Below are 72,089 nucleotides of genomic sequence, written 5' to 3'. Positions count from 1 at the left end.
CAGTTTTTAGATCTGAGAAAAGAAAAAAGAAATGAAATATAAGCCAAGCATTAAAGACACTTTTATAATATGATAATAAGTATGATAATCATATGCTAGTATCTATCACCCCTCTGTCAACAGCACATGGACAATATACTGTACAGGCTGCCACAAATCACCCTTATAGTCTGCTTATGGACGCAATCATATTAATGTAAATGTCCTCCTGCTTCAGGAAGTCTGATTCTCTGCCATGAACTATGGACTATTGGAAGTGATTGAAATATTTAGTCACTTTACTGGCATACTATATGAATGTAGATATAAGAATAGAAACTTCTACTTTACCGAAACATCTGTTGGAGGTGCACAGGCAGCTGCATCTCTCCAAGTAGTCTGTGAAAAGAGGAAATGGCATATAATAGTCAGTGCGTGCTGTGTATAGCACCTATGTAGTGCTGCTCACCTTTGTATAATAGGCACAGTACACATACTATACACATAGTTTACACACACTGAAGGGAGAGGTCCATTGACGTATTATATAATGTAATCCTAGATCCTCTGGTTTATGATAGAAATCTTATACTGTACCTTGATTTTTTGGAGGGCCCCCGGCGCAGACAACTTTCTCCTCGGCGCAGGTCTTACAGTTGGTATAGGTTTGCACCATTAATCCTGGGGAAATGCACTTGTGTTATAACCTACCAAACTTATAGAGAATAATAATGACAAGAAGCTGAAATCTGGTATAAAATGTACTTACCACAGCTGTCTGCACCTGAGGAATGGAGAAGAAAGAAGACATTACTGACAGTTCTCATTGTCAAACCCAGAAACCTCTAATCTCTGGCTCTCATTATTACATGATATCAGTGTCTCTGTCTTGATCGCTGTGTTTTCTAGATTTCCATTGACAGGAATCTCTGAGCTGCCCCAGTACGGTCCGGACCCTCTATAAAGTGCAGCAGCTCCTGGTGCAAACATCCCTGACAACGAATCAGATGCTGGCTTTCATGTGTCCAGTACAGGGCAGGAGATAACAGCAGTGATGTTATTGGTGGCTGTAGGGATCTCTAGTTTGTGTCTCCATTACTATTACTACATGAGGCCTGTTTGTGTAATACATTTATATGTCATATTATAGCACATGTTATATCTAGAAGAACTCACCTTGTTTATTTGGACACCTCCCTAAAAGTGAGAAATGAAGGAATACAGAATTACTAATAGAAAACAATATAGAGAACAGAAATCCCCTGTATATGACGACTCCATCTATAACACGGCAATAATACCACAGAAAACTGCACAAATAGCAATTCCCATTATAGGACATTTTATTACAATCACTCCCTCCTGTCACTAGGCTGTATGGAAAGGAAATCGAGCAGAAAACACTATCTCTGACAACCTACCAGACACGTAGAACACAAGTACAATGGTAGACAGGTAAAAGATTTCACTTACGTTGGTTTGAATCCTGGATGATAACCTTGAGCTTTTCTTTGAGTAGCTGGAATTGGAGTCCAATGATGTGAAGAAGCTGGATCTCTAAAATATATAAAGAGGAGAATAATGAGTCCAAATCCCCTCATCTATTGGTCTGTGCCCCCAAACACACTGACAATTCCTATTAATAAGAGAAGTAGAATTCCCGCCTACATAGAAAATATTGTACTTACCCTTAAAATCTATATCCTGGATGACGTCCACAGATTTTTTATATTCGGACGCAATTTCAGATATAGCATATTTATCTGGAAAGAAAATAATGCTACATTACTTATTTATCTAATATCTATCTATCTATCTAGGCTCTATCTAGAGATTTCATAAAACATAAATAATGGTAATAATACAATTACCCAGTATCCCGACTTCATCCTCAAGGTAGTCCAGGACTTTTTTCTCGGTGACTTTGGCAAACCGCTTGATCTTTACATAGGCTTCTATTGAGTCAATGTCATCGACTTGGCTTTTGATAAGGGTGTTGAATTTATCCATAGCCATTTTCCCTCTGGAATCGCATGGTATGCAACAGAGAGATTGTCCGATGAAGACAGATGTTACCAGCAGTAGAAGACACATGGTCTGGATAGAACCAGGCATTTTTAGTAAAATCGCTTCCAGTAGCAAATAATCGCTAAGGACGCAAGAGAACAGAACTATGTCCCACTGAGAAGACAACAGCACTGCACAGATTAGAGCTGCAGGCACTGGTTAAGGAACACTGTCTTTATGACATCACTGTATGATCTCACCGGAATATGCAAATGAGGAACGCATAAGCCATCGGATTGGTGGAAAATGTAATTGTGACATCATCACATGAATATGTAAATTAGGCTCTGGAGCACATAAGCCATTGCCTTGGTGGAAAATGTAATTATTTCACAAATTTTTTATTTGAAAATTGAAGCATACAACATCTTCCACAGTGACATATTACCGTAAATTACAGTATAATTTGTTCATCACATTACAAGTATTCAGGATAGAAGACATATGCAAATAATGCTCTGGAACATAAGATGTTAACCACCTCAGCTCCCCTAGCTTAAACACCCTTAATGACCAGGCCACTTTTTACACTTCTGCACTACACTACTTTCACCGTTTATTGCTCGGTCATGCAACTTACCACCCAAATTAATTTTACCTCCTTTTCTTCTCACTAATAGAGCTTTCATTTGATGGTATTTCATTGCTGCTGACATTTTTACTTTTTTTTGTTATTAATCAAAATTTAACCAAATTTTTGCAAAAAAATGACATTTTTCACTTTCAGTTGTAATTTTTTTTTTTTTTAAAACGACATCCATACAGGGAGTGCAGAATTATTAGGCAAGTTGTATTTTTGAGGATTAATTTTATTATTGAACAACAACCATGTTCTCAATGAACCCAAAAAACTCATTAATATCAAAGCTGAATATTTTTGGAAGTAGTTTTTAGTTTGTTTTTAGTTTTAGCTATTTTAGGGGGATATCTGTGTGTGCAGGTGACTATTACTGTGCATAATTATTAGGCAACTTAACAAAAAACTAATATATACCCATTTCAATTATTTATTTTTACCAGTGAAACCAATATAACATCTCAACATTCACAAATATACATTTCTGACATTCAAAAACAAAACAAAAACAAATCAGTGACCAATATAGCCACCTTTCTTTGCAAGGACACTCAAAAGCCTGCCATCCATAGATTCTGTCAGTGTTTTGATCTGTTCACCATTAACATTGCGTGCAGCAGCAACCACAGCCTCCCAGACACTGTTCAGAGAGGTGTACTGTTTTCCCTCCTTGTAAATCTCACATTTGATTAAGGACCACAGGCTCTCAATGGGGTTCAGATCAGGTGAACAAGGAGGCCATGCCATTAGATTTTCTTCTTTTATACCCTTTCTTGCCAGCCACGCTGTGGAGTACTTGGACGCGTGTGATGGAGCATTGTCCTGCATGAAAATCATGTTTTTCTTGAAGGATGCAGACTTCCTACTGTACCACTGCTTGAAGAAGGTGTCTTCCAGAAACTGGCAGAAGGACTGGGAGTTGTGCTTGACTCCATCCTCAACCCAAAAAGGCCCCACAAGCTCATCTTTGATGATACCAGCCCAAACCAGTACTCCACCTCCACCTTGCTGGCGTCTGAGTCGGACTGGAGCTCTCTGCCCTTTACCAATCCAGCCACGGGCCCATCCATCTGGCCCATCAAGACTCACTCTCATTTCATCAGTCCATAAAACCTTAGAAAAATCAGTCTTGAGATATTTCTTGGCCCAGTCTTGACGTTTCAGCTTGTGTGTCTTGTTCAGTGGTGGTCGTCTTTCAGCCTTTCTTACCTTGGCCATGTCTCTGAGTATTGCACACCTTGTGCTTTTGGGCACTCCAGTGATGTTGCAGCTCTGAAATATGGCCAAACTGGTGGCAAGTGGCATCTTGGCAGCTGCACGCTTGACTTTTCTCAGTTCATGGGCAGTTATTTTGCGCCTTGGTTTTTCCACACGCTTCTTGCGACCCTGTTGACTATTTTGAATGAAACGCTTGATTGTTCGATGATCACGCTTCAGAAGCTTTGCAATTTTAAGAGTGCTGCATCCCTCTGCTAGATATCTCACTATTTTTGACTTTTCTGAGCCTGTCAAGTCCTTCTTTTGACCCATTTTGCCAAAGGAAAGGAAGTTGCCTAATAATTATGCACACCTAATATAGGGTGTTGATGTCATTAGACCACACCCCTTCTCATTACAGAGATGCACATCACCTAATATGCTTAATTGGTAGTAGGCTTTCGAGTCTATACAGCTTGGAGTAAGACAACATGCATAAAGAGGATGATGTGGTCAAAATACTCATTTGCCTAATAATTGTGCACACAGTGTATATAAATTTTTCTCTAAATTTATTGTTCTACATGTCTTTGATTAAAAAAAAATGTTTGGGTAAAAAAAAAATGGTTTGGGTAAAAGTTATAGCGTTTACAAACTATGGTACAAAAATGTGAATTTCCGCTTTTTGAAGCAGCTCTGACTCTCTGCGCACCTGTCATGTTTCCTGAGGTTCTACAATGGCCAGACAGTACAAACACCCCACAAATGACCCCATTTCGGAAAGTAGACACCCCAAGGTATTCGTTGATTGGCATAGTGAGTTCATAGAACTTTTTATTTTTTGTCACAAGTTAGCGGAAAATGATGATTTTTTCATTTTTTTCTTTTTTTCTTACAAAGTCTCATATTCCACTAACTTGTGACAAAAAATAAAAACTTTCATGAACTCACTATGCCCATCACGAAATACCTTGGGGTGTCTTCTTTCCAAAATGGGGTCACTTGTGGAGTAGTTATACTGCCCTGGCATTTTAGGGGCCCAAATGCGTGCAAAGTAGTTTGAAATCAAAATCTGTAAAAAATGGCCGGTGAAATCCGAAAGGTGCTCTTTGGAATGTGGGCCCCTTTGCTCACCTAGGCTGCAAAAAAGTGTCACACATGTGGTATTGCCATACTCAGGAGAAGTTGGTCAATGTGTTTTGGGGTGTCATTTTACATATACCCGTGCTGGGTGAGAGAAATATCTTGGCAAAAGACAACTTTTCCCATTTTTTTTATACAAAGTTGGCATTTGACCAAGATATTTATCTCACCCAGCAAGGGTATATGTAAAATGACACCCCAAAACACATTGCCCAACTTCTCCTGAGTACGGCAATACCACATGTGTGACACTTTTTTGCAGCCTAGGTGGGCAAAGGGGCCCACATTCCAAAGAGCACCTTTTAGGATTTCACAGGTTATTTTTTACACATTTTGATTTCAAACTACTTATCACACATTAGGGCCCCTAGAATGCCAGGGCAGTATAACTACCCCACAAGTGACCCCATTTTGGAAAGAAGACACCCCAAGGTATTCCGTGAGGGCAATGGCGAGTACCTAGAATTTTTTATTTTTTGTCACAAGTTAGCGGAAAATGATGATTTTATTATTTATTTATTTTTCTTACAAAGTCTCATATTCCACTAACTTGTGACAAAAAATAAAAACTTCCATGAACTTACTATGCCCATCACGAAATACCTTGGGGTGTCTTCTATCCAAAATGGGGTCACTTGTGGGGTAGTTATACTTCCCTGGCATTTTAGGGGCCCAAATGCATGCGAAGTAGTTTGAAATCAAAATCTGTAAAAAATGGCCGGTGAAATCCGAAAGGTGCTCTTTGGAATGTGGGCCCCTTTGTCCGTATGTGTTTTGCGGATCCGATCCATGTATCCGTGGATCCGTAAAAAACATACGGACGTCTGAATGGAGCCTTACAGGGGGGTGATCAATGACAGGGGGGTGATCAATGACAGGGGGGTGATCAGGGAGTCTATATGGGGTGTTCAGGGGTGATCAGGGGTTAATAAGGGGTTAATAAGTGACAGGGGGGGTGTAGTGTAGTGGTGTTTGGTGCTACTTATTACTGAGCTGCCTGTGTCCTCTGGTGGTTGATCCAAGCAAAAGGGACCACCAGAGGACCAGGTAGCAGGTATATTAGACGCTGTTATCAAAACAGCGTCTACTATACCTGTTAGGGGTTAAAAAAATCGCATCTCCAGCCTGCCAGCGAACGATCACCGCTGGCAGGCTGGAGATCCACTCGCTTACCTTCCGATCCTGTGAACGCGCGCGCCTGTGTGTGCGCGTTCACAGGAAATCTCGCGTCTCGCGAGATGACGCACGGATGCGTCCAGGAGGAATGAATCGACCGCCTCCAGGACGCATCCGTGCGTTAGGCGGTCGGGAGGTAGTTAGTGTCTCCATTGTCTGAGAGCCATAGCTTTTTTTTTTTGACTGATTGTCTTAGTTAGGGTCTCATGTTTTGCAGGATGAGGTTATGGTTTGATTGGTAATATTTTGGGGGCATAACCCTTTTTGATCGATTGGTGTTGCAATTTTTGTGATGTAAGGTGACAAAAATGGCTTTCTTAGATACAGTTTTTATTTTAAATTTTTTACGGTGTTCACCTGAGGGGTTAGGTCATATGATATTTTTATATAGCTGGTTGATACCTAATATGTATACTTTTTATTTTTTATTTCACTTTAACACAATAGTAGCTTATTTGAAGCAAAAAAATAATATGTTTTAGTGTCTCCATGTTCAGAGAGCTATAGTTTTTTGTATTTTTTTAGCGATTTTCTAATGTAGAGGTTCATTTTTTGCGGGATGAGGGGTCAGTTTTATTGGTATCATTTTGTGGGACATACGCCTTTTTGATCGCTTGGTGTTGCACTTTTTGTGATGTAAGGTGACAAAAATGGCTTTTTTTTACACAGTTTTCATTTTATTTTCTATTGTGTTTATCGGACAGGGTGTATCTTGTGATATATTTATAGAGCCGGTCGTTTATCGGACGCGGTGATACCTAATAAGTGTTTTTTTGTTTTGTTTTGTTTTTTAATTATCAAATCGGGGAAAGGGGCGTGTTTTTTTTTGTTTTTTTCCTTGAAACTTTTTTATTTTTTATTAAAAACATGTTTTTTTTTATTTTAGTTTTTTTCATTTGAGTTTTTTCTACTTTATTTCTGACTTTACTTTTGGGGTCTGATCCCCTTTGCAATGCATTACAATACATCTGTATTGTAATGCATTGCCTGTTAGTGTATTACTCAGAGTAATACACTAACAGGTTGCCTAGGAGACCCAGCCGGGGGACACCCGTAGAAGTCAGGTTCCAATGCCGTGCAAGGCATTGGGCAGCCTCTGCACAGTGTCCCTGCCACAGCAGCGCAGGGACCCGATGGGCTCCCTCACCCGCAGCAAACTTCTTCTATGTCGTGGTCAGCGATGACCACGGTATAGAAGGGGTTAATGCGCCGGCATCAGTGTTTTCAACGATATCGGCGCATACAGCAGGGGTCTGGCTAACGGGAACTGCTGGTCCCCTGCAGCTCATTGGGCGGGCGCAGCTCCTGCACCCCCCCGATCAGCGGGCATAATAGTACGGCGCTGGGTGGCAAGTCACGTCCCGCTGCGCTGTACTATTACGGCGCTGGTCAGGAAGGGGTTAAATGAGAACAGCTAAATCATTCTTATCATTTAGGTCCAAAGATCCCATTGCATTTTTTTAATTATCAAAGAGTCTTCTTTTTGGAGTATTATGCGATGTCTATCTCCTCCATTTATTAATATCCCCACCGTTTCTATTCCTGCACATGTGAGGACGTTACTGTCCCCTTCATGTGCTTCTCTGAAGTGTTCTATCAATCTCGGTGAACCTATTCCTGTCTCAATAGATTTCTTATGTTTATGATTTCTCCCTAAATCTTATATATAAACATCTTATGGTTTTTCCTATATAGAACCTTCCACATGAATAAAATATAACATCAACCAGAAACTGTGTTTTACATGAGTTAAACTGTAAATATTCTACTGTTAAGTAAAAAAGTCACCCCAAAGAATTAAAGAATGATGACTATATACAAGACCAGATATAATCACTGGTTTACATGTGCTCGAGCGCCATGCTCGAGTCTCCTTCCCGCACGTTTCTGCTAAGCAGGCAATAAATGCGCAGGTAAGTATTGCCATCACTGTAATGCCAGTAGCCATGTTGGCTGCTGGCATTGCAGTGATTGGCTGGGCGGGACGCGTCATCGGGTGCTGACGCGGGTTCGGCTCATTGCGTGTCAGGGAGAGCTGCGCTTAGGAAGGGACAGATAGTGTAGGGAGTTTGTGATTGTATTTTATTCAAGTGACTTCCATTTTACTCGGGTGCTTGGCGGAGCACACGAATATAGAAATGTTTTCGGCCCGAACACCCGAATACTTTGGTGCTCGATCATCACTAGTAATCACGCGCAAAAAATACTTAATCAACACCAGTTATCTCACTATTGATGTTGGACCGAGTCATAAGCATAAAGAGATATATAACTCGAAATTGTACTGTTATGGTCATGCTGGTCTTCTTAGGAAATGTACACCTCACTTGTAGCCTGGACCATATGCAGCTTATGGTTTTCACCCAATACTGGTACTGTGGGTCATCTGGTGGTTGATAGTAGTGAGGAGTGATTTCTTCTGTGCCTTTCAGGTTGGGTCCCCTGTGCAAAATGGCCTTAAGTATCCCTATAAATTCCCTAACAAAAGAAGGAAGGGGATAGTCATCCCAACCAGGCCTAACTACAGAGCAGCTGCCCTGTAAAGGGCATCCCCATCCGGAACTTTGCACTCTGAACCTATTGCTATTTAGGCCATGCTGACATATGTCAATCATAGGAGCATGTATGGTTCTGGTGGGCAGGGGTTAAATGTTTTAGTCCAACCTTTTCCAGTCTTTCTAAAAAAAAAAAAAGCAGCTCACCTGTAATAAAATCGCAGTGGAAGCATGGGCAGTGCTAGCAACACAGCACAAAAATCCAAAGTGAAGAAAGGAGTAAGTCCAGCTTCCAAAATAAATTGCAACAGCCTTTATTGTTCAATGCAGATTAAAATACAGTTAGGCACAACGTCTATGCGTTTCAGGTCTAGCAGTAATGACCCTTACTCATGACAAAGTTGTGCTCCAAATTGAGGGTGTTTTATGCCAGCCAATGCCAATGAGGTCACAATAGGGTAGAGAAAACTGTATGAAAGCCACAATAATGTCATAATTACCGCACATCCATTTCAAGGATTTTATCCCCACAACATAACCTGCCATGTGTCTTCTATAGCACCTGTATTATGAATGTATGTGAATGTATGGTGGGTGAAGAAGGCAAATTTTTCACTGAGGGACAGGAGCTTCAAGTTACACCTCTGTCAACTACTGATCATAACTGGAATTCCAATAATGAAAGTATACGGGAGAGCTGCAACACATCTAGTATTCTGATGTAAAATCAAAGGTCCATCTTTAGCTCAACAAAGGGAGGGAATCTACACTTAAAAAATAAGTCAATTAGCTGTGATCAAAAATGGCTAAAGGATTGTTCTAAATCTCGGATCTCATTCCAAACTGAAATTTAGGCCTTGTTTTTACTTTTTTAGTAGAAATAGCATGGGAGTATACAATTTTGTGTTAACTGCTTTATACTGTTTATTTACCCAGTTACAGCGAAGATAATTAAAAACCCAATTACTCTGCCATTTATTTATTTAACTGATTAAAATATTTAGAATATAGCATTATTTTGAGATTTCTTAAATCAAAATTTCTTTTTTTTCCATTTCATTAGGCGGCTGGAATTTGGCAGTTTTTCGAGCATTTTCCACTAAACGTTCAAGATTATGTGCACAAACCTTCCTATTAAGTGTTCTCTTTGGAGCAATGCTTGTAGGTTATTTGTAATAACAGCAATTTACATTCATGGGCAAATTAGAATTCAGTACATCCTGTGATCAATGTGCACGATTACACTTCGGTACATATTTATGAAGCTTGATTCTCTCAGCAACTATGTTCGTACAAATTGCACTCCATTTACATGGTGTATTGCTTTTCTTCTGCTTGTTTTATAGGGGGAGAAATTGACTTACGTGTTAAAAGCTTAAAAGTAAAGTAAAAAAAAAAAAAATGTAAATAGTTGCCTAAGAGAAATACACCTCATTCACACCTTCTGCCTGATTGGAGAAATACAACAGATTTCATTTATTAGGCACAAAAAATGATATAGATTTTTAGCTTCTTTAACCCCTTAGGCCTCTTTCACACGGGCGTTGCAGGAAAATGTGCGGGTGCGTTACGGGAACACCCGCGATTTTTCCGCGCGAGTGCAAAACATTGTAATGCGTTTTGCACTCGCGTGAGAAAAATCACGCATGTTTGGTTCCCAATCCCGAACTTCTTCACAGAAGATTGTATTATTTTCCCTTATAACATGGTTATAAGGGAAAATAATAGCATTCTGAATACAGAATGCTTAGTAAGATAGCGCTGGAGGGGTTAAAAAAAATAAATAAAATTTAACTCACCTTGATCCACTTGACCGCGATGCCCGGCATCTCCTTCTGTCTCCTTTCTTTAGGACCTGGGTAAAGGACCTGTGGTGACGTCACTCCGGTCATCACATGATCCATCACATGATTCATCACCATGGTAAAAGATCATGTGATGACCGGAGTGACGTCACCACAGGTCCTTTACCCAGGTCCTAAAGAAAGGAGACAGAAGGAGATGCCGGGCATCGCGGTCAAGTGGATTAAGATGAGTTAAATTATTATTTTTTTTAACCCCTCCAGCGCTATCTTACTATGCATTCTGTATTCAGAATGCTATTATTTTCCCTTATAACCATGTTATAAGGGAAAATAATACAATTTTTACTTTTTTAACCCCTCCAGCGCTATCTTACTATGCATTCTGTATTCAGAATGCTATTATTTTCCCTTATAACAATGTTATAAGGGGAAATAATAATGATCGGGTCTCCATCCCGATCGTCTCCTAGCAACCGTGCGTGAAAATCGCACCGCATCCGCACTTGCTTGCGGATGCTTGCGATTTTCACGCAACCCCATTCACTTCTATGGGGCCTGCGTTGCGTGAAAAACGCAGAATATACAGCATGCTGCGATTTTCACGCAACGCACAAGTGATGCGTGAAAATCACCGCTCATGTGAACGGCCCCATAGAAATGAATGGGTCGGTATTCAGTGCGGGTGCAATGCGTTCAACTCACACATCGCATCCGCGCGGAATACTCGCCCGTGTGAAAGGGGCCTTAGTGACCAGCCTGTTTTGGGCCTTACTGGCGTTTTTCTTCCTTTTTTCATTGTCGCTTTCCAAGAGCTATAACTTTTTTTATTTTTCCTTCTATATAGCTTTATGAGGGCTTGTTTTTTGTTGGACAAGATGTAGTTTTTAATGGCGCCATTTTGGGGTACACATAACTCTCTGATTAAATTTTATTAACTCTTTCTGGGAGGGAGATTGGAAAAACAGCAAAACTGCCACTGCATTTTTACATTATAAATTTTACGGCATTCATTTTTCAGTATAAATAACATAATATCTTTATTCTCTGTGTTAGTACGATTACAGTGATACCAAATGCATATAGTTTTATTTTTTACGTTTTACTACTTTTTTTGCAATAAAACCTCCTTTTTTTAAAAGAAAAAAATGTTTTTGAATTGCCACTTCCCAAGACCGATAACTTTTTTATTTTTCTTTCTATGAAGGTGTGTGAGGGCTTGATTTTTGCGGGCCAACTTTTATTTTTTATTGGTATCACTTTTGAGTAAATAGCCCTTTTTGATCGCTTGTTTTTTTCGGTGGCAACTAAGAATAATTGAGAAATTTTGTCTTTTAAAAAAAAAATTTTTTACGGCGCTCACCATACGGTATAATTTACATGACATTTATGTAGTCAGGGTCGTAATAATATACCAAACATATGGGGGAGATTTTTTTTTTGCTATTTTTCTCATTGAAAAGCTTAATTTCACCATGAACATCCAGCTCCTCCTCTCTCTGCATCTTGCTGACTTTTCTAGGACATGGAGACTTTGAAGGATGATTTGGAAGAAGTAAAGCCAGCAAAAGATGAGGATGGTCATCATTAAGACCTGACTCCCCTAAGAGGCGCAAACTGGATGGTATTAGTTGGCACGCTGGCAGTGAAATAATAAAGGCTTTCAAATTATTGGTATTGAATGACATTTGTGGCTGATGAAGGAATAAGTGAATGTAGGAATAAAAAAATAAAACTGATGCAGCATACATTTCCCTTCACTCTCCCTGCACTCTCCCTGCAGTTTCCCTAATATTCTTCTTTTAATCATTTTCAACAGCACTGTGCATGAGCACTTGCCACGACTCTCCCTATGCTCAGGACAATGGCAGAGGGGTTTATAGGGCTGTGACATAACTAGGGATGGCTATCTGCGGATCGGCTGGCTGCTTGCCATTATGGATGATCTCACATTCCCGGACTTCATGTTTGCACTTTGTAACATGTGCAGCAGCCATTTTAGGAAAAAAAAATATTTGTTACCACAAAGCACAAGGAATTTTGGATTAGTTGTGAATCTAAATTTTCCTAAACTTCGGACTGAATTCCGGATTCGTGGATCCGCAAAACACTAACGGACGTGTGAATGGACCCTTAATTGCAATTTACTGGTTGGTTTAACCCATTTCATTGGGGATAAAAATACTGTATACAAATACAATACAAATTAACTCTTCTTGTTTTCCTATGTCTTTTATCTTATACAGTATGTCCCTTATGAAATGCAAATCCGACTAAAATTGTCTATGAAGTAAAAGAAATATGAAGATAAAAATTTTTTAAGGTAACATTGTGGTCTAAAGTCTCAAAGGTCTCAAAGGTCGCCTAGCTATTAAAAGGGTAAGTAACTTTTGTGTCACTGCTTTACCATTTCCTGCAAAGATTATAATCCAAATGTAGAAAGATACTGTAACCTTGCTCTACCCCTGACACGCCATTCCTGTTAAGTGTAAAATTTGCATGCCTTGCAATCCATCAGAACTGCATCAGGAAGTAATCTGACAGTATTCTGTATACATCAAGTTGTAAATCACATCAAAATTACAATAAAATCTATTTTTATGATACTGATGTTGTTATTGATTTATTTTAAGGGTAGTATAAGTCCTGGTCTTTATGGTGTTGGCTGACATCTTAGACCTAAACTATTTATTTCAGTTTTTGTGACACCAAATTGTAATATAATGCATAAGGGTACCGACATACATAAATTAAATAGTTTTGGCTAGAGATGAGCGAATCGAAGCTGACGAAGTGGAATTTGATCAGAATTACAGGAAAAATTTGATTTGCACCGAAGGCTAATTTCCTCGTGCTGTGTGGTAACGAATCGCATTTTTTCCTAAAATGGCTGCTGCACGTGTGAGGATATGGAGAAAGGAACTCAGGGAAGGTGGGATCACCCATAATGCCATGCTTGCAGCCAATCAGAGCCAGCCAGCCCTGTGATGTCACAGCCCTATAAATAGCAGAAGCCATCTTAGATTCTGCCATTTACCAGTGTACTTAGTGCAGAGAGAGACGTCTGCAGGCGCTAGGGACAGTGATAGGAAAGACTTGATTTTGGGGAAAAAACTATTTATAAGTGCAGGGAAAGGATAGGGAGGAATCATTCCACAGTATCTGTGTTGAACAGGGTTCAGTAGGGGAGGTAACAGATTGGATAATAGGAACAACCCTGTTACCCTTTACTGCACTGACTGGGGATCTAAATTGCTTTTATACAGCCCTGTCATTCTAGCAAATCATTCTTGTTATTGGGGTGCAAGTGCTGTTTGATACAGCCATTAACAGGGTTTATTACAAGGAAATATTTCTACAGTGTGTCTTATTTGCCCTTGTGTGGTGCAGTTATAGGTTGTAAAGCCCTTTTTGCTGTGTATTAGTAGCAAAAGAAAAATATATTTGCCCTTGTGAGGTGCAGTGATATAATTAAAAGCCCTGTTTTCCGTGTATTAATGGCGAGATAAAAATATATTCTCAGTTCTGCGTTGCACTTATTTGTTGAAAAGCCATTTGTGTTGTGTAAAAGTACAAAAAAAATTAGGACCTTATTGCCAATCAGCGGTGCATTGATATTATCTAAAGCCCTGTTTGCCATGTATTAGTGGCGAAATAAGAAAAAAATTAGGACCTAATTGCCGATCAGCGGTGCAGTGATATATTCTAAAGCCCTGTTTGCCATGTATTAGTGGCGTAATAAGAATTTTTTTTGGACCTAATTGCCGATCAGCGGTGCAGTGATATAATCTAAAGCCCTGTTTGCCATATATTAGTGGCAAAATAAAAATATATTCGCCGTTCAGTGTTGCACCTATCTGTTGAAAAGCATTTTGTGTAGTGTAAAAGTAGAAAAAATTAGGGCCTAATTTCCGTTTAGCAGTGCAGTGATATATTCTACAGACCTGTTTGCCGTGTATTAGTGGCGAAATAAAAATATATTCGACGTTTATCGTTGCACTTATCTGTTGGAAAGCAGTTTGTGTTGTGTAAAAGTAGAAAAAAAACTAGGGCCTAATTGCCGTTTATCGGTGCAGTTATATATTCTAAAGCCCTGTCTGCTGTGTATTAGTGGCAGAAGAAAAATATATTTGCTGTTCAGCGGTGCAGTTATATGTGGTGAAGCCCTTTTTGCAGAATGGACTTAATTACGCAGTGGTGAAATTTGTTATGTGAAACAGGCTTTTTTGGGGAAAATTGATGGGTGATTGTAGATCTCCTTTTGCTGTTTGGACCGAATTATGTCATCATGGGTCCTGCAGTAAACGTATTGAAAACACTGATGACAACACACCAGCAGACTTTGTCTTTACCATCTATTCACAATTAAATGAAGCAGCTTCAGTAAGTTGAAAACATTCATGTGTTTTTATCTAATCTGTCTGCATTCGATCTCCACAGCACACAAGACATGATAGAAGATCCTCTGCTTTGGAGTCTAAGTCCAGTTTCTTAAGATCAGGAGTTCCATCAGAATTGTGCGTAACATTCTTGCACCCTGTGCAAAGCCATAACAAAAGTACTTCGTAGGCAAAATAAAAATATATTCGTCGTTTAGCGTTGTACTTATATGTTGAAAAGCTTTGTGTATTGTAAAATTTGAAAAAATGAAGGTCCTACTTGCCATTCAGCAGTGCAGTTATATGTGGTAAAGCCCTTTTTGCGGTGAAATTTTTTATGTGACACAGGCTTTTTTCGGAAAAATGTATGGGTGATTGTACACCTCCTATTGCAGTATGGACTGACTTACTTATTAGTGAAATTCTTTATGTAACACAGGCTTTTTGGGGGAAAATGTATGGGTAATTGTACACCTCCTTTTGCGGTATGGACCGACTTATTTAATGGTGAAATTTTATATGTGACACTGGCTTTTTTTCAGAAAATTAATGGGTGATTGTACACCTCCTTTTGCGGTAAGGACCGACTTACTTAGTGGTGAAATTCTTTATGTGACACAGGCTTTTTTTTGGAAAATATATAGTTGATTGTACTCCTCCTTTTGCTGTATGGGCCGAATTATGCAGTGGTGAAATTTTTTATTTCAAAGCAAACTCTGCCGCTCTGTATCTCTTGTGAAATCAATCTCTCCAACTATGCCCCTCACGTGATTTACGCCAGATACATAATTTTCATGTAGAGATCCAAGAATTATGTTGGAGGCATGTAGTGTATGCGAGCTATGTGCGACCCCTGTCATCAGTCTCACGCTGTTCTGCACCTAGTTTGCCTGGGCAAACGGAGTCACACAGGGGAGGAACTTATTCATCTCTTTCAGCAAGAAATCAAATCCTGGCTTTCTCCGTGACAACTGAAAATCGAGCAGAATCAGAACCAGCAGGTGGTGGCATACTTGGAGTGCACCCTGCCAGCCATTAGTGAAGATCCGCTGGACTACTGGACAGCCAAACTGGATTTGTGGCCGCAACTGGCCAAGTTTGCCCTGGAAAAGCAGTCCTGCCCAGCCATTAGTGTGGCATCAGAGCGGGTGTTTAGTGCGGCGGGGGCCATAGTTACCTCAAGGAGAACACGCCTGTCCACTCTAAATGTGGAGAGACTGACCTTTGTCAAAATGAATCAGGCGTGGATCAGCCAGGATTTCCACCCACCAATGCCTGATGCATCAGACTAGATCATCCATTGTACCACACCAACACTTTGACAAAAGAGACCAGTTATTTATGGCTACCTGCCTCAGCTACTATTCTGATGCTGCCACCCACCTGATGCCACACATCTGATGCCAAGTACTCCTTTCGCCCACCATCTTCAGCTGGTATTGGTATTGCCACCCACTTCCACACTATGTCACCTTGCCACTCTGTGGTCTCCTGATGCTGCTGCCACCTCCACAATATGTCACCTTGCCACTCTGTGGTGTCCTAATGCTGCTGCTACCTCCACAATATGTCACCTTGCCACTCTGTGGCCTCCTGATGCTGCCGACACCTCCATGCTATGTCACTTTGCCACTCTGTGGTCTCCTGATGCTGCCACCACCTCCACACTATGTCACCTTGTCACTCTGTGGCCTCCTCATGCTGCTGCAACCTCACCACTATGTCATATCACCACTCTGTGGACTTCTCATGCTCTTCCCACTTCATGACTGGTTCACTATTTTGCCTTTCGGCCTGGCTGACTTCATCATTTATTTGACCCTTCTTCTGATCTGTCAGAAGGAAGGAAAAATGAGATGCACAACGGATACTCTCTGTGTAGCAGCAGTAAGGCCTGTATGGTCCAATCAGAATTGACTTAGGATTTGGTAGCCAAAAGCAGGAGTGGGTACAAAACACAGAAGACATGCAAATATTCCATTCACGTGTCATCTCTGTTTTGGATCCACTCTTTTTTTTTTGGGCATTATCAATACTAATGGATTACTGATCAAATGCTGACCGAGTGAAGGCGGATGCTCCACAGACAGGATCAGTTTTTTGGGGGTTATTGTTCTGACGGATCAGAGGAAGGTCAAAATAATCAGTGACGTCAACACAAAGTTACTGCTGACAACCTCTCCACTCTGTTGAGGGGTTTTACTTGTTTAAGCTTTTAATAGAACCGGTTCTGTAGACATCTATGTGGAATCAGCTGACGACGGTGTAAAAGGAGTGCGATTCTTCTTGGTGCTAACATTGACCTGTAAGGCTGAGTTCATACTTGAGTTATTTGGTCAGTTTTGGCCCCGTGACTGCCCAAATAAGTGAAGTGTGCAGTGATTCTAAGAGTGATGCCTGTCATCTGCATGTTATACTGACTCACAGTATTATTTCACTACCAAAGCAGACTCCCTATGCGTTTTACTGCAAGACACAGTGTTCTACACCACTATAACGTCTCTCTGCAGCCAGGAAATAGCCATTTTTTTATGAAATTTGCTGTGAATATATTCAGATCGAAACAAATTTTCCCAAATATATTTCTGCGAAACCGGCGAATCGAATTTTTGAAAAATTCACTCATCTCTAGTTTTGGTATTTACCCCCAAAAAAATTGGGAGGTGGTGATGGGGATTTATCATTCTATATGATCCAGAAAAAAATGGCATCAAAAAGTCCAAGTTTTAAGTGTGTGGCATGTTTGCTGACTAATTTATGTGTCTTTTTGAGTTTTTAATCAACTTCCACCACCTTAGTTATATATGTTAATTGGATGGACACCGGATCTATCAACTGCGAAAAGAAAAGTAATCTTACTCCAGTAGCGGGTGGAGTACAAAAACTGGAGAAAAAACAACAACTTTGTTTCAAGATGTCTTAACATTTATCAAACACCATGCAATGTTTAATAAATTTGACACAAATTACACCAACTCAAACTAACGACAAAACTGAATAAAAAAATTCTCCTCTTAATAAATTTCTCCCATTGTCTTTAAAATGATTAATTGTTGGGCACAGCAAGGGGCACCTTGACTCTTCTCAAACATCTTCCTAGTTACAGAAGAAGGCAATAGTTCTAATTGACATAACACAATAGGGGGTCTTACGGCCCAGGAGATTTAAATGATGTCTTGGCAATACAACCTATTGGATTCTCTCTCTAAGTAAGCACCATGTATGCCCTGTCAGTCATGTAGCATGATTTTAATATGGGCTATGCCCCATAAAAGATGGCTGTCACCCAGTAGCCATTGCTGCTGCAGAACTAGTGGTAGGAGGAGAGTGACATAGTGGGAGAACCGAACTATTGAATTAGTTTCTTTGACTGCAGTATGTGTACATTTTTGTACTCCCGGTTTTGTGTCATGCTGTGGTCTGCGACTCTCCATCTGTTACACAATTACAATGCTATGCATGGCATAACAGTTTACAAAATGTCTCAATATGGCAGTCAGTTTTTTTTATCATACAGTGTACATGTCATTTGGGATGTGTTTTACTTAATAAATAGCACTTCTTGTGAGGATATGGCAATTTTGGACTTACTATGTACTTATCCATTAACATTATTTATAAAGCATTAATTTCTGTGTTAATGAATAGTTTTGTGGTTGTGTACTAAGAGCAAGATGTTATCAGATCTGCGTGACTAATTTCCTTTATGTTTCAAGTTACTGTACATGATCTGGGTCAGCTGTAAAATTACTGTGCTGCAATAGAAAATAATAGTTAAAATATGCACTTTCAAGATCAAAAGCTCCTTTGATTTGCAGAGTAGAAACCTTACAAAATGATTGTATTTTTGATGTAATTATGAAAAATATGCAATTATGAATATGTGCGCACATCAGTTCAATCTACTCTAGGCCAGTCACTTCAGTGGTTTCCCATCCACTATAAAATACATTTTAAACTGTTCACTTGTACCCACAAAGCTCTCCACAGCACTGCACCCCCCTCCACCACCACCACAACCACATCTCCTTCCATCTCTGCATACAACCCTACCTATTCTCTCTGTATTGACATTTTTCATAATCTGAACCCCCTACAATCCATCTTTTCTTGAGCTGCCCTAGTTCTCTGGTGTGTGATACCACAGACAATCAGGTTAATATCCAACATCCACAATTTTAAGCTTGTCCAAAAATCACATATTCCGTAATCTAGCTGTTCTACATACACCCCCTTCTACATTATTCCAGAGAACCTGATTCCTTTATCCAGTGGTATCCACTACACCCCATGCACAAGACTGCTCTAAGCACCAAGTCTGAGTACTCCTTATCAGGGCCAGGATGGGGTGGTAGGTAGTGTTGATCGAGCACCAAAGTGCTCGATTGCTCGAGTAGAACACTTTGGGCTGCTCGGGTGCTCTACAGAGCAACCGAGCACAATGGAAGTCAATGGGAGAACCCGAGCATTAAACCAGACACCCCCTGCTCTGAAGAGGGGAGGGTGCCGGGGCCCACTGAAGTCTATGCAGAAGATCGCTATACAGTGGGGGAATCCCCCAGTGTGAGTCCACAATTAGGAATCCCTGCTCTGACTCCATATATAGCTATGTCCATATATGGAGTCAGTGCTTGGGAACACCCAGTGTATTTAAATCTAATTTAGCCTCTTTTTCTGAAAAGTTTCTGCCAGGATTTGAACTCACAAACTTCTACATTAGAGGCAAAAACCTTAATCACTCATCTATAAAGCTGAATGATAAACTGTCAGAAAAACATCATAGTAGTTTCTCATGTAGTAAGTATTCCTATACAGCAGAAGTATAATTTTATATTTAACTACAGGTTAACGTGCAGCTCTATAGCGTAGTGGTTAAGATTATTGGCTCTAATGTAGAAGGTTGTGAGTTCAAATCCCAGCAGAAACATTTCAGAAATAGAGGCTTTAAATTTAATTTACATTTTATATATATATATATATATATATATATATATATATATACACACAGTACAGACCAAAAGTTTGGGCACATATTCTCATTCAAAGAGTTTTCTTTATTTTCATGACTATGAAAATTGTAGATTCACACTGAAGGCATCAAAACTATGAATAACATGTGGAATTATATACATAACAAACAAGTGTGAAACAACTGAAAATATGTCCTATTCTAGGTTCTTCAAAGTGGCCACCTTTTGCTTTGATTACTGCTTTGCACACTCTTGGCATTCTCTTGATGAGCTTCAAGAGGTAGACCCCTGAAATGGTTTTCACTTCACAGGTGTGCCCTGTCAGGTTTAATAAGTGGGATTTCTTGCCTTATAAATGGGGTTGGGACCATCAGTTGCGTTGAGGAGAAGTCAGGTGGATATACAGCTGATAGTCCTACTGAATAGACTGTTAGAATTGGTATTATGGCAAGAAAAAAGCAGCTAAGTAAAGAAAAACGAGTGGCCATCATTACTTTAAGAAATGAAGGTCAGTCAGTCAGCTGAAAAATTGGGAAAACTTTGAAAGCAAGGGCTATTTGACCATGAAGGAGAGTGATGGGGTGCTGCGCCAGATGACCTGGCCTCCACAGTCACCGGACCTGAACCCAATTGAGATGGTTTGGGGTGAGCTGGACCGCAGAGTGAAGGCAAAAGGGCCAACAAGTGCTAAGCATCTCTGGGAACTCCTTCAAGACTGTTGGAAAACCATTTCAGGGGACTACCTCTTGAAGCTCATCAAGAGAATGCCAAGAGTGTGCAAAGCAGTCATGAAAGCAAAAGGTGGCTACTTTGAAGAACCTAGAATATGACATATTTTCAGTTGTTTCACACTTGTTTGTTATGTATATAATTCCACATGTGTTAATTCATAGTTTTGATGCCTTCATAGTCATGAAAATAAAGAAAACTCTTTGAATGAGAAGGTGTGTCCAAACTTTTGGTCTGTACTGTATATATATATATATATATATATATATATAAATATATATATATATATATACACAAGTTTTTAGCCATAATATATTTACATATATTATAATATATTTATAATATATAATATATTATAATATATGTAAATATATTATGGCTAAAAACATCAGTAGTAGTTCCCCACATATTATGCATTCATATACACTCACCTAAAGAATTGGGTGTCAGAATGGGAAAGAAAGGTGATTTAAGCAATTTGAGCGTGGCATGGTTGTTGGTGCCAGACGGGGCGGTCTGAGTATTTCACAATCTGCTCAGTTACTGGGATTTTCACGCACAACCATTTCTAGGGTTTACAAAGAATGGTGTGAAAAGGGAAAAACATCCAGTATGCGGCAGTCCTGTGGGCAACAATGCCTTGTGGATGCTAGAGGTCAGAGGAGAATGGGCCGACTGATTCAAGCTGATAGAAGAGCAACGTTGACTGAAATAACCACTCGTTACAACCGAGGTATGCAGCAAAGCATTTGTGAAGCCACAACACGCACAACCTTGAGGCGGAAGGCCTACAACAGCAGAAGACCCCAACGGGTACCACTCATCTCCACTACAAATAGGAAAAAGAGGCTACAATTTGCACGAGCTCACCAAAATTGGACTGTTGAAGACTGGAAAAATGTTGCCTGGTCTGATGAGTCTCGATTTCTGTTGAGACATTCAAATGGTAGAGTCCGAATTTGGCGTAAACAGAATGAGAGCATGTATTCATCATGCTTTGTTACCACTGTGCAGGCTGGTGGTGGTGGTGTAATGGTGTGGGGGATGTTTTCTGGGCACACTTTAGGCCCCTTAGTGCCAATTGGGCATTGTTTAAATGCCACGGGCTACCTGAGCATTGTTTCTGACCATGTCCATCCCTTCATGACCACCATGTACCCATCCTCTGATGGCTACTTCCAGCAGGATAATGCACCATGTCACAAAGCTCGAATCATTTCAAATTGGTTTCTTGAACATAACAATGAGTTCACTGTACTAAAATGGCCCCCACAGTCACCAGATCTCAACCCAATAGAGCATCTTTGGGATGTGGTGGAACGGGAGCTTCGTGCCCTGGATGTGCATCCCTCAAATCTCCATCAACTGCAAGATGCTATCCTATCAATATGGGCCAACATTTCTAAAGAATGCTATCAGCACCTTGTTGAATCAATGCCACGTAGAATTAAGGCAGTTCTGAAGGCAAAAGGGGGTCCAACACCGTATTAGTATGGTGTTCCTAATAATTCTTTAGGTGAGTGTATATCAGAAGTATGATTTTATATATATATATATGTATATATATATGTGTATATATATATATATATATATATATATATATATATATATATATATATATATATATACACTGCTCAAAAAAATAAAGGGAACACTTAAACAACACAATGTAACTCCAAGTCAATCACACTTCTGTGAAATCAAACTGTCCACTTAGGAAGCAACACTGAGTGACAATCAATTTCACATGCTGTTGTGCAAATGGGATAGACAACAGGTGGAAATTATAGGCAATTAGCAAGACACCCCCAATAAAGGAGTGGTTCTGCAGGTGGTAACCACAGACTACTTCTCAGTTCCTATGCTTCCTGGCTGATGTTTTGGTCACTTTTGAATGCTGGCGGTGCTTTCACTCTAGTGGTAGCATGAGACGGAGTCTACAACCCACACAAGTGGCTCAGGTAGTACAGCTTATCCAGGATGGCACATCAATGCGAGCTGTGGCAAGAAGGTTTGCTGTGTCTGTCAGCGTAGTGTCCAGAGCATTGAGGCGCTACCAGGAGACAGGCCGGTACATCAGGAGACGTGGAGGAGGCCGTAGGAGGGTAACAACCCAGCAGCAGGACCGCTACCTTCGCCTTTGTGCAAGGAGGAACAGGAGGAGCACTGCCAGAGCCCTGCAAAATGACCTCCAGCAGGCCACAAATGTGCATGTGTCTGCTCAAACGGTCAGAAACAGACTCCATGAGGGTGATGTGAGGGCCCGACGTCCACAGGTGGGGGTTGTGCTTACAGCCCAACACCGTGCAGGACGTTTAGCATTTGCCAGAGAACACCAAGATTGACAAATTCGCCACTGGCGCCTTGTGCTCTTCACAGATGAAAGCAGGTTCACACTGAGCACATGTGACAGACGTGACAGAGTCTGGAGACGCCGTGGAGAATGTTCTGCTGCCTGCAACATCCTCCCGCATTACCGGTTTGGCATTGGGTCAGTAATGGTGTGGTGTGGCATTTCTTTGGAGGGCCGCACAGCCCTCCATGTGCTTTCCAGAGGTAGCCTGACTGCCATTAGGTACCGAGATGAGATCCTCAGATCCCTTATGAGACCATATGCTGGTGCGGTTGGCCCTGGGTTCCTCCTAATGCAAGACAATGCTAGACCTCATGTGGCTGGAGTGTGTCAGCAGTTCCTGCAAGACGAAGGCATTGATGCTATGGACTGGCCCGCCCGTTCCCCAGACCTGAATCCAATTGAGCACATCTGGGACATCATGTCTCGCTCTATCCACCAACGTCACGTTGCACCACAGACTGTCCAGGAGTTGGCAGATGCTTTAGTCCAGGTCTGGGAGGATATCCCTCAGAGGACCGTCCGCCACCTCATCAGGAGCATGCACAGGCGTTGTAGGGAGGTCATACAGGCACGTGGAGGCCACACACACTACTGAGCCTCATTTTGACTTGTTTTAAGGACATTACATCAAAGTTGGATCAGCCTGTAGTGTGTTTTTCCACTATAATTTTGAGTGTGACTCCAAATCCAGACCTCCATGGGTTAAAAAATTTGATTTCCATTTTTTTATTTTTGTGTGATTTTGTTGTCAGCACATTAAACTATGTAAAGAAGAAAGTATTTCAGAAGAATATTTAATTAATTCAGATCTAGGATGTGTTATTTTTGTGTTCCCTTTATTTTTTTGAGCAGTGTATATATATATATATATCGAAAAAGCAGGCAGCACTCCAAGGTAAAGGTGAAAAAATGTATGCAATACTTTATTCACCCATGTGACAAGGCAACGTTTCAGCTCAGTATGAGCCTTTCTCAAGCAAAATTACAAAACCAGGTGAGCAGTATATACAGGGTGAAAAACATGTGACACACAATTGGATCAACCTATGTTCAATTATGCAAATGAGTTAAATCACTCCCAAAAAAAAAATCCAGACCTTCCTCGTACATATATGCACATACATAGTGGTAATACATGCAGTAATTTTTTTTTTTTACAATTTATATAAAACAATAAATATCCAATAGATGTATACATTGCTGTGTAAAGTGCATTAGTGCAAATAAACATGATTAGGTATCATAAAGTGTCAAATTTGATCAATAAAAACAAGGAAGGGGGGAGGGATCAGGGATGCAATATAGACCTGCTGATCAGATGGGATGCGGCCTCATGTAAACAAAACCACCGTTCCCGGTGTACCTGTGATTGCATTTACCCGTTCACCCTATATACGTATACTGCTCACCTGGTTTTGTAATTTTGCTTGAGAAACGTTGCCTTGTCACATGGGTGATTAACCACCTCCGGACCGCCTAACGCAGGATCGCGTTCCGGAGGTGGCAGCGCTGCGCACAGTCACGCATATACGCGTCATCTCGCGAGACGCGAGATTTCGCTCCAAGCCGGCCCGCGCATGCGCATCGCGGGCCGGCAAAAGTTAAAGAACAAGTTCGTCACCAGCCTGCCAGCAACGATCATTGGCTGGCAGGCTGGCGATTTTTAAAAAATCCAATCACAAGCCATATAACAGATCATATTAGTAAATATGATCTGTTATATGGCTTCTCTGCTCCTCTGCTGGTCCTTTTCGTCGGTTGGATCCAGCAGAGAAGCAGACATCACTGTGAGTACACCAAACACTTCACTGTAGCCCCTGATCACCCCCCTGCACCCCAATTAACCCTTTGATCACCCCTTTGATCGCCCCTGTCAATCACCAGTGAAAGGAAAAAAAGTGATCAGTGTAAACTGTCACTTTTTTTTTTCACTAGTATTGGCTGTTAGGTTTTAGGGATAGTTTAGGCCCCTTGGTTAGGTAGTTAGCGTCAGTTAGCGCCCACCCCACCGCACCGCAGTCACTTTTATTCGCTGAATAGCGTATCGCTAATCAGCATTTGTACTTTTATAGTATCTGTAAGTGATCAAAACTGATCACGGTCAGATCTATAATAGTATTAGTGTCACTTTAGTTCGCCCTCCACCCAAAACGCAGTGTTTGCCCGATCAGGCCTGATCGGTCGCCCACACGTGCGTTCACCCACGCCCGCCCCACCGCAGTGACAAAAAATATATATTTTTTGATCACTGCACATTCATTTTACACGCACTGCGGCGATAAAAAAATCAGTTTTGATATTTTTTATCAACCGCAGCGGCCTCCGGTACTTCGCTAGCCTCCCCTTTGTAAGATAGGCTTGCTTTTTTTCTTGGGTAGTCTCAGGGAATACCCCTAAATTTAGTAGTCCAAAATGTCAAACAGGGGGTATTCTTCTGAAGAGGCCTACAGGATTCTGACCCAGTCGGATGAGGAGTGGGAACCCTCATCTGATGAATCTAGCGGGTCAGAATATGAACCTGTGGAAAGCAGTGGCTCTCTGACCCAAAGTTCGGACGAGGAGGTGGAGGTCCCTGGCAGCACCAGGCGTACCCGGCCCCATGTCGCTAGACCACAGGTTATGCAGGATCCGCTTCAAGAGCAGCAGAGTGGGGCTGTCGCTGCCGGATCACGTGGTGAGGCATACACCAGCAGCGCAGCCCTCCCTGGACCTAGTACCAGCACTGCCGTACAACATGGTGACGTGGCGAGCACCAGAAGGGCAGTTGAAGCTGGTACGGTGGCACGTGCACTAGTTACCCCGTCGCAGCCACCGCACAGACAGGCCCGTAGAGCCCCTAGAATCCCTGAGGTGCTGGCAAACCCTGATTGGCAGTCACCAACTTCAGCCGCACCTGTAGTTCCCCCTTTCACCGCCCAGTCTGGAGTTCGGGTTGAGACGGCTCAAATCGGTTCGGCCCTGGGATTTTTTGAGCTGTTCTTGACTGCGGAGCTCTTGGACTTAGTCGTGGCAGAGACCAACCAGTATGCCACACAATTTATATCCGCCAACCCGGGAAGCTTTTATGCCCAGCCTTTCCGGTGGAAACCAGTCCAAGTTTCCGAACTTAAAATTTTTTTGGGCCTTCTCCTTAACATGGGCCTGACAAAAAAGCATGAATTGCGGTCATATTGGTCAACGCACCCGATTCATCACATGCCCATGTTCTCTGCTGCTATGTCCAGGGCACGATTTGAGGCCATCCTCCGTTTCCTGCATTTTAGCGACAACACCACCTCCCGTCCCAGAGGCCACCCTGCTTTTGACCGGCTCCACAAAATTCGGCCCCTCATAGACCATTTCAACCAGAAATTTGCAGACTTGTATACCCCCGAGCAAAACATCTGCGTAGACGAGTCCCTAATACATTTTACCGGGCGCCTTGGCTTCAAACAGTACATCCCAAGCAAGCGTGCCCGGTATGGGGTCAAATTGTATAAGCTCTGTGAAAGGGCCACAGGCTATACCCACAAATGTCGGATCTATGAGGGAAAAGATCAGACCCTGGAGCCGGTCGGCTGCCCTGACTACCTGGGGAGCAGTGGGAAGACAGTCTGGGACTTGGTGTCACCCTTATTCGGCAAGGGGTACCATCTTTATGTGGACAATTTTTACACAAGTGTGGCCCTCTTTAGGCATTTGTTTCTAGAACGGATTTGCGCCTGTGGCACGGCGCAAACTAGTCGCGTGGGCTTCCCCCAACGGCTTGTAACCACCCGTCTTGCAAGGGGGGAGAGGGCTGCCTTGTGTAACGAAGAACTGCTCGCGGTGAAATGGAGAGACAAGCGTGACGTTTACATGCTCTCCTCCATTCACGCAGACACGACAATACAAATTGAGCGAGCAACCCGTGTCATTGAAAAGCCCCTCTGTGTCCACGACTATAATGCGCTCATGGGAGGGGTGGACTTCAATGACCAGATGTTGTCTCCGTATTTAGTTTCCCGCAGAACCAGACGCTGGTATAAGAAGGTGTCTGTATATTTAATTCAATTGGCGCTGTACAATAGTTTTGTTCTCTACAGTAAGGCTGGGAGAACACGATCTTTCCTCAAATTCCAGGAAGAGATCATCGAGAACCTCCTTTACCCAGGAGGTTACGTGGCCCAATCCACCAGTGTAGTTAGCCGTCTACACGAGCGACATTTCCCCAGTGTCGTTCCTGGTACCTCAACCCAACCGTCACCCCGAAAAAGATGTCGTGTCTGTAGCAGGAGTGGAATAAGGCGTGACACCCGCTATTTCTGTCCTGACTGTCCTGACCACCCTGCCCTATGCTTTGGTGAGTGTTTCCGGAAGTACCACACACAGGTACACCTAGCATAGGGATTGCATCTCACAGGACAGGCACACAGGGCTATTAGGGCCCTTTTACTCTCAGCTGCTGCAAACCTCTCCTTTCACCTGGGATAAAGTGCATAACGTACTTCGCCACATCTTTGGGCGATTTGCGCTTTGCACATTGTCCCATGGGGAAGGAGAGGTTTGTTCTATAAAGGTAAAAAAAAACTAAACAAAAAAAAAATTACCGGTAAGTAAAAAAGTTAAAAAAGTTTAAAAAAGTTAATATGTTCTGTTCTAAAGTTAATAAAGTTATTGCTTTGCGGCCTGGTTTTTTCTTTTTTGTTTTGTTTTTTTTACCTTCCAGGTGGACCAACCGATCGACCAGCTGCAGCACTGATGTGCATTCGGACAGAAGCATTGCGCTGCTATCAGATTACACGCAAGTCGGTGTATGCGGCGCTGCAAGACGAGATTTCTCCTCTGCAGTAAAAGATATGTTTGCCGAGGCATATGAGCTGAGGAGATGGCGGTGTTCATATACTTTGGCAAACACTTTGTATATATATAAAAAAAAATCCCGGCAATGATTTATTCATCCACATCGATTGATGTGAATGCAGAAATCTGGTTTGCCAGGGCATACGAGCTGAAGTGGGTATGGATGTTGGGCGGAGCTCCTATGTCCTGGCAGACGCCTTTCCCCTCCTTTTTCTTTTTTTGGCAGAGATTTTTTCATCCACATTGATCGATGCGAATGAAGAAATCTGTGCCGTTAATTTTTTTATTTCAGCCCAGAGGCTGAACGGAAAAAAAAAATCTCATTACCCGTATGCTCAATATAAGGAGAATAGCAGAAACTCCTAATGCTGGGCATACATGTAATGATTGCGGAGACCCTCAAATGCCAGGGCAGTACAAACACCCCACAAATAACACCATTTTGGAAAGAAGACACCCCAAGGTATTCGCTGAGGGGCATATTGAGTCCATGAAAGATTGAAATTTTTGTCCCAAGTTAGCGGAAAGGGAGACTTTGTGAGAACAAAATCAAAAAAATCAATTTCCGCTAACTTGTGCCAAAATTTTTTTTTTTCAATGAACTCGCCATGCCCCTCATTGAATACCTTGGGGTGTCTTCTTTCCAAAATGGGGTCACATGTGGGGTATTTATACTGCCCTGGCATTTTAGGGGCCCCAAAGCGTGAGAAGAAGTCTGGTATCCAAATGTCTAAAAATGCCCTCCTAAAAGGAATTTGGGCCCCTTTGCCCACCTAGGCTGCAAAAAAGTGTCACACATCTGGTATCTCCGTACTCAGGAGAAGGTGGGGAATGTGTTTTGGGGTGTCATTTTACATATACCCATGCTGGGTGAGAGAAATATCTTGGCAAAAGACAACTTTTCCCATTTTTTTATACAAAGTTGGCATTTGACCAAGATATTTCTCTCACCCAGCATGGGTATATGTAAAAAGACACCCCAAAACACATTCCTCAACTTCTCCTGAGTACGGAGATACCAGATGTGTGACACTTTTTTGCAGCCTAGGTGGGCAAAGGGGCCCACATTCCAAAGAGCACCTTTCGGATTTCACAGGTCATTTAGCTACTTACCACACATTAGGGCCCCTGGAAAATGCCAGGGCAGTATAACTACCCCACAAGTGACCCCATTTTGGAAAGAAGACACCCCAAGGTATTCCGTGAGGGGCATGGCAAGTTTCTAGAATTTTTTATTTTTTGTCACAAGTTAGTGGAAAATTATGATTTTTTTTTTTATTTTTTTTTCATACAAAGTCTCATATTCCACTAACTTGTGACAAAAAATAAAAACTTCCATGAACTCACTATGCCCATCAGCGAATACCTTGGGGTCTCTTCTTTCCAAAATGGGGTCACTTGTGGGGTAGTTATACTGCCCTGGCATTCTAGGGGCCCAAATGTGTGGTAAGGAGTTTGAAATCAAATTCAGTAAAAAATGACCTGTGAAATCCGAAAGGTGCTCTTTGGAATATGGGCCCCTTTGCCCACCTAGGCTGCAAAAAAGTGTCACACATCTGGTATCTCCGTACTCAGGAGAAGGTGGGGAATGTGTTTTGGGGTGTCATTTTACATATACCCATGCTGGGTGAGAGAAATATCTTGGCAAAAGACAACTTTTCCCATTTTTTTATTCAAAGTTGGCATTTGACCAAGATATTTATCTCACCCAGCATGGGTATATGTAAAAAGACACCCCAAAACACATTCCTCAACTTCTCCTGAGTACGGAGATACCAGATGTGTGACACTTTTGTGCAGCCTAGGTGGGCAAAGGGGCCCACATTCCAAAGAGCACCTTTCGGATTTCACAGGTCATTTTTTACTGAATTTGATTTCAAACTCCTTACCACACATTTGGGCCCCTAGAATGCCAGGGCAGTATAACTACCCCACAAGTGACCCCATTTTGGAAAGAAGAGACCCCAAGGTATTCGCTGATGGGCATAGTGAGTTCATGGAAGTTTTTATTTTTTGTCACAAGTTAGTGGAATATGAGACTTTGTATGAAAAAAAAAAAAAAAAAAAAAATCATCATTTTCCACTAACTTGTGACAAAAAATAAAAAATTCTAGGAACTCGCCATGCCCCTCAGGGAATACCTTGGGGTGTCTTCTTTGCAAAATGGGGTCACTTGTGGGGTAATTATACTGCCCTGGCATTCTAGGGGCCCAAATGTGTGGTAAGGAGTTTGAAATCAAATTCTGTAAAAAATGACCTGTGAAATCCGAAAGGTGCTCTTTGGAATATGGGCCCCTTTGCCCACCTAGGCTGCAAAAAAGTGTCACACATCTGGTATCTCCGTACTCAGGAGAAGGTGGGGAATGTGTTTTGGGGTGTCATTTTATATATACCCATGCTGGGTGAGAGAAATATCTTGGCAAAAGACAACTTTTCCCATTTTTTTATACAAAGTTGGCATTTGACCAAGATATTTCTCTCACCCAGCATGGGTATATATAAAATGACACCCCAAAACACATTCCCCACCTTCTCCTGAGTACGGAGATACCAGATGTGTGACACTTTTTTGCAGCCTAGGTGGGCAAAGGGGCCCATATTCCAAAGAGCACCTTTCGGATTTCACAGGTCATTTTTTACAGAATTTGATTTCAAACTCCTTACCACACATTTGGGCCCCTAGAATGCCAGGGCAGTATAACTACCCCACAAGTGACCCCATTTTGGAAAGAAGAGACCCCAAGGTATTCGCTGATGGGCATAGTGAGTTCATAGAACTTTTTATTTTTTGTCACAAGTTAGTGGAATATGAGACTTTGTAAGAAAAAAATAAATAAAAAAAAATCATCATTTTCCGCTAACTTGTGACAAAAAATAAAAAGTTCTATGAACTCACTATGCCCATGAGCGAATACCTTAGGGTGTGTACTTTCCGAAATGGGGTCATTTGTGGGGTGTTTGTACTGTCTGGGCATTGTAGAACCTCAGGAAACATGACAGGTGCTCAGAAAGTCAGAGCTGCTTCAAAAAGCGGAAATTCACATTTTTGTACCATAGTTTGTAAATGCTATAACTTTTACCCAAACCATTTTTTTTTTACCCAAACATTTTTTTTTAATCAAAGACATGTAGAACAATAAATTTAGAGCAAAATTTATATATGGATGTCGTTTTTTTTGCAAAATTTTACAACTGAAAGTGAAAAATGTCATTTTTTTGCAAAAAAATCGTTAAATTTCGATTAATAACAAAAAAAGTAAAAATGTCAGAAGCAAAGAAATACCACCAAATGAAAGCTCTATTAGTGAGAAGAAAAGGAGGTAAAATTTATTTGGGTGGTAAGTTGCATGACCGAGCAATAAACGGTGAAAGTAGTGTAGGTCAGAAGTGTAAAAAGTGGCCTGGTCTTTCAGGGTGTTTAAGCACTGGGGGCTGAGGTGGTTAAAGTCTTGCATATATTTTTTCACCTTTACCTTGGAGTGCTGCCTGTTTTTTGGATTTTTCATATTGTGTAAGCTGTATCCCGTTTGGGCTGTGCACCTTCTTTTTTCCTTTTTTTTGTTTTTCTTTCCCGGTGCTGCCATCTTTTTATTATATATATATACAGTCGTGGCCAAAAGTTTTGAGAATGACACAAATATTAGTTTTCACAAAGTTTGCTGCTAAACTGCTTTTAGATCTTTGTTTCAGTTGTTTCTGTGATGTAGTGAAATATAATTACACGCACTTCATACGTTTCAAAGGCTTTTATCGACAATTACATGACATTTATGCAAAGAGTCAGTATTTGCAGTGTTGGCCCTTCTTTTTCAGGACCTCTGCAATTCGACTGGGCATGCTCTCAATCAACTTCTGGGCCAATTCCTGACTGATAGCAACCCATTCTTTCATAATCACTTCTTGGAGTTTGTCAGAATTAGTGGGTTTTTGTTTGTCCACCCGTCTCTGGAGAATTGACCACAAGTTCTCAATGGGATTAAGATCTGGGGAGTTTCCAGGCCATGGACCCAAAATGTCAAAGTTTTGGTCCCCGAGCCACTTAGTTATCACTTTTGCCTTATGGCACGGTGCTCCATCGTGCTGGAAAATGCATTGTTCTTTACCAAACTGTTGTTGGATTGTTGGAAGAAGTTGCTGTTGGAGGGTGTTTTGGTACCATTCTTTATTCATGGCTGTGTTTTTGGGCAAAATTGTGAGTGAGCCCACTCCCTTGGATGAGAAGCAACCCCACACATGAATGGTCTCAGGATGCTTTACTGTTGGCATGACACAGGACTGATGGTAGCGCTCACCTTTTCTTCTCCGAACAAGCCTTTTTCCAGATGCCCCAAACAATCGGAAAGAGGCTTCACCGGAGAATATGACTTTGCCCCAGTCCTCAGCAGTCCATTCACCATACTGTCTGCAGAAGATCATTCTGTCCCTGATGTTTTTTTTGGAGAGAAGTGGCTTCTTTGCTGCCCTTCTTGACACCAGGCCATCTTCCAAAAGTCTTCGCCTCACTGTGCATGCAGATGCGCTCACACCTGCCTGCTGCCACTCCTGAGCAAGCTCTGCACTGGTGGCACTCCGATCCCGCAGGTGAATCCTCTTTAGGAGACGATCCTGGCGCTTTCTGGACTTTCTCGGATGCCCTGAAGCCCTCTTAACAAGAATTGAACCTCTTTCCTTGAAGTTCTTGTTGATCCTATAAATTGTTGATTGAGGTGCAATCTTAGTAGCCACAATATCCTTGCCTGTGAAGCCATTTTTATGCAACGCAATGATGGCTGCACGCGTTTCTTTGCAGGTCACCATGGTTAACAATGGAAGAACAATGATTTCAAGCATCACCCTCCTTTTAACATGTCAAGTCTGCCATTTTAACCCAATCAGCCTGACATAATGCTCTCCAGCCTTGTGCTCGTCAACATTCTCACCTGAGTTAACAAGACGATTACTGAAATGATCTCAGCAGGTCCTTTAATGACAGCAATGAAATGCAGTGGAAATGTTTTTTTTGGGATTAAGTTAATTTTCATGGCAAAGAAGGACTATGCAATTCATGTGATTACTCTTCATAACATTCTGGAGTATATGCAAATTGCTATTATAAAAACTTAAGCAGCAACTTTTCCAATTTCCAATATTTATGTAATTCTCAAAACTTTTGGCCACGACTGTATATATTTTAGTAATTACACATTTATTTTGTGCCATACTATTTTTTACAATTACTAAAATATATAAATTAAATGTAGCATCTATTTCTGAAATGTTTTTGCCGGGATTTGAACTCACAATCTTCTACATTAGCGCCAAGAACCTTAACCACTATGCTATAGAGCTACGTGTTAACCTGCAGTTAAATATAAAATTATACTTCTGCTGTATAGGAATACTTACTACACAGTTTATAATTCAGCTTTATAGCTGAGTGGTTAATGTTCTTCCCTCTAGGTTGTGAGTTCAAATCCCGGCAGAAACTTTTCCGAAATAGAGGCTAAATTAGATTTAAATACACTAACTCGAGCATACCGTGATGTGCCGAGCATCGCGATGCTCGAGTCAAAATGGTGTTTGGCCGAGCATGCTCAATCAACACTAGTGGTAGGCGGTGGTACCAACATGATGTGGGTGGGGTCAACTCAAGTAAGTGGAACTAACACATGTAGATGAGGTCGCCAATACCAGAGAGGGTCAGTATTTTGTACTGCAGCTGAACCAAATACCAAAATATAGCACAATAAACTGCCCCAGTAGAACCAAACACCACAGTGCAGCACAATATACTGCTCCAGCAGAACCAATTACCACAGTCCAGCACAATGCACTTTACCAGCAAGACCAAATACCACAGTGCAGCACAAAATACTGCCCCAGCAGAACCAAATACTACAGTGCAGCACAATACATGCACCAGCAGAACCAAATACTACAGTACAGCACAATACATGCACCAGCAGAACCAAATACTACAGTACAGCACAAAATACTGCCCATGCAGAGCCAAATACCACAGTGCAGCACAGTATAACTCCCCAAAAGCTGTCCTTTTGTAGCGGCCAGCACTAGATGCCACATTCTAACCTCTTCTTTGAGTTGTCTTTAATTAAGATAAGGAGGAGGGGGCTGAGAAGGTGAGATGTGGGCCACAGCACAGATCCAGCCCTTCTGCTGCCTGATCATGCAGGACAATACAATACCACATACCTCTTACATATCCTCTGATGTAGACTTTCCCTTTCCTCATCTTCTCTGTTCAGACCAATCTGCTATCACAGTTTCTTATATGATATTTCCTCTGATTTAGAAGTTCTATTTCCTCATCTTCTCTGTTTGGCCCAGACTGCCACAGATTCTTTCAGCCACATATTCTCTCTGCAAAGTTTGCCACACAGATATTTTAGATTCCTCACTTTTCCATCATCCTCACCACCTTCTCAGCACAAAGTTCCCCTCCTGTTGACCCAACAGTGCCATCCTGCTGGTATCCCCAACACTACTGTGCCAGCTGTGATGTCCAATACTCCCATATACTATAATGCTGAAACAGTAGTGCCCCATACAATGCCTCCTTTAATAATGATGCCTATTTAGGACCCCCAGTAGTAAAAATGCCCCTACAGTGCCTCCAACAATACTCCCATTGTACCCCAGTAAAATTCCCATATAATGCTTCCAGTATTATAAATGTGTCCTATAGTGCCTCTAGCAATAATAATGTCCCCTATTGTGCCCCCAATAATAACAGTGCCCCAGTACAATTTTTTTTCCTATAGTACCCCAGTATTAAAATGCCCCTAGTGTCTCCAGTAATGCCCCCTATAGTACCCCCAGTATTAAAAATGCCCAAGTGATGCCCCTATAGTGCTTCCAGTAATGCCTCCTTACATTGCCCAAAGAGTACTGCCCCCCATAATGCCCCAACAGTAATGTCCCCTACAGTAACATCCCACAACAATAATGCCACTCATAGAGCCCCTATAGTAATGCTCCCCCCACACGGCCCCTCAACAGTAATGCTCCCATAGTACAGCCCACCACAGTACCCCCAACAGTAATGCCTCCCACAGTAATGTCCCACCATGGGAACATCACCCCACAGTGCCCCCAACAGTAATGTAACCCTCAAAATGCCCCCATAAGTAATGTCTTCAAGTGGCCAAGTAAGACAAAAATACTCATCTTCCAACCCACAGCCTGGGACTATGGGACACAGACATCTAGTCGCAATGATGTCACCGTGCTGCAACCCGGCGTGGGCGTGCACAATGACATCATTGCACCCGTCTGTGCCTGGATTTTCTGCCTCATAAGCTTTAAGCCTACTAGAGTAGGCCTGAGGCCTATGAGGGTAAAATGCGGGGCAGGCACGTGCCTAGGGTTGCCTAATGGCAAATATGACCCTGTCTATGCACTCAAATACATTTCATATCTGTACATACACAGATTATAGCTGGTGACTTTTGTGTCCCCCTTATTTTCTCATGGATTGTAAGCTCTTGTGAGCAGGGTCCTCACCCCTATTGTCTGAGTTTATGTTGATTAGTTTTTTTACTTCTGTATATAGAAGTATAAACTGCTATGGAATATGTTATGTCTATATTCATCCAGATTACTGATATTACTATATACCGCTTTTCCTTTCACCTGCAGTTACTCATCTACTCGTGTTCATATGAAGCTAGCCATAGGCATGAAATTGTGACAATTGGCCTGTGAAGGCCTCATTCACATATACGTGGATTTTCACAGACCACGGTCCGTGAAAACCCGTCCTGCCGAGTGCAAGAGCGAACGGTGTAATTGGATGCTATGACGCCGTGCACTTCGTGCCGCCGCCGCTGTACAGTAATACATATATAGATCATACGAGTTTATTACTGTACAGCGGCATGACGTCATAGCAACCAATGACGCCATGCGCTCGTGCACTCGGCAGGCTGTGTTTTTTTTTTTTTACGGACCTTGGTCCATTAAAATCCACGTATGTGTGAATGAGGCCTAAAGGTGTGAAACACTCGTTCATCAGGTAATAGAATCATTTGTGCAGACACCTAAATTGTTGTTTTCCAGATGCAGATTGTGCCTACACAGCACTCAGATGCTGGTAAACAATGATTCTGTATGGGGACAAGCAATGGCATTGATCTCCTCGATACTGTGGAGGAGATCACTGCATGTAAATGCAGTGTTTTCTTTCACTGATGAGCAGGCGATTTCTGGGAAAGAATGCTTCCTTCCTGACAATTGCTTGCTACATTGGGGCATGCAAAGGGGTCTTAAGAATAGTACTCGATCATCTAATGAAAGTGCCAGGGCAACCCTAACTGAAATAAAAGAGGTTCCTTGAATCATACACCAAACAAGTTATTCACCAGCTCTACACAGATCCTTTCTTGAAGGGCAAAATGCCTAGGAGACCTCAAGAAAAATAAAATCCAACATAAAACTACCATAGTCATATCTGAGCTGTATGTGCTGATCTCCCATGTTAAAAATCCAACAAAGGATGAAGTAAAGAGCCAGGACAGGAAATGGAACACATTCAGCGACTTCAAAAAATCATATCCAGAAAAACATCCACCCGTTTTTCATAAAGAAATTACATAGAATATTTAGATATAGGCTTCTAATATGTGATTAAAATGATGAGCAAACAGCTATAGGTTAAGACAGGTAAAGAATAAGACCAAAAAGATCAAAAGAGTCATCAATGGGTTGTTAAAAACTGTAAGGCTACGTCTACACGAGTTGTGCCCTATCTGTCGCGCGACAATAAGTCGTCGCCGTGTAGACGTAGCCTTAGGCAGCTTTGACACAGTCAGTGTCTGATCAGTTATTTCCATCAGTGACTGTGAGCCAAAACAAGGTACAAGACAAAAACACAGGAGCAGCGTAAATCTTTTCCATTATACCTGATCTCTGTGTAGGCTCCACTCCAGGTTTTGCCTTACAATCAGTGATGGAAATCATTCATCAAACTCTTTGTGAAAGAGGCCTAAAACTGTGTTTTCAGCATTGTAGAATAAAGTGTCTTATTGCTAAAGCAATGAAGCAGTTAAGGCTACTTTCACACCTGCGTTCCGTGCGGATCCGTCTGGTATTTGCACAGACGGATCCACACCGATAATGCAAACGTTTGTATCTGTTCAGAACGATCCGTTTGTATCTGTTCAGAACGGATCCCGTTTGCATTATTCTTAAAAAAAAAGTCAAAGTCAAAACGGATCCGTCCTGACTTACATTGAAAGTCAATGGGGGGACGGATCCGTACAATTGCACCATATTTGTGTCAGTGTAAACGGATCCATCCCCATTGACTTACATTGTAAGTCAGGACGGATCAGTTTGGCTCTGCATCGCCAGGCGGACACCAAAACGCTGCAAGCAGCGTTTTGGTGTCCGCCTCCAGAGCGGAATGGAGGCGGAACGGAGCCAAACTGATGCATTCTGAATGGATCCTTATCCATTCAGAATGCATTAGGGCTAAACTGATCCGTTTGGGGCCGCTTGTGAGAGCCCTGAAACGGATCTCACAAGCGGACCCAGAAACGGCAGTGTGACAGTAGCCTTAGCTAAATTATATGAGGTCCTTATGACTCTAAGAACCAACGCACAGTACTGTAGGACCCGAGTGACTCAAGTTTGCAAACAAAACTGCCCACTGAGATCAGGTAAGTGGCTGGAAATCTGCAAAGTAAATGAACACAAACTAAAGAGTACAGTATGACTACTCTAGAAGAAGCCTTTTTCAAATGGTTTCCAGTTGTAAGTTAATGGGGAACCACTTTGTGGCTTTGAACTGAGTTCTTTCACATCACACAAAAGGGTTTTCCGAGATCTTTGTACTGCTTACTTACCCTTTGGAAGGGTCATCACTATATGATTGATGGGGGTCCAACATCGGGGACCCCCACCGATCAGCTGTTTGACAAGGCACCAGCCCTTGCAATAGTGCAGTTGCCTTCTATGAACTCCCCAAGCACAGTGCCGTACATTGTATAGCGGCTGTGCTTGGTTTCACAGCTCAGCCCCATTTACTTCAATGAGGCTGACCTGTGCCTGAGCCATGCGACCAATGAACTTGATGTCACATGGCCTAGGCAAAGCTGCAAGAAGGCCATAGCACTACTGCCAGTGCCTTCTCAAGCAGCTGGGGTCCCGCCAGGGGTCCCGCATGTCAGACCACCACCGATTAGATACTGATGACCTATCCAGAGAATAGGTCATCAGTACAAAGATCTCAGAATTTCACTAACTGTCAGGAAACAGAACTCGTTTTAGTTAGCTTAATGAGCACATAGAGCAAAATTAGTTTTATTTGGTTACCATGGCTAAACTGTGCACAACTAATGTGCTAGCCATAGTAATTTCCCTAAAATGACAGATGATTTTCTTTATATTATTCACAATCCACATCTTTCGGTTTCTATAGATTGTCATTTGACGACGCATTATAAAAACATTGTGACCTTTAAACTATTTATTATATGCCACCTCTTTACTAGAATTAATGGTGTAACCTTAGAAGACGGAGATAGCACATGCCATGGAAGTTACTGAGCACAAACAATCTGCACAAATGCCAGATGGCATATGACCAGCAGATGGTAAGGCAGATGACTATTGTACCCAACCTTCAAAGGTATACCCAATAAAATAATCCACATCTGCATTCTACATCCAAGATAAAAAGCATTATATAATAGCACATCAGATTCCCACAATCAAACCAGACACTGCTAAAATATGAATTAGTGCAATATTATATTGTCATTCCCCAATGATAATGTCACCACCATATTCTAATACTTCCACCATTATTTGTAATTTTTTTTATAATATACAAATCGCCTTTCGTATTATTAAGTTGCTATGTACTTATAGCACCCAACCCCAGTGATACCATTAGTTTTCATATCACATTTGATGCTTCATTCAGATGAGTACATCTGCAGTTTTTCCATTTTCCATTTTTGGGTTTTACTCCCTGCTTTACAAAAGCCATATTTTTCCATTCACATAGTTGTTTAGAGTTTGTTTTCTGCAGGACAAGTTGTACTTTCTATGGCACCATTTAATATTCATTATAATGGTTTGAGAAGCTGGGAAAAAATTATTAATGTGGTGGAATTGGAAAACAAATGCAATTGCAATGTCCTGAAATATACTGCAAAGCACTGAAAGTGTTACTATCACTATGTTAATCAAATAAGGATGGCTCTACTGAATATAAGGAAGTTTGGTTTAGGTGCACAATCTGATATAAACCCCCGTTTACCAGATAAAATATATTAGATAATTAGATTGGCACTCACAAATACAGGGGTCACGCAGATGCAACAATATTAAAATGTATTTATGTTAAAGATTCCTATACATAAAAAATATATATAACACAGTATGTATTGGCCAATACTCAATATTTAAAACATTGTACATAAATTATTCCTGAGACTCATATATAAAATGTTAATTCACATATATGGCTAATGGTTCATCAAATGTTACAAATTGTGTGTGAATGGCTCCTTTAAGGAAAACAGAGGTGTGGCCCCTTTAAGGCAAGCAGAGGTAGCTGAATAACTTGCAAAAGGCTACACAGTTCTTTTATAGTGACTTGAAAACTTGCTGAATCGAAAATTCAGTGTACACATTTATTTAAACGGCCAGTCTTGTATATTCGTAAGTATATCGAATGTTCGCGTATTGCGTTTATGCAAACTTTCTTGTTCAAAGAATTCGATATAGACACAATGGGACAGTATTTATGAGGTGCTCGCGATTTTATGATGCATAAGTTCATATATCTTATTCATGCGGACTTTCTGATGCCAAAGATTTCGTATAGGCACAATAGAACAGAGTTCGTAGAGTACTCACGATTTTCTCGGACTCTCGATTTTTTCGGCCTTACGTGCAGTTTTTATAGACACGATAAAACAATGTTCATGAGGTACTCGACCTTGCACGTGTTCCAAGGTTTCCAATTTACTGCATGTTATTGACGTGTGTTGCTTTCATTACCCGAAAATTCAGGGTATATTATCGCTGGATCACCTCTGTGTCTCACTTCCTGGTTGCTTGGTATCTGTTAACGATGGTTTTACTTGTTTTCCATATCAGGTTGGTCTTTCCAAGATGTTTGCTGCCGGCAGTTTTTCTTAAAGTTGTTTGTTTCTCAGTTAGCACTGGAAGCCGATTTCTTTGAACGAACCAAACGCGTTTCGGAGTACAATTTTTGGTCTTACTCCTACCACTGAGGAAGGAGTAAGACCAAAAATTGTACTCCGAAACGCGTTTGGTTCGTTCAAAGAAATCGGCTTCCAGTGCTAACTGAGAAACAAACATTGAGTTATGAACACTTTGATGCAATGTAAAATAGTAAATTTGGTATGCCCTCAAAATAACTCAAAACACAGCCATTAACGTCTAAACCGCTGGCAACAAAATTGAGTACACCCCTAAATGGAAATGGCCAATTTGTGCCCAATTAGCTATTAGTTAGCTAGTAGTAGTGTTAAACAAACCCGAACTGTAAAGTTCGGGTTTGAGTTCAGTGTTAGGGCATTTAATAAAGCTTGTTGAAAGGCTGCAGGGCAGCCAATCAACAAGCTTTTAAGCTGTGTGCCCTTAGAAGCCATCACAGCCATGCCTACTAATGGCATGGCTGTGATTGGCCGGTGCATCATGTGACCCAGCTTCTGTATAAGCTGGATCACGTGCAGCACCTCCCATCAGCTCTGAGTAGTACAGGGACAGGAAGCAGGCAGCTGAAGTGAGGGACAGTGTTAGTGCGATTTTTTGTGGGTGCAATACACCATCTTTGCACCCCTGACAAAGAAAGATAATCATAAATCTGGCTGTTAATTCTGTGGGTGACCTACAGTGATTTTTTTTGTGGGTGCAATGCAACCTTATACTTTGTACCCTTGACACACAAATATAATGGCTAATCCGTAGTTAGATGCACGTCATATACCCATTTATTGTGTGATGTACACCTGCACTGCATACGTGACAGGGAAACTGATATAGTTAATCTGTCTGTTAGTAAGGTGCACGTCATATACCCATTATGGGGATTTGCTCTGGTAAACAGGTTAGCGGACGCAATATAGTGGCAAGGAACCAGGTTGTAAATCAAACTTCAGTGTTTTATTCACACTCAGCAAAAGAAAACAGTCTTGGTGCTTACACACAGCAAAAACAAAACAATGTTCACCTGGAATCCTAGGTGTCGGTTCACACCTGGCTGAATGCTCAGCCACAGAATAGTTCACTATCAGGCTTCCAGGCGGCCTGCACACCTGTTTGCAGTCTTCAGCCTAGAGGACTCCACAGCTTCACTGTCAGATGGAGGAAAATCCACCCCACCTGACAGTGCTGACTGCTTTTATAAGCCTGCCAAGACCCGACCTGGAACGTGGGGAGAAGCCACCCACCCAGCACTTTGATTATGCCCAGTAACAGCCGTCCCAGGTCAGCTTTACAGCCATACTAAACAGCTGAAGTGTCAGACTGCAATCTGCAATAATGACACTTAAGGAAAAAAACAGCTCTTACCTCACCGAGGCCAAGAACCTCGGTGACACATACCGACCATCAATGATGACCCCTTGTTCCTTCCTACACCATTGATTGCATGAAGTACACCTGCACTGCATACCTGACAGGGCTGTTTCACACGAGCGGATGCCGTGCGTGACATCCGCTGCGTGAATGACAGCCAAGACCCGATGCGGACAGCAGAAGCACGGAGCATTAACATGACTGATAATGCTCCGTGCCTCTCTGTGATCTCTTTACTACGAAATCACAGTGAGATAAAGTTGTCAATGTGATTTCGTAGTAAAGAGATCACAGAGAGGCACGGAGAATTATCAGTCATGTTAATGCTCCGTGCTTCTGCTGTCCGCATCGGGTCTTGGCTGTCATTTACGCAGCGCATGTCACGCACGGCATCCGCTCGTGTGAAACAGCCCACAGGGAAATTGATATAGTTAATCCATCTGTTAGTTAGGTGCACGTCATATACCCATTTATTGCGTGACATACACCTGCACTGCATACGTGACAGGGAAATTGATATAGTTAATCCGTCTGTTAGTTCAGTGAGTGACCTCAAAGAATGAGGAGAGCATCAAATAAGGGACGTGGCCCTGGTCGTGGTGCTGCTGGTGTTGGTGGAGCTCCTGTTGCAGGGAGAGGACGTGGTCGATCTGTGCCAGCTACACGCCTAAATGAAACACCTTCCTCAGGTGCACGTAGGCGACAGAACGTTCAGCGTTATTTTGCAGGCCTGAATACCAGTGTACGAATGGTGAGGCTAGAACAAGTAGAAGCGGTAGTAGATTGGGCGGCTGACAGTGCCTCCAGTTCCTTCTACGGCATTACAGTGAGTGCCAGTACCTCCTCGCACGTTTATTGGCTGTTTAGCAACCAGCAAACGTGCGGGGAGGAGACTTGAGCATCGCGCTGGAGCACACTCGGTGTTCGGCCGAACACCCCGATGTGCCGAGCATTGCGATGCCTAATTAAAATTAAAAAGCATGCTCGCCCAACACTAGTACTAACTGATGAGTCTGCCCCATTCAACTTCTGGGTCTCCAAATTGCGCACATGGCCTGAGCTTGCCCTTTACGCCTTGGAGGTGCTGGCCTGCTTTGCGGCCAGTGTATTGTGCAAACGTGCGTTCAGCACGGCAGGGGAGTGATCACAGACAAGCACAGCCGCCTGTCTACAGCCAATGTGGACAAGCTCACATTCATTAAAATGAACCAGGCATGGATCCCATAGTACCTTGTGCAGAATAGACAAGTATACCGGCCGCACCCAGCCATTGTTATACTCCAGTGCACTCTCTCTTTGTTTTCTTTTTTATATTTCCCCATGTTTTGTGGTCTTCCCAAATTTATAAAAAAATAAAAAATACTAAAATAGTGTTGGCTACCTCTTCCTCCTCCTCCACCACCGCTTCCACCTACACCACCATGTCCACCGCCTCCTCAACCTGCTACTCCACTTTGACCTCCGCCTCCTAGTTCAAGATCATAATTTTTTTTATTTTTTTTTTATTCTATGTTATTTAAATTCATTTCCCTATCCACATTTGTTTGCAGGGCAATTGTCCTGTTCTTACCCCTATTTTGCTTCCTTTTGCAGCCTCCTAGACCTTTCTATGACTTTTTTAGAGCCATTTTAGTGCCCCAAAGTTCAGGTCCCCATTGACTTCAATGTGGTTCGGGTTCGCGGTCAAGTTCGGGTCAAGTTTGGGTCCCGAACCAGATCTTTGCGGCGAAGTTTGGCCGAACCTGGCGAACTCGAACTTCCAGGTGTTTGCTCAACCCTTCTCGTTAAATTTACAAGTTTTCAGGTGTGAATGGGGAGCATGTGTGTTAAATTTGGTGTTATCGCTCTCTCACACTCTGTTAAATAAAGATGGCCTAGGCTATAAGAATATTGCCATCACCCTGAAACTGAACTGCAGTATGGTGGCCAAGACCATACAGTGGTTTAACAAGAGAGGCTCCTCTTAGAACAGGCCTCACCATGGTCGACCAAAGAAGTTGAGTGCATGCGATCAGTGTTATATCCAGAGGTTATCTTTTCCAGAGTCCTGCAAGCATTGCTACAGAGGTTAAAGGGGTGGAGGGTCAGCCTGTCAGTGCTCAGACCATATGCCGTACACTGCATCAAATTGGTCTGCAAATTTGGTTGTCCCAAAAGAAAGCCTCTTCTAAACATGATGCACAAGAAAGCCTGCAAACAGTTTGCTAATGACAAGCAGACTAAGGACATGGATTATGTGAACCATGTCCTGTGGTCTGATGAGACCAAGATAAATTTATTTGGTTCAGATGGTGTTAAGCGTATGTGTGGAGTAAAAACAAAAGTATGTTGTTTTATGAAAAATCCCTTTCATATGTCTTGCCTACAGTCAAGCATGGTGGTGGGAGTGTTATGGTTTGGGGCTGCATGAGTACTGCCAGCTGTGGGGAGCTACAGTTCATTGAGGGAACCATAAATGCCAACACGTACTGTGACATACTGTACTGAAGCAGAGCATGATGCCCTCCCTTCAGAAACTTGACCACAGGGCAATATTCCAACATGATAACGACCCCAAACACACCTCCACAATGACCATTGCCTTGCTAAAGAAACTGAAGGTAAAGGTGCTGGACTGGCCAAGCATGTCTCCAGACCTAAACCCTATTGAGCATCTGTGGGGCATCCTCAAACAGAAGGTGGAGGAGTGCAAGGTCTCTAACATCCATCAGCTCCGTGAGAGTTAAGGCACTGCTGGAAAATAATGTTGCCACACAAAATATTGACACTTTGGGAATAATTTGGCCATTTTCACTTAGGGGTGCACTTACTTTTGTTGCCAGTGGTTTAGACATTAATGGCTGTGTGTTGAGTTATTTTGAGGGCACACCAAATTTACACTGTTATACAAGCTGTACAGTGACTACTTTACATTGTATCAAAGTGTCATATCGTCAGTGTTGTCCCATGAAAAGACATAATAAAATACTTAAAAAATGTGAGGGGTATATTCACTTTTGTGAGATACTGTATTTATATTAAGCGGAATATATATATATATTTGTGGTCATGGCTGCGGATGAGAGAACCTTGTGTGAGAAGTGGGGAACAGGCCTGACCTGTTTACTTACCTCAAAACCTGAACTGAATGGCTGGTGGTGTGACCTTAGCCATGAATGAGGGTAGGCCTATAAGGGGGCAAACCCTGGTAAGAAGTAGAAATAAGGGAGGGTGGGAGGGGCACAGAGAGCTCACGGGCATTGGAGGATAGCGCGCCTTGACTTTTAAAGGCACCTCCGCCCCTCCCACAAATACAGGCTGACATGTCAGCCTTAACTACTTGAGGTCATGGCTGCGGATGAGAGAACCTTGTGTGAGAAGTGGGGAACAGGCCTGACCTGTTTACTTACCTAAAAACCTGAACTGAATGGCTGGTGGTGTGCCCTTAGCCATGAACGAGGGTAGGCCTATAAGGGGGCAAAGAGCAAGCCAGGTAGCGTAGAAAGGAGCAAGTCATAAAACCAAACTACAGAAAGCCTCAGATATCTCCACGTGAGGGTTCAGAATGTACCGACCGTAGCATGAAGAGTGCCAGCTACCCATTTTTTGAATGATGTGAGCTGGAACATTTTGCTTTGAAACTGCGGATGCAGGCCCAATGCGGAAGGAATGCCCCAAAATGGTTTTCGGGTCATACCCTAAACCGCCCACTAGTAAGCGGATGTGCGAAATGAATTGGGATGAAGTGATGGACCTAACCTTGAACGGGAGAAAAGGGTTGTATTAGGCCGAGTCGCCCAAAACCGCCAGTAACTTCTGGAAGACCTGAACCAGGCACCATTCATTGAAAGTCGGGAAGTACCTGATCTCTACCAGTGGCCTGACTTGGGGACGTTTTGGAAGAAGCGAGGTACTGGATGAACTGGTCGTTGCGCCGGACCAGTTGATCCCTGGTTAAACCCTTGACTTTGGCAGAGGAGCTGGTGAACTCCCCCAGCCTTAAGAAACCGTAGAATCTGAGGTACATAGCCGCTTTGATAATGGTACTAGAAAGGAGCCCAAAAGGATTGCCATCTAGGGAGGTGGATAACTTCCTAAAGAGCTCTCCTGATACCGGCTGTCTACGAGTGCCCGTCCCCCCGCTGCTCTTTTGTATGCCCCTGAGGGTAGCTTTTATCGCCTGTGACGAGAAAACCGACCTACAGTCTGGATCTTCCATGATGTATGTGGTCTTGCCGGTATCATGTCTTGGGTGAAGGAGTGTGAATTTGTGGAACACATTCCAGCCGCTTCTATAATTTTTGGACGTGTTGACAGACAAAGACTTTTGCACCAGATTTTTTGCTGAATCAATGTAAGATTTTAATCCATGACCAATGTTTGGAAAGCTGGAGGGGATAAACCCACTCGTTCCACCTCCGGCATTGCCTGGAAAAAATTTCAAAAATTAAACCGTAACAAGGCATCTGCGGAGATATTTTGTATGCCCTTTATATGTTTGCATGTTACGTGAAAATTGTGGCACAGGGAAAGCCAGACCAGCTTGCGGATGAATGACATGATGAAAGGTGACTTGGATCTGCCTTTGGCGATGATGTCTACCACCGCCTGATTGTCGGTGACAAAAACTACTGAGGAGTTGGCCCATTGACTGCCCCAAACTTGAGCCGCTGCTACAATTGGGTACACCTCCAGCAATGGGGAAGACTTCAAAGCATGCTGCGCTGAAGATACCTCTTTGGGCCATGAACCAGCAAACCACTGATTCCCGCTGATTGCTGCGTAACCTGCAGAGGCGGCGGCGTCCGTGAAGATCGTAGCCGATGTGGGACCCCATTGAGGAACAAACATGGAGACCCCGTTCCAACTGGAGAGGAACGTATTCCACATTGCCAAATCAGCGAACGCTTGGCTGTCTAAGCAGATGGGGCTATCCTGCTCGGGGGCTGAGGGAAGCAACTGTAACAACCGGGAGGTGTAGGCCCTGCCTTGTGGCATGATTCTGGTGGCAAAGTTCAACATGCCCAGCAAAGATTGCAATTCCACTTTGGTGAAACTTCTGGAACCCACTGCCTTGGATATCTCTTCCCTGACTTTGGCGAGGATTGGGATGGTCTTGGAGGAGAGCTGCCAGGAGATCCAAATTGACCCCGGCTAGTCATGAGGTCCTAGATGAACGCTGTGGGCAGGTTGTCAGGGGGTGGGCTCTAAAACAACCAGAGCAAATGTGCAGAGCTCTACATTTATTGTAATTGCAGATGGCCATATTGTAATTTTTACAGATTTGACTATTGCCCAGGAAAACTATGGGGCGGCCTAATTTATTGGTGGATGGGGCAGGTCTCTGTGGGAAACCAGAGGTGCTGAAAAGGAATCTGCCCTGAGAGACGGGAGGAACTGCGTTAGGGCACCAATCTGATGAGTGGAGGATGCAGTTGCAAGAAGCACATGCTGGAGCCTTGAGACCAGCGAAATGGCGACAAAAGAGCTCCATATCCATGGACGCCCAGTTGGTGGTGTGCTGAAATTGGGCAAGAGTGGCGGCCGCCTTGGCAGAAAACGAGCGTTGGTAGTCGTAAAAGGTGTGGCCGCCATACTTGTGGCCTAGATCCGTTACCCTGTACAGATAGGTGTCCAGTTCTTCTCGTCTCCCAGGGTGGGCAGAACAAATGATGTCCCTGTATAAACTGAAGGCCAGGACAAATTCAGGGATGGAAAATTTTTTGTTGAGGTGGACGTTCCTGGCCTTTAGAATGATGGAAACGTCGTGGCAAGTGATGGTCCTATTGTCTACGGTGTCATGGGTAGCTATTAGGATAGAAGCTAAATTAATGTCCTTTCCCTCTAGGATATCCTTCCTGATGTTGTCCGGGACAAAATGTGCCGGAGCTACCTCAGGCGCGTATGAGGCCCTACCTGGGGAATAAGAGCAAGAAGCAGAGGCCACTGGAACCGGAGGGGCAGAGGGACTAGGTGACAGTCCTCTGGACTCTACAGCGATCAACCTAGCCTGCATGTCTGATACAGAGGTGGCGATGTTGTTGATCGTAGCATGTAACTGTGCCAAAGACAACTGGATGGTTGACATGGGGACTTGTTCCGCCGGTGGAGCCGTTGGCTCGGACACCAAGAGTCTGTATAGCTCTGCCTTCCGGGCCGACGGTGGATAACGAATCCCTCGCCTGCTGAGTTCCTTAATCAGTTTTGGTACTGTCCAACTTCTGAGCGACATGGTGCTGCCATGGCCGGAAGCGGAAGACTCTGGGATTGATAGGGACTCCTCAACGTCTGACAAGTGAGACATACTGCGAGTGTGAGATAATAATGACAGAATTAATGGTCGGACGGCCCTGGTGCCAGAGAGACCCGTGACCGTGAAGTGAAAAAACTTAAGAAGTGGTGGTGCTGGTGAAGAACGGAGTGTGAGCGCTTACCTGAGAGAAACCTGGAAAGAAAGAGACAGCTGGCGATGACGTGACTTAAACGAAGGGGGGGGGGGGGGGACTGTGCAAAAGGTGCTCACCAAAGTGATAATGACTAGACGATACCTGATGAATGACCCAGGAACAAACAAAGATACAAAACAACTGGACCGGACCTGAATTGTACAGGACGATGAAGTTAGTACACATGAGCCTGACAGTGGCGTACCGAGATCATTAACGAATTTGAAACGTGAGCCAGCGTAAACGTGATAGGCAATAGAAATGATGAATTAAAAAACGTAAGCCTGAAAACGTACCAGGCAACAGAAATTAACGAATTAAAAACATAAGCCTGAAAACGTACCAGGCAACAGAAATTAAAGAATTAAAACGTAAGCCTGCATGACGTACCAGGCAACAAAATTAATAAATCAGAGTTAAAACGTAAGCCTGGATAAACGTGACAGGCAACATACATTTAAATTAAAAACGTACACTCGAATGACGTACCAGGCAACAGAATTTATGCATACATGGATTTAAAAACGTAAGCCTGCATGACGTACCAGGCAACAAAATTAATAAATCAGCGAGTTAAAAACGTAAGCCTGGATAAACCTGACAGGCAACATACACTTAAAATTAAAAACGTAAGCCCGAATGATGTACCAGGCAACAGAATTTATGCATTTATGAATTAAAAACGTGAGCCTGGATTTCGTACCGGGCAACGGACATGAATTAATTTAAAAACGTCAGCCATGATGACGTACCAGGCCACCACATGAAATGAATTGCAACGTAAGTTTGGATGAACATGGCCGGCAACAATATTGGAGAATGAAAACGTGAAAACGTAAGCTAGAAAGTTGCGGCTTTGACCTACGGAGATGGTGGCCGGCCACAGACCTTAAAGGAAATGCTTAGGGCTGAATGACGCAGGAGGCACCAACCATAGCTGACACTGAAAATGAGCAAACCTACGTGGGGCCCCTGAATGATGACTGAAAAAACGTGAACAGGATTATTACAGGGCCAGGCCCCATAAATTTGAGAGCCTGGGAGACGCGATAGGCCGTGGACAATGAATGTTTGGGGGGATGAAAATTCCGCCTGATGGGTTGGGTTTGAGACGGGCCAACGCACCCAGATCTCCAACTGAAAGTTTATCGAGCAGTTGGAATTGGAATGGGGGAACTGAGTGTGTGAAATATAGGTTGGTGACTGGCTGTGCGGTGTGTTTTTTTTTATTTTTTTATTTTTACTTTATTTGGCCCCCTTTTATATATTTATTTATTTTTATTTTTTGAAACATGCTTGAAGACTGGTGACTGAATCTGTGTGTATGCCGGAGATGTGTGGAGGACGAAGGAGGCCGGAACCTGGATAGGGAAGAAGCGAGGACGTACTACCAAGAGACCGCGAGATTTGGCGGGAACTGTGATGGAGAGAGAGACGCCGTGATGGGGGAGACGTCCGGCAGCACCGGGACCCGACGCACCAGGCTCTCCATCTATAAGCCCGGGCGTGCAGCGCGTGTGAGGGAGCGGACCGCGGCCAAGGTAGATGGGGGTGGCAGACGGGGAGGTAATGCAGGAAGCAGAGACAGGGCTGAGACAGCGTTACCTGAGGAGCGTTTGGCAGAAGCACTCCGGAGCTGTATCAGGTTGTAGAGCGCAGCGTCCCCTGCATACTTACGAATGAATGAACGATTCAGCGAGTGTGCTGGCGACGTGAGCTTAGGCGAGACTGCAGGAAGTATACGCCTCCCCTCACAGAGAGCTCAAGGGCATTGGAGGATAGCGCGCCTTGACTTTTAAAGGCACCTCCGCCCCTCCCACAAATACAGGCTGACATGTCAGCCTTAACGACATATATATTAGAGAAACTGTATCCCTTCTTGACTGGAAGAAAAGAAAGATTAAATGGTCTGATTGTAAGAGAGAAACTAGTCTGCATATACATCCTTTGGAGATTACTTGAGTGTACTGTAAAGTGTGCATTTCAACCATAGCCCTTTTTGACATAATTTAACCAGTCCTCACATTGGGCACCTTTTTCCAGTCCTGTAACCAACCTATTGCATCTGATTACTGTTTCTAACTCCTGTTGCCATTAGGTCTCTTTTATACTGACTGTCTGCCTACCCTCTCACTCTTTCCCTTCTCTTATTACCCACACCCTGGCATCTACTTTTACATTTAAATACAAAAGTATTAAGGGAGGGATATCTTTATAGGCTAAATATATTGCATGGAAAAGTGTCCTTCTCTGATGGTGATGAGAGGGCACTCCTGACAAGGAGATTACTGAAGTTTGATGGTTGTTTGTATGCCAGAAGAAGTAACTCCGGTAATATTTATTTTGGTCTTTTGTCTTTATTGAATATGGGTTGGAAGTTTGCCGCAATTTTCTTTAGGATGTTAATTTTGGGGCTGTACGTGACCAGTAAAGGCACCCTGTTGGTGTTCTTCCTTTGTCTGTAGTCCAAGAGGCTGTTCCTTGGAATCTTCATGGCTCTATGTACTTGTTCTTCTATTACCAGGGGATACTATCCCTGTTGCAAGAATGTATTCCATAGTGACAGCAGGCGTCTTTTTCTGTCCTCATCGTCTGAACAAATACGGATGTATCATAGGACCAGGCTGTAAATGATGGACTTTTTAATGTGTTTTGGATGAAAGTTGTCCCATCTAAGATATGCCAGATGGCCTGTAGGTTTATGATAGATAGATGTTTGTACAGTATAGTTCCTTATGTATATGGTAGTGCCTAGGAAATGTACATGGGATTGGAAGTAATTGAGAGTGAGCCTGATTTTCGGGTGAAATTTACTACTTAATTACAGTATGAAGACGTGGATGATAGCAAAGTGAGGAACCTAAGATATCTGTGTGACAAACTCTGCGGAGATGAGACACGGATGAAAGAAGTCATTATGGCTGATGACCCAAATGGAGAAGATGAGAAAAAAGAATGGCTAGATCAGAGGAGATGTAATAGGTATGTGGGGCTGTATTTTCCTGTATCTGTGCTGAATTTAATGTCCACCAAAATATACCTTTAGCACTGGGACTGCTTGGGTTGGATTGAGAATATGACACATATGCAGTGGGCTTTTCTGAGCTGAATATTGTGAGACCCTAGCAACTCCCCTGCTACTGTATAGTATATTGCACTGTTATATTCACCACTATATTTAGACTTTTTTTTTTTCTATTAAGAGAGCACGGGTTAAGTACAAGTTAGAATCTTTGTGGTTTAACACACCACCTAATCCTCCTGGATTTTCTCACAACTACCAGAGGACCTCCTGACTATGATTTAATGTGGTATGTGGTTTGTAAATGAGCAGATGTATGATAGACACAGCCTAAAGGACATGTATTTGCATGTAGGCATATTTCCATAATATGATAATTTCATGTTTGCCTTGAAATCCTTACCTTGAAACCATAATATAGTACAGTTTTATAATAAATCTAATATGTATACATGCGTTTCATATTTCTGAGCAGAATACATATTATACTGAACATAATAAAGCTGTCGATATTCATCACAAAATATACTCAAGGGCTTATCATTTAGCTTACATTCTTCTACTAGAACAACATTCCAACACAGAATGCTTATATCATAAATGTTTTCAGTATTCATTAAGAATTATTTATGCAGAAATATTGCTAACATCTTTGGCCTCCTCCAGGCACACAAGCTACTGTTTTGAGGAAAAGAAGAAGAAGAAGAAGAAAAAATAGTGTAAGGAAAGAGAATACTTCTTGCCTGGAGCAATCAAGTTCTGGACCAGATTGTTCATGCAAAATATAATTGTTGCAGCACAACAAGACTTGAGAGAAATGTAACTCACAGTGACTGGTTTTAGTTTGCTTATTGTGACAGAGAAATCTATCAACTGGATAATTCCATAAGTCAGTAGGAAGCAGGAAATCTTGTGGCGTAATAGTAAATAGTGATGGACGAACATCTGCCGGGACAGTTTGCGAACGCGATCAAATGTTCGCGAGCCGCAAGTTCGCGGCGGGTCCCATTCATTTTAATGGCAGGCGAACCTGAAAAACCTTAAGCTCATATTTGCAGCCAAGAAATAATTACTAGAAGTGCACAAATAGTCCCACAACAGGGACAGTGACATATCAGATGTATTATTCGAATTTGCGATCTCCAGTCATTATTTTTTTCAATGCGAAATATCAGCAATATAATTTTCACGCATGCGCAAATGCATTATACAGTACCCAAATGCACTATAAAGAAAGTATATTGGTATATAACACCCCGCTTCAATCAGTTTTTTTGGGGGGAGACTGGTATATCACACCAGTAGAAATTATTTGTTCCAATAACGCTTGTCCCTCTATATACCTGCGGTATCGCAGCAGAACCGCACACAACTGCCGCACAATACAAATGCACTATAATATACTTTCTAACATAGAAAGTATATTATTACATTGTACACGGAAGGCAATCCATTAGAATATACATAAAGATAAAACGTAACCTTTAATAATGTTACTATGAGGGTCCATTCACACGTCCGTAAGTGTTTTGCGGATCCGCAAAACACAGACACCGGCAATGTGCATTCCGCAATTTGCGGACCGCACATCGCCGCCAATATAATAGAAAATGCATAATCTTGTCTGCAATTGAGGACAAGAATAGGACATGTTCTATTTTTTTGCAGAAATGGAAGCACGGATGCGGAAGTGCGGATCCGCAAATGCGGATGCGGATCCGCAAAGCGGATGTGAACAGCACATTCCGGCCCCATTGAAAATGAATGGGTCTGCACCCGTTCCGCAAAATTGTGGAACAGATGCGGACCCATTTTGTGGACGTGTGAATAGAAAAGATATCCCTCAAAATGAAAATAAATGAAATTATTAAAGTTAAGCAAAAAGCATAGATGTGGTAGGCAATAACAAGTGCTCGGCGGTACTAAATCAGGTGCTCGGCGGCACCAAATCAGAAACCATATGTCCTACCACAATCCGAGGGGTTCCAGTGCACATCCATGAATCCCGGATGGAAAGCAAAAAACATCTATCCCTGGGCTAGATGATGATGTGGTATTGAAAGACAGAGTGGGCAAAGAACTGTCCCTGATATTGCCCTACAGGGTGGTGCTATTCTGGCCCTGATAGCCTAACCACAGACCACCCATCCTGATAAGAGTGACCCCGTCCGTAACCTTACCCTATATAAAAATGGCCCTAGTAAGCCCCTAGCCCCTTAAGCCCCTGACTTCCAGGTGATCCACTATATAGATCTAGGTGTTTTTGACTCATTATAAATGTATATTATAAGTATATCGCACCCCTCTGTGTATCACACATATCTATAGCACACCTATACCAGTCCTTAAAAAGACTTTTGTGGCCCTATTAGCTAGCATTTGGTGTCCCTAACAGCCTGTCCCTGCTCCGCATAGCAACCTCTCCCTACACTGGCAAAACACTGAATGTAAAATGGCGGCCAGATCAGGTTTATTTATAAGGTAGGGGGTATGTCCATGTGCTGAAACGTCTCAATTGGCTGGCCTGTACCACCTGATGGATGTGTCATGGGTCAAAGTTCTTCACAATGTAAAAGAATATGGTGGGCTCGAATATCTCCATATGTTCTGATGTTCGTCGAATCTCGAACAAGCAATGTTCGGCGAATCGCGAACAAGCAAAGTTCGCCGCGAAAGGACCGTCGGGCGAACCGCAAGGCCATCTCTAATAGTAAAGGTTTTGAAGATCTACAGCAATAACAGTTATGAAGAGATTGGTAAAGTGGCTGACCTTGCTGGGCTACAAACTGTGATAGTGAACCATTCTAGATTATTGCAGCACCTTTATTAGAGGTTCTATACTATATTTACTTTTTCTTCAAAAATGCCAGCAGATTGCCCATATTAATAGTGCCATCTTAGTGCCCCCTAATTAGTAACACTATTAATAGTGCCATCTGAGTGTTTAGGTGCACCCCATAAGGAGATATGGTATCCCTAGAATCCTGACACAGGCCTCTCACCCAGTTAAGCCAGTACTCTCTGCTCTGCACTGATGAGGGGCAATCATCTCAAAACAGCTGTCTACAGATGAGGATGCTGGCATAACTATTATCCAAGTAATGTCAAAAGGCCTGTTAGGCTACTTTCACACCAGCGTTTTTGTTGGATACATCATGGATCACCAAAAACGCTTCTGTCATGATAATACAACCACCTGCCTCCGTTATGAACGGATCCAGTTGTATTATTTCTAAAATAGCCAAGATGGATCAGTCTCTAAAACCATTGTAAGTCAATGGGGGATGGATCCGTTTTCTTTTGTGTCAAAGAAAATGGATCCGTCACCATTGACTTGTATTGCGAGTCAAGAAGAATCCGTCTTAATCAGTTTTCCAGGACATAACATAGTAACATAGTACATAAGGCCGAAAAAAGACATTTGTCCATCCAGTTCGGCCTGTTATCCTGCAAGTTGATCCAGAGGAAGGCAAAAAAACCCTGTGAGGTAGAAGCCAATTTTCCTCACTTTAGGGGAATAAAAAATTCCTTCCCGACTCCAATCAGGCAATCAGAATAACTCCCTGAATCAACGACCCCTCTCTAGTAGCTATAGCATGTAATATTATTACACTCCAGAAATACATCCAGGCCCCTCTTGAATTCCTTTATTGTATTCACCATCACCACCTCCTCAGGCAGAGTGTTCCATAGTCTCACTGCTCTTACCGTAAAGAATCCTCTTCTATGTTTGTGTACAAACCTTCTTTCCTTCAGACGCAGAGGATGTCCCCTCGTCACAGTCACAGTCCTGGGGATAAATAGATGATGGGATAGATCTCTGTACTGACCCCTGATATATTTATACATAGTAATTAGATCTCCCCTCAGTCGTCTTTTTTCTAACGTGAATAACCCTAATTTTGATAATCTTTCCGGGTACTGTAGTCCACCCATTCCAGTTATTACTTTAGTTGCCCTCCTCTGGACCCTCTCCAGCTCTGCTATGTCTGCCTTGTTCACTGGAGCCCAGAACTGTACACAGTACTCCATGTGTGGTCTGACTAATGATTTGTAAAGTAGTAGGAATATGTTCTAATCACGGGCATCTATGCCCCTTTTGATGCAACCCATTATCTTATTGGCCTTTGCAGCTTAGTTTGCTGTTTATTCCTAGATCCTTTTCCATGTCAGTGTTACCGAGTGTTTTACCATTTAGTATGTACGGGTGACTTGCATTATTCCTTCCCATGTGCATAACTTTACATTTGTCAGTGTTAAACCTCATCTGCCACTTATCTGCCCAAGCCTCCAGTCTATCCAGATCGCTCTGTAGTAGTATACTGTCCTCTTCAGTGTTAATTACTTTACACAGTTTAGTGTCATCTGCGAAAATTTATATTTTACTATGCAAGCCTTCTACAAGCTCATTAATAAATATATTGAAGAGAATAGGGCCCAATACTGACCCCTGAGGTACTCCACTAGTGACAGTGACCCATTCTGAGTATGTACCGTTAATAACCACCCTCTGTTTTCTATCATTGAGCCAGTTACTTACCCACTTACAGACGTTTTTTTCCCAGTCCGAGCATTCTCATTTTATATACTAACCTTTGATGTGGTACAGTGTCAAATGCTTTGGAGAAGTCCAGATATACGACATCCATTGATTCGCCGCTGTCAAGTTTAGAACTTACCTCCTCATAGAAACTGATTAAATTAGTTTGACATGACCGATCCCTCACGAAGCCATGCTGATATGGCGTTATTTGCTTATTTCCGTTAAGATGCTCTAAGATAGCATCTCTCAGGAAACCTTCAAACAGTTTATCCACAACAGATGTTAAACTTACCGGCCTATAGTTTCCAGGCTCTGTTTTTGGACCCTTTTTGAATATGGGCACCACATTTGCCATGCGCCAATCCTGTGTGACATTCTCTGTCAGTATAGAGTCCGCAAATATCAGAAATAAGGGTCTGGCTATGACATTACATAACTCCCTTAGGATACGGGGGTGTATGCCATCCGATCCTGGCGATTTGTCTATTTTGATCTTTTTAAGTCTCTGTTGTACTTCTTCCTGGGTCAGACAGGACACTTTTAATGGCAAATTTATTTCAACATTCAGTATTTCATCTGACAGTTTATATTCCTCAGTGAATACACTGGAGAAAAAATTATTTAACAACTTTGCTTTCTCCTCGTCGCTCTCTTCGACTCCCCCCTCATTACTCTTTAAAGGGCCGACACCTTCAGATTTATACTTTTTAACATTTATATAATTGAAGAACATTTTAGGGTTAGTTTTACTCTCTTTGGCAATTAATTTCTCGGTCTCTAGTTTGGCCGCTTTTATTTGTTTTTTACATGTGCTCTTTTTTTCCTTATAGTTTTTCAGTGCTTCCGTGCTACCCTCCTGTTTTAGTGTTTTATATGCTTTCTTTTTGTCATTTATTGCTTTCTTTACAGTTCTGTTTATCCACATTGGTTTCTTTTTGTTCCTTAACCTTTTATTCCCATACGGTATGTACCTCTCACAATGAGATTTTAGGATGTTTTTAAAGATATCCCAATTTGTGGCTGTATTTTTATTTTTGAGGACTTTGTCCCAGTTGGTTAGGCCTATGGCCTCTCTTAGTTGGCTAAATGTAGCTTTTTGAAGTTTGGTATTTTTGTTCCTCCCCTGTAGAACGCTCATTTGAATGATAATTGGAAGGTTATTACTTTATGGTCACTATTTCCCAGGTGTCCCCCAACCTGCACGTCTGTTGTTCTGTCAGGTCTATTGGTTAATATCTAAGTCCAGTATGGACCGTCCCTCTTGTCGGGTCCTGAACCAGTTGGGAGAGATAATTGTCTTTGGTTATTGCCAAGAATCTGTTTCCTTTATGAGATGTACAGGTTTCAGTTTCCCAGTCTATATCTGGGTAGTTGAAGTCCCCCATAATAACCACCTCATTATGATTTGCCGCCTTGTCTATCTCGTTTAGTAGTAGATTTTTCTGTGGACTCTGTATATTTTAGGGGGTTTATTGTAAACTCACTATTTAGTAATTTATTGTTGTTTTTAGCTCCTGTATCTCTACCCCACAGTGACTCCCACATGTTCATGTCCCCTCACTTATATCTTAACGGAGTGTGGGCTTTAGACAGGACTTTACATAAAGGCAGACCCCTCCCACCTCTCCGGTTTTGACGATCCTTTCTAAAACAGACTGTAACCTTGTACATTAACCGCCCAGTCATAGCTATCATCCAGCAATGTCTCAGTTATTCCTACTATGTCATAGTCCTCCTCACACATCACTAATTCCAGTTCACCAGTTTTATTAGTCAGGCTTCTGGCATTAGTATACATACATTTGAGAGGTTTATGTATATTTTTTACCCTACACCTTTCCTTCTGAACTGTTCTAGTCCCTCCTTCCATTCCTCCCCCAGTCCCACTACCTTGCCCCCGGTCTCTATCTGCACTATCTTCCCCTTCTATAGTGTAATTACCCTCCCCCCCAGTCCCTAGTTTAAACACTCCTCCAACCTTCTGAGGATGCACTCAGAAATGCTGCTTGCAGCGTTACTCTGTCCTCGATGGGAACACAATGAAACGGAACGGAATGTATTCTGGTGCACACCGTTTCCTTCAGTTCAGTTTTATCCCCATTGACAATGAATGGGGATAAAACTAAAGTGTTTCCCCCACTATTGACATCCTATGACGGATCTCAATAGCGGGAAAGGGAAAGCACAGATGTGAAAGTAGCCTTAGAAAGATCGAACAATGACTTATAGGATGTACAGTGCTGCCCATAATTATTCATACCCCTGGCAAATTTTGACTTAAAGTTACTTTTTTTCAACCAGCAAGTCATTTTTTGATGGGAAATGACATAGGTGTCTCCCAAAAGATAATAAGACGATGTACAAGAGGCATTATTGTGGGAAAAAAACATTTCTCAGCTTTTATTTACATTTGAGCAAAAAGTGTCCAGTCCAAAATTATTCATACCCTTCTCAATAATCAATAGAAAAGCCTCTATTGGCTATTACAGCAAATCAAACGCTTCCTATAATGCAGACCAGCTTTTTGCATGTCTCACAGGTATTTTTGCACAATCATCTTTAGCAATGAGCTCCAAATCTTTCAGGTTGGAGGGTCTTCTTGCCATCATCCTGATCTTTAGCTCCCTCCACAGATTCTCAATTGGATTCAAGTCTGGACTCTGGCTGGGCCACTCCAAAACGTTAATGTTGTTGTCTGCTAACCATTTCTTCACCACTTTTGCTGTGTGTTTTAGGTTGTTGACATGCTGAAATGTCCACTGGTGCCCAAGGCCAAGTTTCTCTGCAGACTGCCTGATGTTGTCGTTGAGAATCCTCATGTATTGCTCTTTTTTCATGGTGCCGTTTACTGTGATTAAGTTCCCTGGTCCATTGGCTGAAAAACACCCCCAAAGCATTAGGTTCCCACTACCATGTTTGACAGTGGGGATGGTGTTCTTTGGGTTGAAGGCTTCTCCTTTTTTATGCCAAATGAAGGGAACATCATTGGGACCAAACAATTACATTTTTGTTTCATTTGACCATAACACAGAAGACCAGAAGTCTTCTTCTTTGTCCAGATGAGCTTTTGCAAAGGCCAAGCGAGCTTTTGTGTGCCTTATCTGGAGAAGTGGCGTCCTCCTTGGTCTGCATCCGTGGAACCCAGCAGTGTGCAGTGTCCGTTGGATTGTCTGCCTTGAGACATTGCCACCAGCAGAGCCCAGATTCACCAGGATGGCCTTGGTGGTGATCCTTGGATTCTTTTTCACCTCTCTAACTATCCTCCTGGCCAGCACAGGTGTCACTTTTGGCTTCCGACCACGTTCTCCACAGTGCGGAACATCTTGTATTTTTTTATAATACTTTGCACTGTAGCCACTGGAACTTGAAAAGATTTAGAAATGGCCTTGTAGCCCTTTCCTGACTTGTGAGCAGCCACAATGCGCAGCCGCAGGTTCTCACTGAGCTCCTTTGTCTTAGGCTACTTTCACACTAGCGTTGTTTAAATCCGGCGTTCAATTTCGACACCGGAACTGCCCGCCAGATCCGGAAAAATGTGTGAAAACGGATTACATTTGAATCCTGATCAGGATTTTGATCACAATGAAAAAATGCATTGGAAAAAACGGATCCGCCATTTATGGACTTTAACCTTTTTTTCACATTTTTCGGGTTTAACATGCAAAAACCGGATCCGGTTTGACTGAACACACAGCGCCGGATCCGGCGTTAATGCAAGTCAATGGGAAAAAGGCCGGATCCGGTGTTCAGTCAAAGTGTTCAGGATTTTTGGCCGGAGGTAAAAATACAACATGCTACGGTTTTCTGAAAAGCCTGATCAGTCAAAAAGACTGAACTGAAGACATCCTGATGCATCCTGAACGGATTACTCTCCATTCAGAATGCATTAGGATAAAACTGATCAGTTCTTTTCCGGATTTGAGCCCCTAGGACGGAACTCAGCGCCGGAAAAGAAAAACGCTAGTGTGAAAGTACCCTTAGCCATGACTGTCACAAACCAACTGCAGAGAGATGCTGTTTTTCACCTGTTGAGTTGATTAAAACAGCTGTCCCCAATTAATCAGGGTAATTAGGGTGCTTTAGAACAGCTTGGACTATTTGGAATGGTATAGAACTTTTGATTTTCCCACAGACTGACAGTTTGTGAAGGGTATGAATAATTTTGGACTGGACATTTTTTGCTCAAATCTCAAATGTAAATAAAATCGGAGAAATGTTTTTGTTTTTTTCCACAATAATGCCTCTTGTACATCGTCTTATTATCTTTTGGGAGACACCTATGTCATTTCCCATCAAAAAATTACTTGCTGGTTGAATAAAAGTAACTTTAAGTCAAAATTTGCCAGGGGTATAAATAATTATGGGCAGCACTGTAAGTGCATCAGAGCTTGCTAAGAGCTCATTTGCATACCCTCTTCCCAGAATTCCAGAGGAGCATTGCCTAGCCTATAAGACTCCTCACACTGTTTAGGCACTCTCCATAAGGAGATATAGTATACCCTGAATCCTAACCTAGGCCTCTCACCTAGTTAAGCCTGTACTCTCTGCGCTGCTCTGATGAGGTACAGTCACCCCAAAACAGCTGTCTGCAGATGAGGTCCAAGTCATGTCTCAAAACCTGACTTGTAAAAGGTTAAACATTGACTTGGATAGCTACCATAAATCTGGTGGAATTAGAAGCAGAGCTTGCTAAGAGCTCATTTGCATACCCTCTTCCCAGAATTCCAGAGGAGTGTTGCCTAGTCGATAAGACTCCTCACACTGTTTAGGCTCTCTCCATAAGGAGATATAGTATACCCTGAATCCTGACCTAGGCCTCTCACCTAGTTAAGCCTGTACTATCTGCTCTGATAAAGTACAGTCACCCCAAAACAGCTACCATAAATCTGGTGGAATTAGAGGAAGAGCTTACTAAGAGCTCATTTGCATACCCTCTTCCTAAAAATTGACACAGTTAATAGGACCATCATTACTAATAACATCACAGTTCTAGCAAAATGCCATCATTAATAGTGTCTCCACAGCCCCCTATTAATATCGCTAACAAAGTTTTCTAATTATTGGTGACATCATATAGCTGCTTCAATATAGTGCCCTCATAAATAATGTCAACAGGGGGAACCCACTGATACCAAACTTTCTATGCCTGTCAAAGTCCACTCCCTGCACTTGTAGCACTTCCCTGTGCCTCCCCCAAGAAAATCCTTCTTTATCTTTATGATAATCCAATCTGATGTGACATGTAGCCCAGCCCAGTCAATGTTTTGCCTTTTTGTGCCTCGGCTAACTGCACATCTACTCCCACTGCCCATTCCTTCAACACACTTATTTCTAGCTTTGATCCATCCTTGCTGAAAACTGCCGGTTGCTGATAACCACCATACTGTACCTAATGCCATATCATTGGTGCTGTCCTGGAGGGAACTTGTATCATTATCATTTTTGACTCAGCTGAACTAATTTATTGAGCAGCAATATATGTACACCGGCACTCATGGTTTGTATTGCCCAAACGATCTTCCAGTCTCAGGGATGCTAGAAATAGGAGATAAATGATAGCAAAGCTGCAAAAGAGAAATATACAGCGGCACTCACGAGTCCATAAAATATATTTCTGTTATATAATTATTCTAAAAATATAGTAACTGTTGCAGGTCCACAGATTATGAATCAAGATGGATTAATGGTAATGTGGAACCACTGTGCCAAGTAACCGGTTTGAAGTTGGGCAATACTCTTAGAGAGTTATTCTGGAGCCTCCCTGGTATTCACCTTTTAACCCTTATACAGGGACTTTGCTGAGTGTTAGAGACCAAACCTCTACCTCCTGGGATGGTCCCATTGTATTTGGCAGCTGACCCTCAGACTCAGGAACGCAGGCTTCAACAGGAAATGCGCAAAACCACAGGCTCAGTCTGAACAGGAAGTAAGACTAAGGCTACATGCACAAAACCATATGTGTTTTGCAGTCTGCAAATTGCGGATCCACAAAAAAAAAAAACAGATGACATCCGTATGCCATCCGTTTTTTTTTTTTTTGCGGATCCATTGTAGCAATGCCTAAAACGGACAAGAATAGGACATGTTCTATCTTTTTTGTGGGGCAATAAAACGGACATACTGATGTTGACAGCACATGGTGTGCTGTCTGCATTTTTTGTGGACCCATTGAAATGAATGGGTCCGCATCCTATCCGAAAAAAAAAAATGGAACGGACACGGAAACAAACAACATTCGTGTTCATGTAGCCTTAAACACAGGACTCTGGAACACTGCAACAGGCAGACTGGGGCAAGAGCAGAAACACCAGACTGGTTGACAAAACATGGACAGACTGGGCAGCATGGTGGCTCAGTGGTAAACACTGGTGCCTTCAGTGCTGGGGTCCTGGGTTTGAATCCGACCAAGGACAACATCTGTATGGCGTTTTTTGTATCTTCTCCCCGTGCTTGCATTGGTGTACTCTGGTTTCCTCCCACACTCCAAAAATACATACTGATAGAAACTAAGCTTGTAAGCCCCACTGGGGGACAGTGTGATGCTAATGTCTGTTAAGCGCTGAAGAATATACAGGGAGTTCAGAATTATTAAGCAAGTTGTACTTTTGAGGATTCATTTTATTATTGAACAACAACCATGTTCTCAATGAACCCAAAAAACTCATTAATATCAAAGCTGAATATTTTTGGAAGTAGTTTTTAGTTTGTTTTTAGTTTTAGCTATTTTAGGGGGATATCTGTGTGTGCAGGTGACTATTACTGTGCATAATTATTAGGCAACTTAACAAAAAACAAATATATACCCATTTCAATTATTTATTTTTACCAGTGAAACCAATATAACATCTCAACATTCACAAATATACATTCTGACATTAAAAACAAACAAAAACAAATCAGTGACCAATGTAGGCCACCTTTCTTTGCAAGGACACTCAAAAGCCTGCCATCCATGGATTCTGTCAGTGTTTTGATCTGTTCACCATCAACATTGCATGCAGCAGCAACCACAGCCTCCAGACACTGTTCAGAGAAGTGTACTGTTTTCCCTCCTTGTAAATCTCACATTTGATGATGGACCAAAGGTTCTCAATGGGGTTCAGATCAGGTGAACAAGGAGGCCATGTCATTAGATTTTCTTCTTTATACCCTTTCTTGCCAGCCACGCTGTGGAGTACTTGGACGCGTGTGATGGAGCATTGTCCTGCATGAAAATCATGTTTTTCTTGAAGGATGCAGACTTCTTCCTGTACCATGCTTGAAGAAGGTGTCTTCCAGAAACTGGCAGTAGGACTGGAGTTGAGCTTGACTCCATCCTCAACCTGAAAAGGCCCCACAAGCTCATCTTTGATGATACCAGCCCAAACCAGTACTCCACCTCCACCTTGCTGGCGTCTGAGTCGGACTGGAGCTCTCTGCCCTTTACCAATCAGCCAACGGGCCCATCCATTCTGGCCCATCAAGACTCACTCTCATTTTATCAGTCCATAAAGCCTTAGAAAAATCAGTCTTGAGATATTTCTTTGCCCAGTCTTGATGTTTCAGCTTGTGTGTCTTGTTCAGTGGTGGTCGTCTTTCAGCCTTTCTTACCTTGGCCATGTCTCTGAGTATTGCACACCTTCTGCTTTTGGGCACTCCAGTGATGTTGCAGCTCTGAAATATGGCCAAACTGGTGGCAAGTGGCATCTTGGCAGCTGCACGCTTGACTTTTCTCAGTTCATGGGCAGTTATTTTTGCGCCTTGGTTTTTCCACACGCTTCTTGCGACCTGTTGGACTATTTTGAATGAAACGCTTGATTGTTCGATGATCACGCTTCAGAAGCTTTGCAATTTTAAGAGTGCTGCATCCCTCTGCAAGATATCTCACTATTTTTGACTTTTCTGAGCCTGTCAAGTCCTTCTTTTGACCCATTTTGCCAAAGGAAAGGAAGTTGCCTAATAATTATGCACACCTAATATAGGGTGTGATGTCATTAGACACACCCCTTTCTCATTACAGAGATGCACATCACCTAATATGCTTAATTGGTAGTAGGCTTTCGAGCCTATACAGCTTGGAGTAAGACAACATGCATAAAGAGGATGATGTGGTCAAAATACTCATTTGCCTAATAATTCTGCACTCCCTGTAGTAGTGCTATATAAATGCATAAATTACAAATAATGGATATTACAATAATGGAGATTAGTCTTGACCGAGCACCAAAGTGCTGGGGTGCCCGAGTAGAACACCTCGGGTGCTCTACCGAGCACAATGGAAGTCAATGGGAGAACCCGAGCATTAAACCAAGCACCCCCTGCTCTGAAGAGGGAAGGGTGTCTGGTTCACATGAAAAGGTCAGAAATTGATGGAAACACCACTGAAATGGTTTGGGAACAGCATGGGGAGGATGTCTGGATGCATCTTAGACTCCCAGGTCGCTGCTGGGAACGATGTTGTCCGAGTAGTACGCCACTTTTACAGACTGAGACTAAGGAAAAATTGTTAGGGAGCATTCTTTCCTGTATATTTACTTGTATATCGTGCAAGTGCTGCCAAAAATTACAAGGAAGAGGCACTCTGATACAACCTGTATATCACATAAAGGAGGGCCTCATTCACATTGTGGTACAATTGTTCAGGTAGTGGGACTCCTACACTCATAAAGCCTATGCACTAAGTGAAAGGGTTGCCAAAAATTACAAGGAATCGGCACTCCAATACACCCTTTATTACACATAAAGGAGGGCATCATACACACCCTTGAACAATTATGATTGATGGCCTACTGGTGACCCTCAAAAAGATTAGGAGCAAGGGCCTGCTGGTGACCCTCTAAAACATTAGGGGCGAGGACCTGCTGCTGATCCTACCATCTAAAACATTAGGGTTGAGGGTCTGCTGCTAAGCTGGCCATCTAAAACATTAGGGGTGAGGGTCTGCTGCTGAGCTGACCAGCTAAAACATTAGGGGTGGGGGCCTGCTGCTGAAATGTCCATCTAAAACATTAGGGGCGAGGGCCTGCTGCTGATCTGACCATGGAAAAAATTATAGGCGAAAGCCTGCTGCTGAGCTGACCATCTAAAACATTATGGGTGAGGGCCTGCTGCCAAGCTGAACATCTAAAACATTATGGGCGAGGGCCTGCTGCTGAGCTGACCATCTAAAACATTAGGCGCGAGGGCCTTCTGCCAAGCTGAACATCTAAATCATTATAGGCGAGGGCCTGCTGCTGAGCTGACCAGCTAAAACATTATGGGCGAGAGCCTGCTGCTGAGCTGACCATCGAAAAAATTATGGTTGAGGGTCTGCTGTCGAGCTGACTCTCTAAAACATTAGGGTGGAGTACCTGCTGCTGATCTGACCATGAAAAAAATTATGGGTGAGGGTCTGCTGCTGAGCTGACCATCGAAAAAATTATGGTTGAGGGTCTGCTGCTGAGCTGACCCTCTAAAACAGTGGTGCCCAAACATTTTTCGTCTGAGGGCCGCACTAGACTTGGTATAAATTTTGCGGGCCGGAACAAGGTAGCTTTGCCAGAAAGAAATACAAACGCTGTGAGGGGGCACGTGTGAGCATTACTACTGTGAAGAGGGCACATATCTGGCATAACTACTGTGAGGGGGCACATATATGGGCATAACTACTGTGAGGAGTGCACATATCAGGGTATAACTACTGTGAGCTGTGAGGAGGGCACATATCCGGGCATAACTATTGTGCGGGGGCACTAGTGAGCATAACTACTGTGAAGAGGGCACATATCTGGCATAACTATTGTGAGGGGGCACATATCTGGGCATAACTACTGTGAGGGGGCACATATCTGGGCATAACTATTGTGAGGGGGCACATATCAGGGTATAACTACTGTGAAGAGGGCACATATCTGGGCATAACTACTGTGAGGGGGCACATATCTGGGCATAACTACCGTGAGGGGGCACATATCTGGGCATAACTACTGTGAGGGGGCATGTGTGAGCATTACGTCTGTGAAGAGGGCACATATCTTGGCATTATTACTGTGGGGGGGGGCACATATCTGGGCATAACTAATGTGAGGGGGCATGTGTGAGCATTACGTCTGTGAAGAAGGCACATATCTTGGCATTATTACTGTGAGGGGGCATGTGATGTATACATGTGTGTAAAGTATGTAGTGCAGTATGTGATGATCACACACTGCACTACATACACTGCGTGCAGAATTATTAGGCAAATGAGTATTTTGACCACATCATCCTCTTTATGCATGTTGTCTTACTCCAAGCTGTATAGGCTCGAAAGCCTACTACCAATTAAGCATATTAGGTGATGTGCATCTCTGTAATGAGAAGGGGTGTGGTCTAATGACATCAACACCCTATATTAGGTGTGCATAATTATTTCCTTTGGCAAAATGGGTCAAAAGAAGGACTTGACAGGCTCAGAAAAGTCAAAAATAGTGAGATATCTTGCAGAGGGATGCAGCACTCTTAAAATTGCAAAGCTTCTGAAGCGTGATCATCGAACAATCAAGCGTTTCATTCAAAATAGTCAACAGGGTCGCAAGAAGCGTGTGGAAAAACCAAGGCGCAAAATAACTGCCCATGAACTGAGAAAAGTCAAGCGTGCAGCTGCCAAGATGCCACTTGCCACCAGTTTGGCCATATTTCAGAGCTGCAACATCACTGGAGTGCCCAAAAGCAGAAGGTGTGCAATACTCAGAGACATGGCCAAGGTAAGAAAGGCTGAAAGACGACCACCACTGAACAAGACACACAAGCTGAAACGTCAAGACTGGGCCAAGAAATATCTCAAGACTGATTTTTCTAAGGCTTTATGGACTGATGAAATGAGAGTGAGTCTTGATGGGCCAGATGGATGGGCCCGTGGCTGGATTGGTAAAGGGCAGAGAGCTCCAGTCCGACTCAGACGCCAGCAAGGTGGAGGTGGAGTACTGGTTTGGGCTGGTATCATCAAAGATGAGCTTGTGGGGCCTTTTCGGGTTGAGGATGGAGTCAAGCTCAACTCCCAGTCCTACTGCCAGTTTCTGGAAGACACCTTCTTCAAGCAGTGGTACAGGAAGAAGTCTGCATCCTTCAAGAAAAACATGATTTTCATGCAGGACAATGCTCCATCACACGCGTCCAAGTACTCCACAGCGTGGCTGGCAAGAAAGGGTATAAAAGAAGAAAATCTAATGACATGGCCTCCTTGTTCACCTGATCTGAACCCCATTGAGAACCTGTGGTCCATCATCAAATGTGAGATTTACAAGGAGGGAAAACAGTACACCTCTCTGAACAGTGTCTGGGAGGCTGTGGTTGCTGCTGCATGCAATGTGATGGTGAACAGATCAAAACACTGACAGAATCCATGGATGGCAGGCTTTTGAGTGTCCTTGCAAAGAAAGGTGGCTACATTGGTCACTGATTTGTTTTTGTTTTGTTTTTGAATGTCAGAAATGTATATTTGTGAATGTTGAGATGTTATATTGGTTTCACTGGTAAAAATAAATAATTGAAATGGGTATATATTTGTTTTTTGTTAAGTTGCCTAATAATTATGCACAGTAATAGTCACCTGCACACACAGATATCCCCCTAAAATAGCTAAAATTAAAAACAAACTAAAACTACTTCCAAAAATATTCAGCTTTGATATTAATGAGTTTTTTGGGTTCATTGAGAACATGGTTGTTGTTCAATAATAAAATTAATCCTCAAAAATACAACTTGCCTAATAATTCTGCACTCCCTGTACATTACACACATGTATACATCACATACTGCGCTGTCACCTTCTTCTGCAGGTCTACCTTGATGTCTGGTCTTTAGGCTTCATCTCCCGCCGGCTTCTCCTACAGCAGGGCGCTCTATCTCTCCAGTGCCCACCCAATCTTAACCATCAGGGGCGTAGCTAGAAATGACTGGGCGCCATAGCAAAAAAATTTATGGGCCCCTCCCTCCCGGATCTCCCACCCCCACATACCTATCGGACCTCCCACTCCTTCCAGAGCTCCCACCCAAACACTCCTCCAGGACCTCACACCCCAACATCCCCACAGCCCTCCCTAGATCCCCCTTCAGTGTCACCCACAGATATCCCCCTTCAGTGTCGTCCACAGACATCCCCCTTAAGAGTCGTCCACAGATATCCCTCCTCCAGTGTCGTCCACAGATATCCCGCCTCCAGTGTCATCCACAGATATCCCCCTTCAATGTCGTCCACAGATATCCCCCCCTTCAGTGTCGTCCACAGATATCCCCCCTTCAGTGTCGTCCACAGATATCCCCCCTTCAGTGTCGTCCACAGATACCCCCCTTCAGTGTCGTCCACAGATATCCCCCCTTCAGTGTCGTCCACAGATATCCCCCTTCAGTGTCGTCCACAGATATCCCCCCCTTCAGTGTCGTCCACAGATATCCCCCTCTTCAGTGTCGTCCACAGATATCCCCCCCTTCAGTGTCGTCCACAGAATCCCCCCCTTCAGTGTCGTCCACAGATATCCCCCTTCAGTGTTGTCCACAGATATCCCCCCCTTCAGTGTCGTCCACAGATATCCCCCCCTTCAGTGTCGTCCACAGATATCCCCCCCCTTCAGTGTCGTCCACAGATATCACCCCTTCAGTGTCGTCCACAGATATCCCCCCCTTCAGTGTCGTCCACAGATATCCCCCCTTCAGTGTCGTCCACAGATATCCCCCTTCAGTGCTGTCCACAGATATCCCCCCTTCAGTGTCGTCTACAGATATCCCCCCCACCCAGAGCCGCTTCCTAGCTAATTTATTCACTGCCTCTGTGAAATTGAAGAGAAGCGCCATAATCTCGCGGTGCAGGCGCACTTATATACCTCTGCCAGTGCGCCTGTGCGAGATTACGGCGCTTCTCTTCAGTTTCACAGAGGGAAGTGCAGTGAATAAATTAGCTAGGAGGCGGCGCTGGGCGGGGAGATTGCAGGCCCAGGCAGCATCGCTTTGCTGTCTGTGCCATTCGCAGCGCGCCCTGCGCTGATAAAGTCCGGTCACTGCGCGGGCCGCATGACACGGCTTCGCGGGCCGCATTTGGCCCGCGGGCCGTAGGTTGGGCATCACTGCTCTAAAACATTAGGAGCGAGGGCAAGCTTATATGCCGATGATGTGATTCTGTTCCTGGATCAGGGATGGAAAATCCTTCCTTATGTGATAGAGGTAATAGAGAACTATGGTAAATTATCTGGTTATATGATTAACTGGACAAAGTCATCGCTCCTCCCGCTGAACCGGAAGGCGGTAGACGAAGGGAGGGGGGTCCGGGTTCTGGCCCCCAAGGATACTTTGGAATATTTGGGGGTTAAGATTGGGGTTCCCATAAACAGGTTCTATGAGCTTAATCTGGCCCCGGTGCTGAATAAAGTTAAGATCAAGATAAGCGCTTGGCAGAAATTGAGATTGGCACAGACAGATCGAATAGCATTGATCAAGATGATTATCTTGCCTATTGTCTTGTTCCCGATTTGTGCTTCCCCTATTTGGATCGACGATATCTTCTTTCATAGACTGGAGATTTTGATCAACGATCTAATTTGGGGAAGGAAGAGGGTGCGTATAAAGCAGAGATATCTTTGGTTGGCGGAAGCAGATGGTGGGCTGTCACTTCCCTTTTTTCAAGGTTATTTTCTATGTGCATAGATACAGCGTTGTTGCTATTTGAAAGAGAGTTTACTTTTACGGTATTTGACTAAAGCTTTGGATAAACCAATAGACAATATTTTTGCATGTTTGGAGACGGGATATATGGGATTAAGGAAGTCTTTGTTGATCCCTTGCTCACTTCAGAGGGTTTGGAATAAGTTGAAGGAGATTCTTAAAGTCTCCAGTCCTTTTGTTTTTACCCCTCTGTGGGAGAACAGGGGGCTGGCGGAATTTTCTAAAATCACAGATTTTGCTTATTGGTCACGCAGGGGTATCAATAAGGTCTCTCACCTTATACATAGGGGTCATTTTAAATCACTTGGAGAATTTGGTATTATTCATAGTTCACCACTAGATTTGTTTATGTATACACGTTTAAAACACACATTTGAAGCCTCTAGGAATAGGGGCTGTTTTTTTTCCACGAGAGAATTTATTTTTTGATTATTGTGACGCTCAGAAGAATGAGAAGGTGAAGATATCTAGATTATATGCTAAACTTCGAACTGCACTGGCAACTGTAACTCCTTTTAAAAGTTCAAGTAAGTGGGAGCAGGAGTTGAATTGCTCTCCACTACAGTGGTCCACTATCTATAGAAATGTGAGAAGGGCTACAGTTTCCAGTGCTCATAGATTAATCCAATTTAAGATCCTGCATCGATTGTATTATACCCCAAAGACACTAGGAAAATTCCCTCAAAATAAAGCCCGGAATTGTGGTTGCCCTAAATGTGGACATGTCAATGCGGATTATGTCCATTTGCTTTGGGGCTGTAGTAAAATAAAAAAATATTGGGAACAGGTCTTCTCTAGCCTCCAAAAGGAGTCTGCGATGAATTATGACCCGGGGATTTTGACAGTGATTTTGGGATATTATCTGTCAGAAACAGAAATCCCGCTCCGGGTCAGACACATCTGGATGAGGGGCCTGATGGTGGCTAAAGCTATGCTGGTCAAGCACTGGGGTTCTGTCTCCCCGCCCTCGATAAATGAGTGGTGTTCATATCTCCAGCAAATTAGAGTTTATGAGGATATGGAAAGAAGGAAAAAAGGAAAAAAGTAATAAAGGAAGGGTGGCACGCAGGACTACCTAGCTATACTTAATGTTCTTAATAGTCTATAGTTGATGGATTGGAGTGGACGGCAGCCAATGGGGGTGGGGGGGTGGGAAGGGGGGTGACCATAATTTAATTTATTATGATATTAGGTGTGAACTTATACCAAATTGTATAATTTAGTTATAATGTTTATAAATGCCTTATTATGTACTGTGATTTGATCAATATCGGATTATGTATTAATTTGTGAATTCTAAAATAAATAAAAAATAATAATAATAAAAAAAATAAAGAAATTTAAAAAAACTGTACTGTAGATAACATCCCTGTTTCTTGTGCATCTTTTTTTTTTTACCACAATTTTTCCTTCCACTAAACTTTCCATCAATATACTTAGGTACAGCACTGTGTACAGCCAGCTTCTAATGGCCTTTTTTTGGTTTACCCTCCTTGTAGAGTGTGTCAATGACTGTCTTCTGGACAACTGTCAAGTCAGCAGTCTTCTCCATGAATGTGTATCCTACTGAACCAGACTGAGGGACTATCTAAAGGCTTAGGAAACCTTTACAGGTGTTTTGTATTGATTAGCTGATTAGAGTTTGACACCATAAGTCTACAATATTGAACTTTTTCACACTAGTCTAATTTTCTGAGATACTATGAGAGATACTAATATGAGACTTTTGGGTTTTCATTAGCTGTAACCCATAATCATCAAGAAATAAACATTTCAAATAGATTACGCTGTGTGTAATGAATCTACATAATATGAGTTTTACTTTTTGAATTTAATTACTGAAATAAATAAACTTTTTGATGAAAAAAAAAAAAAAAAAAGGAGCGAGGGCAACATAATAAGCATGTTGATGTGATGGAGGACGAGAAAAGAAAGATTGAACCATATACCCTTTTTTGTGGTGGAAGGAGTGCATGGGAATACAGTGTATTCAGTACACCATAAAAGCCACATTTAAAGTGCCTTTATGTTCAGCCACTTTCCTCTGGTGGAGTAAAGATTAAGACGTCAGGGGCAATCCAGTCAGCATTTTCAGTTGACAGGCGGATGCACTTATCAGTTATCATGCCCCCAGCAGCACTAAATACCCGCTCTGACAAAACGCTGGCGGCAGGGCAGGCAAGCACCTCCAAGGCATAGAGCGTCAGTTCGTGCCACGTGTCCAGCTTGGACACCCAATATTTGTAAGGCACAGAGGGATCATTGAGAAAGCTGACACGGTCTGCTACGTACTCCTTCACCATCTTCCAAAACTTTTCTCTCCTTGCGACACTAGGTCGCACATCAGGGTGAGGTTGCTGGCGGGGTGTCATGAAACTGTCCCAGGCCTTGGAGAGTGTTGCCTTGCCTAAGTTGGAACTGCTGTGTGTTCCCCTCGTCTCCCCTCCTTGGTTGCCAAAGGAACTATGTACTCTGCTGCCAGTGTTGTCAGCTGGAAATTTTTGGAGCAATTTTTCCATAAGGACCTTCTGGTATTGCACCATTTTGCTAGTCCTCTCCACCACAGGAATTACTGATGAGAAGTTCTCTTTGTAGCGGGGGTCGGGAAGGGTGAACAATCAGTAATCGTGTTGGCCAAAATGCGTATAACGCGAGGGTCACGGGAAAGGCAGCATAAAAGAAAATGAGCCATGTGTGCCAGAGTCCCAACAGACAAGACTTCGCTGTCCTCATCAGGAGGATTACTCTCAATCTCCTCATCCTCTTCCTCCTCTTTGGCCCATCCACCCTGAACAGATGCAAAAAACCTGCTGTGGGTACTGCCCTCTGTAGCGGAGGCAACCGTCTCCTGCTCTTCCTCATTATCATCATCTAATTCACCCTGTGTACTGTCTTCCTCCATTTCCACCTTTTCCACATGCAAAGCATCCACCTTCATTGTGAGCAGCAAGCGTTTCAGTAGACACAGAAGTGGAATGGTTACGCTGATAATAGCGGCATCGCCGCTCACCATCTGTGTTGATTCCTCAAAGTTGCGTAAAACCTCACAGGAGGTCAGACATCCATGCCCACTCATCGCTTGTGAAGAGCAGAAGCTGACTGGAAAGGCGACGACCTTGTTGTAGCTGGTATTCCACTACTGCCCTCTGCAGCTCACAAAGCCTGGCCAACATGTGGAACGTGGAGTTCCAGCACGTG

This window comes from Bufo bufo, chromosome 3, assembly GCF_905171765.1.
Source record: "Bufo bufo chromosome 3, aBufBuf1.1, whole genome shotgun sequence".
Classification (NCBI taxonomy): domain Eukaryota; kingdom Metazoa; phylum Chordata; class Amphibia; order Anura; family Bufonidae; genus Bufo; species Bufo bufo.
The sequence above is the reverse complement of the archived record's forward strand: the minus strand, read 5'-3'. Positions refer to the sequence as shown.